Source organism: Electrona antarctica, assembly GCF_951216825.1.
Source record: "Electrona antarctica genome assembly, chromosome: 13".
Taxonomy (NCBI): domain Eukaryota; kingdom Metazoa; phylum Chordata; class Actinopteri; order Myctophiformes; family Myctophidae; genus Electrona; species Electrona antarctica.
Genome location: NC_136794.1, coordinates 41506328 through 41568827, shown reverse-complemented (window position 1 = coordinate 41568827; position 62500 = coordinate 41506328). Strand labels below are relative to the sequence as shown.

General features: G+C 45.2%; 4 protein-coding genes across 4 annotated transcripts; all 4 read right to left on the bottom strand.

Moving 5' to 3' along the window:
• Positions 1-18506: 18506 nt before the first annotated feature.
• Positions 18507-19667, bottom strand: LOC306934987 (zona pellucida-like domain-containing protein 1; the record flags this gene model as incomplete). The annotated part of the gene is made up of 1 exon (XM_079517809.1): positions 18507-19667. The coding sequence occupies one exon, from the start codon at positions 19665-19667 to the stop codon at positions 18507-18509; it is 1161 nt and encodes a 386-aa protein (XP_079373935.1).
• A 12210-nt stretch (positions 19668-31877) lies between these two features.
• Positions 31878-33035, bottom strand: LOC306934986 (zona pellucida-like domain-containing protein 1; the record flags this gene model as incomplete). The annotated part of the gene is made up of 1 exon (XM_079517808.1): positions 31878-33035. One exon carries the CDS (start codon positions 33033-33035, stop codon positions 31878-31880), a length of 1158 nt encoding a protein of 385 aa, XP_079373934.1.
• Positions 33036-37797: 4762 nt separating this feature from the next.
• On the bottom strand, positions 37798-39721 carry LOC306934985 (zona pellucida-like domain-containing protein 1; the record flags this gene model as incomplete). Its single annotated transcript, XM_079517807.1, has 2 exons — positions 37798-37905; positions 39227-39721. The coding sequence occupies 2 exons, from the start codon at positions 39719-39721 to the stop codon at positions 37798-37800; spliced, it is 603 nt and encodes a 200-aa protein (XP_079373933.1).
• Positions 39722-45413: 5692 nt separating this feature from the next.
• LOC306934984 (zona pellucida-like domain-containing protein 1) lies at positions 45414-46577 on the bottom strand (the record flags this gene model as incomplete). The annotated part of the gene is made up of 1 exon (XM_079517806.1): positions 45414-46577. The coding sequence occupies one exon, from the start codon at positions 46575-46577 to the stop codon at positions 45414-45416; it is 1164 nt and encodes a 387-aa protein (XP_079373932.1).
• Positions 46578-62500: the final 15923 nt, after the last annotated feature.

The following is a 62500-nucleotide window of genomic DNA, read 5'->3' as shown; positions in this document are numbered from 1 at the left end:
ACGTTATGCACGAGCACGTTATGCACGAGCACGTTATGCACGAGCACGTTATGCACGAGCACGTTATGCACGAGCACGTTATGCACGAGCACGTTATGCACGAGCACGTTATGCACGCAGTGGCGTGCACAGATAGACACTAGGGGGTGCTAGAGCACCCCCTGCCCTTTTGGCAATGTGCCCTTTTAAAAAAAAAAGAAAAAAAAAACTTTTTTTCTTTTTTTTTTCTTTTTTTTTCAAAAATAGCAGACCTACAAGTTCATAGCGCGCCACTCGGTGGCGCGCTATGAGCTTGTAGATCTGCTATTTTTCAATAGCTAAAGCATAACATAATGCTAACACCAAAAGGGGTTCCCGCCCAAAATAGATTAAGGCAACCGGCCGGTTCCACGCGCTGCACAAGGTGCCCTTTTTTAACTTGAGCACCTGCCCCTCTAAATGTCTGTGCACGCCACTGATGCACGAGCACGTTATGCACGAGCACGTTATGCACGAGCAACGGCAAGATGTCTTGATTGTGACCAAGAACCACCACAGAGTCCAAGATGTGATGTTCAACTTTTCAGTTCCGTTAACTACTTAAGGTGTATAATTCGTAGTAGTACGACGAAAAGCGAAGATTGCCGATCTACAAGTCACAACACATTGCAATTCATGCAATGCATTTCAATTATAGTTTTAAATAATCCCGGACACATTCATGGATCAACCCCCACTCCCCATGCCATCTCCTTCTCATCCATCTATCAGCATCTCAATAAAGTACAAAATGTTAATAAACATCCCTCTGAAAACAACCCACGCAATAAAACTATAGTATATGCGGCAAAATGGGGTGCATCAACCTTTAGAAACACACACAGGGCACGCAACACTGGGCGCCACAACGCACCAAAGAAGAACATACAATGGTCTGCTTGAGGACAAGCCTGCGAAAATGTCCCCGTAATACGCATTCAACCCCGACCTAACCTGCCGGGTTCCTGTCAACGCACACCTCTCACTAGCCACGCCGCGCTTTCTGAACAGCGTCGGAGGCGTCCGGGCTTCTGGGTGAGGAGGTGTGAGGTGAGGGGAACGTGGTGAGTGAGGACCCCATGTTTATGCCTCCGCAGGGAGGAGGGGGGTGTGGGGGGCTGTCGTGATGGAATTCCTGTAAATGAAGGATGGCCGACCGACTCGCGATGAGCAATGGGGTAACGCACCTGATCTGCGTGATGGAGACGTAGCGGAGAGACCGAGGCCTCCTCCGGCAAGGCGTTGGCGGTGACAATTCACACCGAGGGCCGGGGCGACGCGATATCCTGCAATGAGTTTTAGGAAGAGTGGTCGAGAAGAGAGGAGAGAGGAGGAGAGGAGGAGAGAGGAGGTACAATCACACTGTCACTGGAATTACTAAATAGAACGGTGAAAATATGAAATGGCCATTGCAGTCAGAACGGACATATCAAAGCAACTGGGGCACTTGATGAAATAAATGTGTTAAGTAAAAAAAAAAGCACAGGTAGCACAGATTTTAAAGAAAAGGTCTGCGTACATTAAGTTTGAATGCTTGACGATTGAGCGTTTTACCGACCGATTCGCAGATTGATTTATGGATTCACGAATGGTTAGCCATGTAGGTTGTGTGATAGTTTATATGTATAGTGTCATTATATAGATATGTTCTAGTTACGTTCTTAGCTTACGCATGTTTCTTGATAAATGCATTTTACATATGTGATGTATTCCCATGTTTTTGTTCTTGCTTAATGTAAGTCGCTCTGGATTAAGAGCGTCTGCTAAGTGCCTAAATTGTAAATTGTGATCGATCGTTTAAAAGCAAACTGTCCACATAATCGCTCAGTCATGAGTCAGTCAGACAGGCCCACTAAAAAGTAAACTAATACCATCAGCCACTGCAGTAAATACTGTGACATAATACACCATGACTGCAGTATCATCCCCATCAACCACACGCACACTGTACAGCATGCAGTGTGGGCTGAGGAAGTGAAAGGCTGACATGATGACAGCCTGGTGGAAACGGCGTCTCTCTTATTTACGGCCTGCCGACAGCCAAGGTCGTCACAAAGTCACTCAGGCAAACTCCGGAGCGCTCGCGCCAAACACCTTCTCCGTTTCGGGGCCCCGTTGTTGTTACACGGGGTCAGACACCTCCTCGCTTTTTATATTATCTCAGTCCGCCGAGCGGGGGGGGCGAGGCCAAATCAATGGTTCTTTTGAGCAACGGCTCTGAAACACACGAGAGCCTGAATCACCAGACTCTATACGTCAGCCTCGTGAACGGACAAACACTGGCCTTCTGCAGAAACGGTGCCTTTGGCTTGGCTTGGCGCTCTAATGTTACTGAGATTGAGACAAAAACAACAACAATCCAGCATGGAGTCGTCTCAACTGCGAGCCCTTTTGGACATTGGCATTATTTTTATGCATTGGAAATAATGGAAACGGACAAGAAGAAGACGCTGTCATTCAGAACAGGGTGAACAAAAGTGGGGAGGTCAAGTGGAATTAAAAAAAGAATCACACCCGTGTGAACTGAGTGGTGTAAGGTCTGTCTGACGTAATGAAATCATGTCTGACGTAATGAAATCATGTCTGACGTAATGAAATCACACCCGGATGTGATTTCACAACTGGCTTTTTTTGTGCAGAAAAAATTAGCATGGTTGCTACGGTCATCCAGTTCACCCGGGTGTGATTTAATTACGTCAGAAATTATTTTGAACATAGCAACCATGCTCATTTTTTTCTGCACACAAAAGCCAGTTGTAGGAGTGGTTTACACCACTCAAAAAATCACACCCCTGTGCAACGTCACATACTAGTGACGTCACATACTAACCATAGCAACCATGCTCGATTTTTGGTTGCTAACCATAGCAACCATGCTCGTTTTTTTGGTACGAACAAAGACGGGTACACGGGTACAAAGCCAGTTGTTGGAGTGGTTTGCACCACTCAAAAATCACGCCTGTGTGAAATGAGGGGCGCTAATATATTAAAGTCTAACTCATGTTGATTAGGTGATGTAATGGTGATGTACAACAAACTGTGTCAAAACAAACAAATTCAATTATCTTTATTGTTAATGGCATTTAATGTTTGTGTTAGGATGTCAATTTTCCCTTCATTGCCAATGGTGTTTTTAAAACAAACATTGAACTAAAGACATTAAACCTGTATACACTGTAGGAGGGGCTAGCACCCCTCAAAAAAATTGCAGCTGCTCTGTAGCTTTGCATCTGGAAGTTGAACCCAGCTCAGCTTCAATTTGTAGCGTTATACTGTAGCTTTGTATTTTATTTGCAGCAGCTAAACGTCAGATTTGCTTCGTAGCTTATCATCGCTGGCTTCCATTGACAATGAATGGTATAGACATCTGCCCGTGTGAACGCACCATAACACCCATAACGTGTCGGCGGTGTTTGTAGCTGCGAAGCTGGCAGGGCATTTATTCGCCTCGTCGTGCTCTAGCAACTCCTACGGGTTCACCAGGGCGGTCCCCGCGTTCCGGAGAAATTTCACTTTCATGCAAAAAGATTGAGAAAAAACGTGATCCTCGCGGTCCTCTTGCTCCGAGGGTCCCCGCGGCCGCCTGACGGGCCCAGAAATGTTCAGTGGGGAGGAGGGGAACTGGAGGAGATAATAGCGTGAACCTCTGCACACATGAACCCTGCGCTCATGCTGAAACGCATCACTGTCTGGTGGGGCTGCTGATTCCACGTGCAGACGCGTGCTTGTCTACACTCCTCTCAGGCCAACAGTGGGTTTGGCAGTGACAGGCACTGGCCTTACACACGGTTTGGCAGTGACAGGCACTGGCCTTACACACGGCGAGCTGGCAACAAATACATCGGGGAGAACATACCTGCATAGAATAAAATATATATATATAACCGTATGAAACAAAAAAGAAAAACCTCACAGTTAAGAAATGAACAAAATCCAACACTGAGGTGTTCTCCCCCCTCCGTGATGTCTAAGCCATATGTTTCCCTACACGGCACAGGTCCAGAGCAGTCCGGTGACATTATAAAACAGCATTGTCTATTGGTTATAGAGTTTCATGCATGTGGCCATCACGTCCTGTACACTCCCCGGGCGGGAACCCCCTGGGGCGTGGGTTCGTTCTCCCGTCCCGACACTGGGATGGGATGGGATGAGAGAGGGGAGAGTTTGTTTTACAAGCAGGAAAGAGAACATCCCCCTCCTCGGGTTCAGATATGACATATCAGATATCTCACTCAAGTTATCTCTCGCAGAGTTTCCTGGGGTTTCCTTGGCCGGAGCCGCAGGCTGAATTCCTCCACGCTCCGGCCCCCCTCCAGAGGGCCTTCCCTGGGTCCTGAGTGGCCCGCCCGCCCTGTCTGTGGTTCTCCTCTCTGCACTCCCTGACTGATTATAAACCTGCTCAGGTTTTCACCTGCTGTGACGATGAAACTCAAACTGCCAGAAAAAAAATAGAATGAGCCAAAAAAAAAAGCAGTTTTCCCTTCACCCTGCTATAGCTAGGATTGTATTATTGAGCAGAGAGATGTATATGTACATGTGTACAGGTATATGCACAAAATATACATTCAGAGTCCAAAAACGTGTGTTGCAGTTACATGTGGAGACGCAACGTAAGTTTTTGTATTGTTTTATGAGTTCTAATCGAAATACTGCTGGTTAGAGGATTTTGCCAAAATAGCCGATCTACAAGTTGAATATCCGCTTTCCTATATCTTTGCTGAATGTTTGCCTATTACTCACTAATACAAACTAAACAGCACTGGTATTGGTTCTTTTTGCGCTAGCCCCTCCTATGCCCAGCTTTGTCTGTACCCCATAGCGATGATTTGGTTGGCTGAGCAAAGTAGGTATTGAGGATAAAAAGTGAGGACAGAAAAGTGAAGACGGAAAAGTGAGGACGCAAACCATGTATGAAGAGCACCGCTCACTTCACACTAGTGATGCACCGAATATTCGGCTGCAGAAAATATTCGGCAGAAAATGGCTAAAAATGCATTTTCGGCCTATCCGTTTCTGCCCGAATAGGCAGAAAATATATCACCGAATAGTGTACTGTATGCAATTAATGCATTCAAAAGAGATGAATAAATGTTTTATGGACCCATAATAGTGATTATTATTTAAGTTAAGTTTTGCCATGACAGCAATGGTAGGAAAAAAGATATATAATATTAATCATATTCGGGTATTCGGTTATGTTTCCTATATTCGGTATTCGGTTTTGGGGAAAGAATTTCCCTTTCGGTGCATCCTTACTTCACACGGGTGTGATTTTTAATCATATGGGAACCTCCTTGGTTGCCATTTTAAACTACTGTATATGCTGAAGAATAAAGCAGTGAACCTTTCAAAGACCTAGACAGGTTCGATCTACCACAGCAGAGCAATAGAGCGTCGCAGTCCCGCCCCCTACCTCGAGCCAACTCGAGTCGTGACAACTCATGACAACACAAACAATATTTTCGACCAAACAAATAATTACAAAGAAGAAAAACAACAAAAAAAGTGTTGTAACCTGCCGTTTTTTTCTTCTTTCTAAGTATTTGTTCGGCCCAAAAAATTGTGTTTGTTGTCATGATTTGTCACGACTCGAGTTGGCTTTGTCCGCGGCCTAAACGTCTTTAAATAAATACTTTCTGAAATGTCTATGAGGAAAATGAACGGAGAATCATTTCCTGGTCCATGGTAGGGGGCGGGACTGCGACGCTCTATATACTGTACTGTAGCACGTCAACCACCCCAGAGAACCTTCCAGATCTGCAGAAGAACCCATAATTGTCCAGAATGTGGATACTAGAGGGTGAACTCTCTCCAACGTCTCATAATATGCGCCGACCGCTGCCGCGAAGCTATTGGGCATGTTGTTGTTTTTCTTATTTCTCATGCTTCATTTTATGAGGAGAGAGAAGGATAGAGCTGTATAGGCCACTCTATAAAAGTTATTTTAAAAGGGTCCTCCCCTCCCCTCCCCCCCCCCCCCCCCCCCCCCTGGGCCGTGGCATGTAGGACCTGCACTGGAGCGTGTAATCGTAACACCATGTCCGCGACCGGAGAGAACTCACAGGCCAAATTGTCCGTGTCATCGCCCCGCTCCCGGCCGTGAAATACTGGCCTCTGACATCATCACCCCTCGCCACGCCGAGGCCTGAGTGAGGAGGGAGCGGACGGGGTTTGGGGAGGGGTGGGTGGTGTTGGTTGGTGGGGGGTTGGTGTTGGTGGTGTTGGTTGGTGGGGGGTTGGTGTTATGGGGGGCATGGGGTTGGAGGTTTTGGGGGAGGTGGGGCTGAGGGGTCCTCACCTCAGCAATGTAATGGAGGGGTTGGGGGGGGGGGGGGGGGGGTTGGTGTTATGGGGGGCATGGGGTTGGAGGTTTTGGGGGAGGTGGGGCTGAGGGGTCCTCACCTCAGCAATGTAATGGAGGGGTTGGGGGGGGGGTTGGTGTTATGGGGGGCATGGGGTTGGAGGTTTTGGGGGAGGTGGGGCTGAGGGGTCCTCACCTCAGCGATGTAATGGAGGGGATGGGGAGGGTCGGGGGAGTTGGGGCTGAGGGGTCCTCACCTCAGCGATGTTATGCAGGGGTTGGGGGGGTGGGGTGGGGGATAGGGCGGGGGTGTGTGTTGGGATACTGCCTGGGAATGTGGTATCTGTTCAGATCATTATAGGTTCTATTCCCCAGATAGGCATCTAAAATTATTACCTGGTTCCTTTCCCCCTTTAAATGTTGTTTCCGTTTTCTCTCTCTCTCTCTCTCTCTCTCCCCTCTCTCTCCCCCCTCTCCCCTCTCCCAGCCTCGAGAAGGAAGATGTGTGATCTTTCTTGGTTTATGATGGGTTTCATCTCGTGACCGTTTGGATTGAGTTGCTGCGTATAAAGGACTAAGAACCAGTGATGTAAATAGGTTTTCAATGTAATGATATGCAGGGATGCAGGTATGGTCTTTTAGATGAGTCCCACGGATGGTCTTTTAGAGGAGTCCCAGGGACATATTATTATGAGTCCCACTTCAACGACGTTAGGAGTCATATTTTGCCATTTTTTACAAATTGCAAGTATGATAGGTGCTCACAAAAGTCTGAGTAGACCATATGTAATGGGGGTGGGGGGGGGGGGGGGGGGGTGAAATATCCCTTTAAATGTGTCCTTTCTATGTGAAGGCTGTTCTTATTGTATTTATATTTGTATTCTCTTCAGAATTTATGTGACTTATAAGACTAATGTGACTTATAAGACGTATATGTATTAAAATGTGAATACATTTATTTTGAACAGAAAATAATCTATTACAATCGCACACGCAAAAGCAAATCACTCTTCCAAATGTATTTCCCTCCCAAAAAACTACATTGGAATATGATAGCATGGAGTAGAATCAAATGGAATGGAATGAATTGGGCCTCTCCAAAAACGTAGAGAGAAATAGTTGGGCCTCTCCTGGGACACGACGTGGAGGTCACTGAACATAATATACATAAAGAAATGATAACATTAAAAAAGCAGTATTCAGAAGTATATTATGTCAGGAGTATGGCCTGTTTTAAAAGGCATGCAGGCTTAAACATAGACGTAGAATGAATGACTTCCTATACAAACAGTCTGCAGAGTTGTCCTTGGCGCTGTAATATCTGTCCACGATATAGTTATGGACCCAGTCAGTCTCCCAGATGAATTAAGAACAAGTTTGAGGTATTTGTACTTCTACTCCACATCTCAGATCCAAATATTAATAGTACTTTTACTCCACTATGTGTATTTGAACATTTTAATTGCTATACTTTGTATATTGTTATGATTATTATTACAACGGGGAACAACAGGCCGCTATGGACTCGCATCGGATCTGTCCCCCTCTGAAATGTCATGATCCTTGACAAGGTGTCGCTGAAAACCGGTGGCGGGACTAAAAGTCGTTGACGCGCGGTCTGACAGAGGGATTGAGATCATTTGATGTACGGCGCTGCGCGCTACCGTATACGTCTCCGAACTCACTCAGGACTGTTAGACATACGTACATACACCCCCAGCCCCAGCCCTAACCTCGCCCTATAACCAGAAGTGGTGTAGACTATAGGAGTGTGGCGTCATTGAGGGGGCAGAAAACAGGCGCTCTCGTTTGGAATATAAACGCATATATAGAGAGACTTTAGCGTGACCAGCGTGAAGTAAGAACGGAAGATTATATGCCTCCCGGTTTTGGGGGTAACGGAAGAAGGGGCTTTTCAGAGTAAAATCTGCCATATCTGCTGGCACTCTAGTGCCTTTATTTTGAAGAATTTCAAGATCATTGAAGCTGGACTGTTGCCTGAGTCCAGTGCATTCTGCCAACTTCTGGTCACACTTCGCCAATAGAAGTCTATGTAGAAGAGCCGCCATTGATTGGACTCATGGCTCCATGAAGTGAACGGAGTTGTCGCAACTCTCTCGTCTAAACGGAGCTGCCTATACATACAGTACACCGCTTTTATGGGTATATGGAGAGGGGGGGGGGGCTAGACGTGAGGCTGGCAGCTGCGACCCCTGGAGACCAGCTGGAAGGCAGGCGGGGGCCGTGGTGGTGTGCATGGCGGCCCCTCCCTCCCTAGTTGGTCCTTTCCTTTGTAAAGTGTATGACAGATGAAATACGACAAGCTAATCTCCTCTGCACCTCCCGCGGGACCAGGCCGGTGGAGGAAAAACATAAGCTGTGACCTTGAGAGTTTCAGATGCAAATACATTCTCTAGACGGAGACATTCAGTCAACCCCTGCCTGACCCCCATAGCTTTACTACCATGGACTGGGACGGACGGACGGACGGACGCACACACGCACGCACGAACGTACACACACGCACACACACGTGCTGTACCTATATAGAGCATTGTAATGTTCAGTAGGCCTATCACACGGACAGGCACATATGCATGCACGCACAGGCTATTTTCACAAGCAAAGATTACTCACTCCTGTGAGGAAGAAAAAGCACGCACACAAGCCATTATTAACACACCCGCTCGCTCGCCCGCTCGCTCGCTCGCACACACGCACACGCACATGCACACCCGCACTCACATATAGTACATATGTTCCTCTCGCCACATCAGTAAAGTAAAACATGATGTATAGTTGCAAGCTCATGCAGTTTTAAAAAGGAACATGTTTTAGAGTAACTCAACTTTATTGCCACATCACACGGGTTTACAGGTGTAAGAAGTGGGTGAGATCCTTGTGTCATGCGAGCATCACGCCCACTGCAGCTTCAAGAAAAGATATTACCTACGAATAAACATGGAAATGTGATCCCGATCACCTCATTATACGGTAGCCAGGAACACGCACGCACGCACGCACGCACGCACACTTCTGCTCTATTTATACGTCTTATATTTATTTGAGTGACTAACCAAGGAGCTTCTCATTTTGCAGGTTTGAGAGAGAGAGAGAGAGAGAGAGAGAGAGAGAGAGAGAGAGAGAGAGAGAGAGAGAGAGAGAGAGAGAGAGAGAGAGAGAGAGACTGTAGATCCACAAGATCATCCATGAAAATGTAAATGTAATATCCATCCTACTGAAGTATAAACATGTTGTTTACTTCACCTGCTAGTTGGTTTATTTTAGACAAATAAACCACTGGTGGAAAAGAAAAACTCAAATGTTCAATATAAAGTAAAATATAAAATAAAAGTATCAATAGTGCCATGCAGAAATACCCTGTTACAAGTAAAAGTCTGCTATTCAAAATGTAAATTACAATCTCACATTCTGATCTTGTAGATGATCGGCCAATTTCACATATCCAAAAGGATAAAGTGTATTAATAAAACAAATCTACGAAGTAACTAGTAACCAAAGTTTTCAAGTAATTGTAGTGGAGTGAAATTACAATATTTGCCTCTGAGATGTAGTGGAGTAAAAGTAAAAGTATAGTGAAAATTTAAAATACAATAAAGTAAACATTCCTCAAATGTGTACTTTTGTAGGCTACAGCACTTGAGTACATGTGCTGTACTCAGACAGTTGCTTTCCACCACTGGGACAAACAACATCGTTTGTCATGATTTTCTAACTGTTTAATTACATCCACAAACTGTTGTTTAGCAACAACAGCCGCAAACACTCAGTGTGGACTATCAGTGAAGATATTAGTCACGTTAAGATGCTTGCTGACAAGAGTTTTGAAATATCTAGCCGTGAACATCTGGCCATTGATCGAGACAGACTGTACCTTTAACCCATTTAGACAGTGGCGTGCACAGACATTTAGAGGGGCAGGTGCTCAAGTTAAAAAAGGGCACCTTGTGCAGCGCGTGGAACCGGCCGGTTGCCTTAATCCATTTTGGGCGGGAACCCCTTTTGGTGTTAGCATTATGTTATGCTTTAGCTATTGAAAAATAGCAGATCTACAAGCTCATAGCGTCTTCTGAATCATGACAGTTTTCTGAAAAACCTGTTTCTATTATCAGTTCAAACTATAGTCTCAAAGAAATATTATCAAACTATTTCATGTCAAGGACCCCCAGAATTATATGAATTTGGCCGCCGACCCCCATCTGAAAATATGTTGTTCCAGATTCTCCAGAACTTCCAGGGACCCCCCAGAAGCAAAGATTTGAGTTAAAAACATTCTGTCTGTCCTGTTAGACACAAAGCCATCATAATTATATATATATGCTGTAAAACTATTTGACGGCACCAGAATATGTTCCACCACTAGAATGATTTATAAAGAAAAATGTCAACCGTTTAAAAAACAAAAACAATTTAGTTTCCCCGCTCACAATTAAAGTGCAATATTTGATAAAATCAACGGTTTTTCTTCCAAAGGTAAAGGCAGGATATTTTATGAAAAAGAAAAGAAAATAATTAATAAATACAATTACAGGCTACAACCTCAGCCTTGCAGACATCTTCAGATTCAACTGAAACATCGACCTCACCCCCGTCTCGTTTTGTGATTGGTAGCTTGTTCTGGAATTGATTGATGAGCGGCGCGATCTCTACAAATGTGGAACGACGGCCAGAAACGGAGTCCAACTGGCTGCATTCCGTCAGGAAAGTGCAAAGCGGCAGGACGCCGCAGCCAGACACACAGTAGAGTATGTGCATCTGTTGCATGATTATATATTGGTTAACGATTAGAGAACACGCTGAAAATGTGTGTACGGCGCAGTCGACGCTTAGGGACATGGCGTCCCTATTTTAGGCAAGTCATTACAGGCGCAAATATTTCAAAATTTCTCTCTACCAAACTGAACGGAACTCGCTAAAACCCTGTGCGTGCGCCATGCATTCGCCACCCACAGTACAGCCTTTTGACTGGAACTGCTCGCCCCTAAATTCCCCGACAGAATGTATATGTCTTTTTTGTGATCATGTCTGCAGACATGCCTTGTGGATGCACATAATGTGTATATTATACAGAGGGAAAGACATTTTCACAGGAGTGGGGGGGAAAAAAGAGCGACCATTCTCAGACATGCATCCACCCCTTTTAAAAACCTTCCCACCGACAGAGAGCGGTCCTAGGGGGTCTGTAAAGTCAGGCTGCCTGCTTCACTGACATGGGGACCGTGGGGCAGAGTCTTGTCTGGTCAGGACACAAGGTTTCTGGGGGCTTGTTAATGCAACCCCCACCCCCCACCCCCCTAAACCCACAACACCGAGGCAGGGAGGACAGGCGAGATGCATGGAGCCCAAGTTTACAAACCCAAAAGTCATGACTCCCTAGCTGCGGCTTGTAAGGTGATGTCACCGTAAAGTGAGAAATAACCCTGACCCTACTTCTGAAAGCAACGACTGGAAAAGCAACAGACACGAAAACCAGACACATACAGTACACCGTATACTGTGGAGTACATTCAATCAAACATCAAAGAAGTGGGAGGAATACAATCTATCACAGGATAAACTGCTCTTTCCCACAGTTGAGTGTCTTCAATTTTATTTAGCAGTTCCTCTTTTTCTGAGATGTTTGAATATAAGCTACATTTAAGCTGCTAAATCCATCTTTCTTCTGCTAACTTGTGCGATTTTCTTTTGCCAGAAGAAGGCCGTCTGCCAAAACTTCTGTATGAATTAATTCATATACTCTATTGTGCACTGGCTTTGCTTGCCTATAGTGCATCTTAACAGCGGGAGAACAACGGTGAGCGACACATAAGCGCCCGCTATCGACATCTTCGAAGATGTCGAAGATGTCATCTTTTTGGGCGACGTTCCTCCGCCCACTTTTCGGCCATCGCCTGTTCGCCTGCTATCACCAGTAGTTGCCAGGTCCCATTGACAAATAGTGCACTTCCGGATAATTCATCTGACTGTCGCCCGCTGTCAAAACGCACTGTAAGAACAGATCCACAAGGCTACAATTCAAGCGAATCATAGGTTTGCGTTACTGCATCAGGGTTCTTCTGCATGAGCGAGCAGATGCCACTCACTCAGATATCCATCGCCTCGCCGACATACGCGTACGTATACTGTATAGGTGTTGCGTTTCCACTTTTCCCCCGCGAACCGGTATCAATAACAGGTTAACAACTCTATTCCCCCTCAGGGATCAACACAAAATCTAATCTCAGTTTATCTTTCCATCAGTCACCGGTGAGAGAAACTCTATCCATCCTGGGACACAGGACAAAAACATGGATCCTGTGAATCAAAGTGCAGGGTGTGTTGTGTTTAGTGAAAACATGGATCCTGTGAATCACAGTGCAGGGTGTGTTGTGTTGTTGGTGGAAAAAGTACTCAATTGTTTTACTTAAATAAAAGTACCAATACTGCAATTTAGAACTACTTCGACTACAAAAGTATCGGCATCCAAAATGTACTTAAAGTATACTAAAAGTAAAAGTACTCATATTGCAGAATGTCCCACTTCACAAGTTCAAAAGGTGTACAAAGTCTATTGAAAATAGCAGATTTACAAGCTCACAATGCGTCGCAACGCGACGCATTGTGAGCTCATGTCGCACAGCTGCGTCTAGATTCTTGCCTATAGAAAGCATAGGTGGACCCCAGGCTAACCCTAACCTAACCTGAACCGCAAGCACGGGAGCAGCGCACGTCCGACCGCATGTCCGACCGTTGTTTCCGCATGTGGGTCCGTTGGTGTGTCTAACCTGCGAGTGCATCCTGCCAAACAGTGGGTCGGGACCCACATGTGGGTCGCGGCCCAATGTTATTAATGTTATTAATCATTTTTCTACATGCACACACGCGCACACACACACACGCACACACACACACCTTTTGTATACCGGTGTGCGTCTTTCCAGCAGAGCAGAGCAGAGCAGGGGGCCTGCTGTGATTTCAGGTGCCCCCCCCCCCCCCGTTTCTGAAGAAACAGGTGGCGGACACGTGCTCCGGAGACTTCTCTGATGCTCGCATTCCTCATCACGCGTACATCTCTGTCATCCAAGGACCTTTTTATAAAGCCAGGGTTTTTGTTTAGGGGGGGGGGGGGGGTCTACGAGCCAAAAAGCGTTCCGCTCTAGAGTTTCTCAAATCCCGCCCTTTTCATAAAAGAGACAATCTGTCAAGACCTATTACAGCAAGATGCTGTAGGCTTACATGGAGACAGACAGACAGACAGACAGACAGACAGACAGACAGACAGACAGACAGACAGACAGACAGACAGACAGACAGACAGACAGACAGACAGACACAAGGCGATACAATTGAATACTGTGATGTGTGGTATCGTGATTAGATAATTAAAATGAACATGGTAATTTTTCAGTGTATAAACAGCACATCACATGTACTTTAAAACATGTAACATATAAAGACATAACTTGGAGGGCCTATACTTCTATACTAAAGCCTTACAGAAACACAGCTAAGTTGCTGCACTGTTTGAAGATAGAGGAGAGAGCATGAGAGTGAAACAGATTGAGAGAGAGAGAGAGAGAGAGAGAGAGAGAGAGAGAGAGAGAGAGAGAGAGAGAGAGCTTAGTATAGAAGAGAACACATGAGGTGTGAAGCCGGAGGGAACGGAGGACCCTTCCTCGTGCGGACCCCCAGGGGAGCCCTTCGCCGTGGACTGAGGTAATACAGCCATCTGCACTAGCTGCGCTCAGGGTGGACTGGAGAGGGGCTCGCGATTTTAGGAGGCTCCAATAAAACTATAGGCCCGTTCGGTGGACACACTTCGGACGGTCTCACCCCGGCCGTGTGAAATTTACACACAGGCTTGAGCTGCAGAGCGACTCGCTCGGCGGTGCCCCGCGAGGCCTTTAACTGCTGTCGGCGTGCCTGCCTTGTGATGTAAAAAAAAAAGAATTCATGCATGTACAGTAAAACAACCAGCTCAGTGGCCTTGTGGTTAGAGTGTCCGCCCTGAGACTGGGAGATCGGGGTTCAATCCCCGGCCGGGTCATACCAAAGACTCTAAAAATGGGACCCAGTGCCTCCCTGCTTGACACTCAGCATCAAGGGTTGGATTGGGGGTAAGTCCCTGCGACATACTAGCGTCATGTCCAGGGGGTGTACTTGTACATCAAGCTGCCTCACGCTACAGAAACAGGAGATAGGCTCCTGCCCTATGGGCCTCATGCCTCGACAAGGCTACTTACTTTACAGTAAAACATACTGTATGTCTCAACTGAATCGTTTTACATACTGTACTGTACAACACATTGACATTAGGGCCTGTCCTGTTGTCCGGGACAACTAATACAACTTTCCGGGGGAAGTGCAATAGTGCATTAAAAATTATACTTGTCTGTTGGACAAGTGACTCTTGGTTTCACTTTTTCTGTGAAGCTCCGAGCGGCCAATTACATGCAAATGTAAAATATTTTATATAATGCGTGTGTCTCTCTGTTAAAATGATAGACCTTTCATTTCTTTGTCAGTGGGCAAACTTACAAAATCTGCAAGAGATCAAATAATGATTTATTTCACTGTATGCAGTACATAATATACACTGTACTGTATGAAAACCCACCTGTTCAGAATGGCATTTCCAAGCTGATGTGTTTTTAAACTGTGTTATATGCACTGTTTTCTTGGTTTTACTCTTTTAATAGTTTTTTCTAATAAAGTTGGACTTTTTCTTGTCCGTCCCCCCCCCCCCCCCCCCCCCCCCCGGCCCCAACACATGTAAAGCGTCTTTGAGTGTCATGAAAAACTTCTATATAAGTCCCAGATATTATTATTACTGCATGAGCACATATTCTCTGCATGTCTTCCTCTATTGCTCAAATATACATACATGCTGTACATACAGTATGCAAAACATGTTCTTTAGTGACAAGACAGTATTACTGTAGTAGACATGCAGCGATACACACATATCCCAACATAGAGATGATCATGACCGTGCACACACGCGCACACACACACACACACACTCCATACCACACACGCACGCACGCACGCACGCACGCACGCACACACCTATAAAGTACAACCGCGCAGTAAAGTTCAGCAACACTCCATTCCATGTCAAAGACTATCAGCGTGCCTCATATAGAATATCCCTCACCACAGCCAGAAGTCACATTTAATTTGGAAAAGCTCTGGGCAGCGGGTATTCTTGGAACGAGAACATGGTCGAATGCATACTTAAGTGAAACGCAAGGAGAACCCTTAATCTCATTTTCAGGGGGGTGGATTAGTGGTAAAGTTCGCCATGTCAAATTATCACACGGCCACAAAGAGCACCGCTTATGGGTAATGACTTTATGGCAAGAGGCTTCCGTGGATGCGGTCACTGTGACATAAATATACACATACTACACCGTAAAAAAGGGTGTACAAATGTAACCTTAACGGAGTCTTGAATTCCACCTGCAACTTGACAGTAGGCCTATATACAGACACTGTGCAGCAGTGGTTCTCTTTTTATTTGAACCCCTCCAAAATGATGCGGCGACCCCTTGGGGGTCCCGACCCACAGGTTGAGAACCACTGCTGTACGGCACAGTACAGTAACAAAACTGGAGCGGTGTCTTTTTCATGTCACTGAGGTATACCATATGTGTTGTGACATGGTAATCTAGCAAAAGCCTGTAATGTCCACAGTGGACACCTTAGTGTGATGGCCGGCTGTAGTCATGGCCAAGAGCCAGTCATGACATTGGGCATTTCATATCTTCATATTTCTCAGTCAGGCGTTGCTTTTCGTAGTTCCGGCATAGACGGCATCATTTTGATTCCATACTGGACCACAGGGTGAGTTTATATACTGAAAATAAATGTTCACTCCAAGTCCAACTCACTGCATGCTCCCCTCCTCCCATCTCCCCTCCTCTCTCTCATTAATAGGCATACAGATGTATTGGCATGCATGCATTACACGCACGCACTCACACACACACACACACACCCACATGCTTAAACTCACGTACTGTACGTGCGGTGTATACGTACTCATGTACATACAGTCACGCACGCACGCACCCACATGCATGCATCCATGCACGCAGGCATGCAAGCATGTTGCTTGCAGACAGGCACGCACACGCACACACACGCACACACACACACACACACACACACACACACACACACACACACACACACACACACACACACACACACACACACACACACACACACACACACACACACACACACACACACACACACGCACACGCACAAGCTCGTACACGCATGCACTACAACCAGAAATACCGTATAATGTTATAAACATTTAGAAATCTGTAACAAAAGGCAGCTTATTAATCCCCAGGCAGACCTATGATATAATTTACTGTAGGTTTGCACAGCATATGTCCAAGGCCTACAGTATAGGATGATGGACATGTGTTTCATTATAATGAATGTATGGTTCTGTAGATAATTTAAAACAAATAGATCTGCAAAGATGTTTTACAAACAAGTGCTTGTATGGGTTAAACCCTGACTAAATATAGTATGCTTACACAAGTGGCTGTATAAAAATAAAATAGGTTATATCAAATACAGTAATTGGTACTGTCAAATTTAGATATGTCAAATGAAAGTTAACTTAAGTTGGTGATTTCGTTACCCGTTTTTTGTGGTTATATTTTAACAAATAGAAGTTTTCCCATGACATGTAAGTCTTTATGTGACATTGCCTATTATGTCAATCCAGACATTTCAATTGGGTTGCCATGGTATAAAACAGTTTAATTAGAGATGTGTATTATCCACTCCATGTTACAACACAAAGACGAAGATCGTTTAGACTGAAACGTTGTAGGCTGAGCTAAGATCTGCTATTTTTGAAAATCATGAAAATGTGTGCAAATCTTTGAAAAAAACGTATAATAATAAAATGTGTCTGCAAACAATATCTTGTTCCAGGGACCCCCAGAAGCAAAGATTTTGAAGGATTGTTTATATAATTGTTTATATATATATATATATATATATATATATATATATATATATATATATATATATACACAATCCTTCAAAAACTTTGCTTCTGGGGGTCCCTGGAACAAAATATTGTTTGCAGCCAAATCCATATAATGGATTGACGTTTGAAAAGCACTGACATAGGAAACCACTGACATAGACACATTAAGTTTTTCAGAAAACTGTTAAGAGTTTCGTATACATTTTTAGAATTGGCCTCAGGTCTTTATGGGTTACACATTAAATGCAGACGTTTGGCTGGGCTACAGCGTTTCAACACAAATATCATTCAAATACACAAATACAAGGAGCTTTTCGTTCAAGTTCTTTATTGTTGTCAATGTAAAGTACACACACAACAGCTAGTAGCAACATTGCAGGCAGTGAAAGTATTGTACTCCAAGCATACCTCAATGTGTGAAGAAGAAATGAGATAGAAACGAGTCAAGATGACTCAAGAATAAATGTTATACTTTAAAGTACATTTCTGGGGCAGTAACCTTACTGTACATCAGATGTACAGCAATTGCACACATCTTATTACTGATTAATAGTAATAAATACTGATTATTAGTAATAATAATAGTAATTACACAGGTATCACATACACTTCCAGTAATATAAAGTGCAAACTATAAATGCCTTCATTTGCTAGGGTTTACTTTTTCAAGCAAAGATGATGAATTCAATAAATGTAATAAATTAAACAGTAATACTTTGGAAGGTACATTGACTTCCCTTTCAAAACATTCCATACACTTTCACATTTTAAAACTGTGTTTATGAACTTATTTTTTTAATACATTTTCTTTCCAACTACCATTTCCCCCTTTTTTATGAAGTAAAAGCTTATGAAGCGCTTACATGCATTAACACTTTCAGCTTTTGTGCATTTCCAAATTTTGCTATTAAACACACTGACAACTATATACACATTTCAATCACATTCCTTCTTCATCTAAAATTAAAATAGTCCTACACTTTTTAACCTATGATGAATGGCAAGCAAATATCTCCCCCAACAAACAACAAGTGAGATGAACCAAGCACTGTCCTCCACCAGAAAAGTTAGACAAGCTGGCGGATATTGTACACCTCAAAAGACAGTATTTAGCCTATAGCCTGATGCCCCATTATCCCGCCTGCAGCTCGAGAAGGTTTGTTTTCAGATCCTGAGCTTCTTGTAAAAGACGGCAGCGATGCAGAGGGCAACAATGCACACAAAGGCTAAAACACCTACAGCAGCACCAAGCCCGGCGGAAGAAGAACTCGCATCGTGTGTTTTGGGCTGGCCCGTGATGACATTTTCTTGGGTGACGATCTCCGGGGAGGTGATGGTGTGGAGTTGGGAGACGTCAGCTGGCTCATCGTCCGTTGCTCTCCTTCTCCTGTTGTTGCACGCCATGAAGCCGCTGCAGGTGGCGACCTCGCACAGGCGTGTGATGCAGTGCAGGTAGTAGGTGGAGACGGTCTCGTTCTGCTGCTCCATGAAGCGGAAAGCCGGGAAGGAGAAGCGGGCGCTCTGGCTTACACCGTTCTGGTTCATGGTGGTGAGCTGGTCAACCTGACAGGGTATAAACAGGTTGAAGAAGGTGGAGTTGGTAGGAAGTGCGGAGATTGAGGCGTAGCACCGGTCCAGAAGCACGTTGTACTGGGTTGTCAAGTTGGTGGCTTTCACCTCTACGTAGACCTTGGTCCTCAGCTCGATTCCATTCTGTGGCATCACCAGGGGCGTTGTGTAGGCACTATCGCTGAACAGCTCCAGGCGCAGGGTGCTGATGAAGCTGCCATTGTTGTCGTTCAATGAAATAGAGGAGGCTGACACATCAATCTGGGTGTTGTTGATCAGGTACTCTAAGGGGTAGGCGCAGGAGTAATAGTACTTCATCTCAGCATTGTAGGTGATTGTCCCTGTGGTGGGATCGGAGGATCGCACAATGCCACTGACGTTGACTGTCTGGATGTTGGAGAAGTCTGAGAACACTCCTGTGCCGGCAGCGCTGGTGGTCCTGAAGACACTTCCACAGGCATGGGTTCTGTTCAAGGCGAAGTTGAAACGCACCACGGGTGGAGATGCAGACAAATCCAGGGTTCCCTTGCAGGCTGGGTCCGACACATGGTTCATGATCATCAGCGTTTGGTTGTAGCCGGTGTAGACGATAGGGCAGGCTTGGATTGCCAGACTGATGGAGTCGGTGCCACATGTCACTGCGATGTCAGTGTATTCTGGACGCCTCGCTTGTCCTTCTGAAGTGCAGTCCTGCAGTGTCAGCTGACTACTTCTGCCTATGATGGTGGCGACGATTAGAAGAACGTGAAAATTCATCTTTGCTATATGACAGTGTTCGGCTCCTGCGTCTGGAATGTCTGGATACCTTGTTAAGTCAGCTCTGAAGGCAAACGCAGGTTGATGCTGGTGATGGCTGTTCAGGACTCTTTTATAGTATGTCTCTTTCACTGTGATTGGCTAAAAACAAGGTCAAAGCATCCAGCTATATGCTAACAATTGCCTTGTATTTTAAAGAGAAGGGCGGCAGCTGTGAATCATACCCTGGGGGCAACAACCTGAAATCCGAAGCATTATTGTCTTCAGAAACTGTAACAAAATAAAGATATCTGACCTGGTGCTGGGTCACAGTCAAGTAACTTAACATAAAGTACAGTAAACCATATCTGCTGAAAAGATCCCATACAAATCCTCCGGATGGAGAACATTCATAAATGACCCAGTAAGTATCATCTGTAGCGGACACTGACCCACTGACATTGACTATCTAATGACTATGCTATAGTTTCACTTTAGTGTTTTTCCATTTTCCCCAGGGGAAAGGGAAACTAACTAAAACTAACTCCATGTGGAAATTAAAACGTGTTTGGCATTAGGAAATGAAATGGTTACGAAACTCCTTAAAAGACATTATAGTACAGAGAGTTGAGCGCATAGGAATCCAAATTCAGAATGAGGTATTCTGAATTACTTGGATGCAATTCTTGAAACTCTAACCTCAGTCTCTTAACAGAGCCTCAAAACGCACACTTAGTTGACCAGGGTCCTCCAGGGCTCTTCAACAGGGGGTCCGGGACCCCTAGGGGGTTGTCAGTTACTTCTCAGAGTTACTACGGGGGGGGGGGGGGGTGGACCAAATATTTGTGTGATATGATTTAACCACTTGAACTCTAGCATCCCTATTTCAATTTTTATTTATTTTCAAAAATAGCAAATCTACAAGCTCACAATGCCTTGCGCAAGGCGTTAAGGCCCAGGGGTGCCAAAAAGGTAGATCGCGATCTACCAGTAGATCACAAAGGCTGTGCAGGTAGATCACATGACAAAGAATATTTAATTTAAATATATATTTTTTTGGCATCCGTTGACTTGATTGATTGACTGACATAAAAAAGGGCCTGTCAGCTCAAACCCATAATGCAATACTTTTTCAAGTTTTCAAGAGTGTTGCTGTGCACAAATCTCGGTAGATTATAAATGAAATACAAAAAAACTCTAGGCCTACAGTACCTATTCCATTTATCCCCTTTCCCATTCCAAGTGCATTTGTCTTAAATGTAATGCCAGCGCCGCTATTCCAAAGCCATTTTCAGCAATGGTATTATAATGTTTTCATTGGGTAGATCTTGTTGAGCTGGTCATTTTGAAAGTAGCTCTCAAGTCAAAAAGTGTGGGCACCCCTGCGTTAAGCTAAGGGTCAAGTGTGTTAAATGAGAATGGTGGTTAAACTGAGAATACAAACTCAACATTGATGATAGTGCTGTCAAACATCTATGAAATCTACAGTATGAAGGTAAATCTGCAACAGAAGTATAATTATATAGTGGGAGTGCTTCATCTCCGTCTCTCAGATAGGGGGTCCTTGGGCTGAAAAACGTTGAAGACCACTGCTCTAATACTTATACTGTACTATAGGTTCACTAGTATCTCCATTTACACAAACTCTTTGCCGATCTACAAGGCTCACAACCCGTTGTGATGTGTCGTGAGCTCGTACTGTAGATCAGCCATCTTCGCAGAATATAATGTTCGCCCTGGGGACACTAGGGTTCATGCGGTTAAGGCAATTGGCCAATTATACTATTCCACTGTTCATACAGAATGCAGAACACTTAACGCTGTTGTCATGGTGTGTAGAGGCAATTTTCATTCCTCTTTGACATTCCAATCAAAACAGATTTGTGTCTTTCTTTCTATTGGCCAGTGCATGACTACATTTCCCATTCGCACTGACACAGTTGATCATCGGGTAAATTGTTGGATGTAAATTAAATTATCATGTACAATAAGTGCAAACCATAAGGCCAGCATGATGGGTGATTGGAATGAGTAAACGCATATTAAAGGACTACTTTGTTTTTGTTTTTCAAACAAGGTTCATATTTTAGGTTGTTGTTAGAGGAAGTAAGAGATGATTGCTGCTTTCATTCGTTTTAGCGATGTTAGCTGTTGTTGACAGGGGGGCGGGGGCATTCGAACATTCTTTAACCAAATTTGACGGTGTTTTCTTTATTATTATTTACTATAGTCCTACTAGACCCCAGGAAATTACATCTGGCCACAAAAGCTCACGGGATCTACTGGCGTGAAGGGGGATACTATAGGGGGCTGCCATACATATTTAGCCACATGTTCAAATGCCCCCGCCTCCCTGTCAATAACAGCTAAAATCGCTAAAACGAAAGAAAGCAGCAAATGAAAGAAAACTCATATTTTCCTTTCTCTAATAACAACGTAAAACATGAACCTTGGTTGGAAAAAAGTTGTCCTTTAATTAATACTCACACAAAACTCACATGCTGAGGGTTCCAGTGCACTGATTGTATGTCAAACTGGAGCAAGAAAGCAGGTGTCAATAGTCGGGTTGGTGCAAGAATAGTGAAAATAGCAGATCTACAAGCTCTCAACACGTCGCAGCGTGACGCGTTGAGAGCTTGTAGATCAGCTATTTTCCGTGGCGCAACCCAGCACTCTTTATCTACTGGAGATGCGGTGTACGACATAACAAACTAGAAAGAAGCAATTCTGGGAAATTGCAAAGTGTGGTTGCCTCACTGGCTGATATAGGCCCCTCCCTGTAATTTGGCTAGCCAATGACAATGTCAAGTCACCCTTGTGATCATGCGTAAGTAATTCGGAGGGTTTTTCCCCCCCGAAAATATGTTTTTGCAACAAACTGGTAAGTGTTTTTGCAATTGTGGCGCCCCCTATGGATGAAAATTGAATTGCTTTTGGCTCTGTGTTGATTAAGCCACCCTCGACATGTGATTCAGATTTGGGATGGATCGGACATTCCGTGCGTGAATTGTGGCATTTTTTGTAAAATAGGCCCCTCCCACTAACTTTGGAAGACGATTACGGACGAACGATACGGAAGATCAAAATTCTGACTGTGCTGTTTTAATCGAATAGGTCCGGAGATCATGTGTACCGATTTTTGTGAGATTTGGACAAAATCTGTAGGTGGCGGATCCAAAAGTGTGTTTTGAACAAAATTCAAAATGGCGGAAAATCTATCTAGACGCAAATGGGCGTGGACTATATGGGGAGATGCGTCATGACTCAAGGAATCCAGGGAAAAAATAATTTTGATTTTACGACCTACCGTGCAAGAGTTATATAGCAAAACATAAAGTGGGCTGTTATAGCGCCACCATGAGGCCGACCGATATAATTATATGTTAATTAATTTTGATAATTATTATGAACCTCCCCTCCAAGTGTTGTAACTACAGCCCTTACGGTCTCAGAGAAACAAATAGTTGAATGTGAGTTTTCCCATTTTCCCATTCAAGTGAATGGGGAAAATTAATTCACTAATTAATTAATATCAATTAAACTATACAACATTTCTCTTATCAATCAACAAGCACACGATTCCCGATGAAGCCGGTCGATTTGACATATGGCTCGAGTATGTTTGGCAAAAACTGTGGGAGGAGTAGCACTGCAAAATAAAGTTTATACAGAATAATAATAAACAAAGAAAGAAATAAAAGGTAAGGGGAACAATAGTATGGTTGCCCATAGGCAACCACACTAATTAGTTAAACTCAAAATGCTGCGTTCCAAGTTCAGGAGACTTCGGAAAACTCCTGAATGTTGCCTTCCGGTATGGCTTGGAAAGTAGTGGAGAGATTGGTTTGGCAACAGTGACAAAATAAATGAATAATACATAATAAAAAAAAGGTAAAATAACCATACTGAGATACTTTAATTTGTGTCCAGGTGGGTTAAGGCCAGTTTTGATGTGAACACTGGTGTACATTTGGAGACATTGAGACTGACTTACGGTAGTGTCTTGACACATCATTTTGATTGTCATGGTTTTACGGTTTTACTAGGAAATGCATCCAAGTGAAGAACTGTCAAATAAACATTTATCCCCTGGGCGGTGAAATGCAAAGTCATTGAAAGTTAATACAACCATGTTAATGGAACAATTTACAAAGCTGGGTGGCCTTTTGCACAGAACAATCACAAACTGTTTTTTGATCAATTATTGCACAATAAACATTTTGTGCTTTAATATTGTCTATATGAATATTGGCAGTGCACAGATATTAGTTTAACTCGGAGTGTTAATATGTGGCTCACTACAAACTATGAACCCAAAAGGACATGATGTGCATAAAACCTTACTCATACTTTCAGTCCCTTTCAGACCAACAGTATCAGTATTTTTTACATCTACACCAAATCCGAATCCTATTTTATTTTCTTCTATTTTTTTGTATTCTCACTACAAACTATGAACCCAAAAGGACATAAAACCTTACTCATACTTTCAGTCCCTTTCAGACCAACAGTATCAGTATTTTTTATATCTACACCAAATCCGAATCCTATTTTATTTTCTTGTCTTTTTTTGTATTCTCAGTTTTTCTATCAGTACATCCCTAATTGAAACACTGTCTGGTGCTGTAGCTACTGAAGTGAAATCTGCACTCGCCCAGCCTGAGAAGTACAGTATTAGCCTTTGCCATCGGAATTCCTCATATACCTGCTTGGTATTACAGTATACGTCTTTACACCGTGCGTCACCCTCAACACTTCTCCTATAAAACGAGAAACAAACTCTTCAGCCGCACTACCACCGCGAAAGACAGAAAAGGTGGATTGAGTTGACTCGGGTCCAAGTGTTTTAGCACCTGAACCCTTGCGAGTACAATAAACGTCAGTGGGATATTTATAGCGCAGTATATGGAGAATGTTCAATTCCCTGCTCCGCAATAATGCGCGTGCATCTGCTAACCGCATCAGAGGGGAGGCAAAGGGCCCTTTTCGCTCCAGAGGGGAAAGGGACATGAGGAGTGAAAATAGAAAATGTTCAGCACGTCAGCCTCCCCGTGTGCCACTGTACACTTTCTATTAACTTACACTTTAAGCCCCCCGTAACCCAAACCCCCGAGCCAACTGCCGCCCTCTCTCACCGATGCCCCGTTGGGTGGCGGCCTGGGGACCGAGGAGGGCTATGTTTAACTCCGACGCTCACCTTTACAGCCGTCATGAGAACATGCCACACAGAGAGCATGGTGATCCAGTCGGTCACGTCCGACATGACCCGTCTGGCAGCCTGCCACTCTCTTATACCTTCAGGAAGAGCAACTGTCATAAAGGTTCTCCTCTCCCGTGTAACACAAACCCTTCGCCTAATTGATGTTGGCTTCACATTACCCATGCAAGCCACATTCTAATTCATGTTTTACAATTTAGTTTTTTATTTGTGTTCTTTTTTTCCATGTTAACCACTTGAAAGTTGTATAGATCTACTAAACTACAGGCTCACAATGCATTACTTGCAAAGCCTGTAGCCTGTATTTTCGGCAAAGAGAGGGGAAAAAAGGAGTGGATCTAGTATTGAGAAGCAGGTGACTCTGCAGGTCAACTGGTTGTATAGGATTTAGGTTAAATGTCCGTGAGCTCCATCCATTTGCATGGAGCTCACGAAGTCTTGCGAAGTCTCACGTTAGACGAGACTTTAAGCTTTACGCCTGGAACACAGCAACGGCGTTACTATGGAGTAAAGTGTGATGATTTTCGAGCGATGGAAATGAGCGAATTAGCACTAAAACCCAGCGCCCCATTGAGGGCTTATGGTGGGGTAGGGGAAATAGCCAATAAGAAAGCCTTCTAGCATGAAACTCTCCTTTAAGTAGTATTTTGATGCCAATACTTTTGTACTCAAAGATTATTATTACTATTTTTTATTTTATTTTTACTTGTAAGAGTAGTATTGATACTTTTACTTAAGTAAAACAAATGTGAGTACTTGTCTTTAACCAGTGCTGGTTGTAGCCGTGAAGAGATCGAGGGTCACAGGGTGCATGGCCTGCATGGTGACATGTCTGCATGGTGACATGTGGAAAAACACAGGTGTAACATGAAGGACATATTATATTATACTATGGGAACAATGAGATGAGTGTGAGACTGACAGAGGAAAAAGGGGTCAATGAGAGCTCGCTAAAGCAGTAAGCACACACACACTGAAGCAGTGAACAAGTGGCCTTATTAACCAATATTATACAATTAGTTGGACGGAGTCCCCCAGGGTTCTATTCTAGACCCCTCGTTATTCCCCTCTCTTTTTGTCAAATCAGTTATTGTTGATTTGTTTTCAGTTATTGCTGCACGATTAATCGAACAAAAAGATTGTGATCTACCTGTACATTCAGATGGAACCACTAGTTGGCTGTACAATTCATGTTAGTTACTCTTGTGTTTTTGCTACAAGAGACAGACTTTGAGAGGTTTAATTCAATTACAATTAGGCATTTAGCAGACGCTCTTAAATCCAGAGCGATTTACAGTAAGCAATAACAAAAAACAAATATATAAAAATAGTCATCATGAATCATACATATAAGCTAAGAACCTAACAGTGGAATATCTATAAATGAACTATTATATACTATAATAGTGCTACATGTCTACATAAAATGCTATCTAAGTTTCAAGCCACAGTAGTTGGCTCCAGGTGGCACATTGTTAATGTAGTAATAATGTTCCGCAAATACAGACTAAAGAAAATAAATATTTTCATGGGGGAAAAAAATGGGAATTCACATTTGAGCGAGAACAGTGCAGAACTGCTTTTAGTTGTCTTATAGGAGTATTTATCATTGTACATTTACGCATACATGACACGTGTCCTCTGCAGTGTGGGACGTGTCATTATGAGACACAGAAAGACACAGGTATACTGTATACTGTATAGTGGAGGGAGGAGTTATTAGTAACCCAATAAGACCTGAGGCCCAGTCTAAAAATCTGAATCCCCCCCCCCCTTTTTTTCCCCCTCACTGTATATGTCTCTTTTCCCTTTTTACCTCTATGATGAATTCCTGTTCTGTTCTTTGACTATATAGAAGTGTCTATTTGTACGTCTCTAAATGTGTTGATGAATTGAACATGGTGGACCCTCTTGTAAACAAGTGTAATGCTTAATTGGGTCGTCCACTCACAGTTAACAGTCTTTGTATTGAGTTTGTGCTTGAAATGTACTGTAATTCTGCAAACTGTTAATAAATATTTCAATCAATCAATCAATCTAAAAAAATGTCTTCTAAATCAGTTTTCTGAAAAACCTACAGTATGTTGAAACCTACAGTATGTTGCTTGCTATATAGGCTATATCTTTGTTGTCGAGCAGAAACCTCTAATCACCTTCATTTAACTTTGTGTGTGTGTTTTTTTATTTTGTATTAATGCACTAGTCCAGGGGTTCTCAACGTTTTTGGCCGGGGACCCCCGGAAATGCTTTGGCAATGTCTCGGGACCCCCGCCCCGCCCCCTCCCGACCCCCAATATAAATTGACTGCTACAATAACCTTAATAATAGAGACAATACACCATAAATAAATACTGAAACCAGATATAATCATTAGGAAGGTGTATGCATGTACTATATGTGTACCATGTAAACTCTTAATTTTCAATTTTCCATCCATTCAGTTGGGAAAAAAAATAAATAAAAAACTTTTTCTTTTTTTTTTATAATTTGGGGACCCCCAAAAATAATTTGGCGACCCCCTGAGGGGTCGCGAGACACGGGTTGAGAACCCCTGTACTAGTCGATCATACTACAGCAGTGTTTTTCACCACTTTTCATATTAAGGTTAATTATTTATTCATTTATTCATTACTCATTCATTTATCTCATCCAACGGACCACCATTGGATGAGATTCAGCCTCTCAGACCCCAAAACTAAAGAATATTTTGTTGTCGTTGGATAAGATTGTGTCCACAATTCCATGCTGTATTGATGTTGGTACGTACCATTAGGAGAGATAACAGGCAAATGTTAATCAATAAAACAATGATTTTACATTCTACTATTCTAATTGTGTAGACTTAATTAGGTAATTTATTTTTTACACGCTCAAGAGTTAAAGATCTATAAGAGTCCAGTTGATTACCAACTTTCCAACATTTACCTGGAACCCCCTCAGGGACCACTGGTGGTCCCCGGGCCACTGGTTGAAAACCACTGTACTACAGCATCACACAAAAACATCAATCAAAAGTAACAGATCCACAAGCTCTGCTACTATTTCTACTTTTGAATCCTGAAAAGTAAAATTTTTAGACATGATGAGGTTTCCAGTCCACCCGACAGACGACGACGTACTATAGCCAAAATCTAAATGAACACAGAATATATTCTCTCCCGGTTTTAATGGGTTGAACTTAAAACAAAGAAATCATGAATGACTCCGCGTGGGACTGGCATGGTGCGCCTCTCTACGTACACCGAGCAGCTGAAAGGCCCCTTACAGAATCACACCGTGGCATCCGAGAGAGAGAGAGAAAGAGAGAGAGAGAGAGAAAGAGAGAGAGAGAGAGAGAGAGAGAGAGAGAGAGAGCCTAGGACTTGGTGTGAAGGTGTTGCGTGGCCGCAGTGACAGATCCTTGTGCGTTGACAGTCTTTCCGCAGAGGTGTAGCTATCCGCGAACCGCAGGCAGCCCTCTCAGCCAGACAGACACCTTTGCTTCTCGCCACAGAGCAAATAGCTCCGCATAGGACGTTTTGCCAAATGGACATGCAGTTAATTGGCCACAGACACAGGGGCATAGCCATGACCTTTCTACTGGGTGGGGGTGGACGGGTGGGGTCATTTTATTGGGCTATAGCACATGCCAGATTTCAGTACGATAAAAGCTGTTGTTGACCTGTGGTCCTCTATACCTTTAATCTTTCTAAGATTACGGTAGCCTATTTAATAACGGCAATTAAGTTGTGTTGATGATTAATCATTTGTATTCACTTAAACCCCAGCAGCTATCGCTGAGAATAGCAGATTGACACGCTCACAACGCGATAACCTACCAACCACCCTACTGGGTGCCACCCCTACCAATTAAGACACTGGACGCAGACAAGAATACAACTATTATTGTATTAAAGAGAGCTATCTTAAGATGTTTATGAACAAAAAAGGCAAGAATTGCGCTGTGGTATTCTCAGCTGTTTTTTTTATTGAGAGAGAGAGAGAGAGAGAGAGAGAGAGAGAGAGAGAGAGAGAGAGAGAGAGAGAGAGAGAGAGAGATACTGTACAGCAAATGTCTCTCATGCAGCACTGTGACTAACACAAAAGCAATAATGTACTCACACCACTCAGATTCCGTCACAGACAAATGTGTAAATCGATTTTACAGCATTCGTATTTGTGTCCCATGTAATTCTAAAGTGTGTGTGTGTGTGTGTGTGTGTGTGTGTGTGTGTGTGTGTGTGTGTGTGTGTGTGTGTGTGTGTGTGTGTGTGTGTACAGTACGTGTCTTGTGTGGTGCGAGCACCGTACATGTCACTGCACTTGCGTGTCTGTGTATGCGGGCATGAAAAAAGTGTGAGTGAGAGAGCATGTGTGTGGGGCTCCTGGCCATATAAATCATTTCAGCACAGCTGTGGCCCGCTCCTCTATCTATCCTTAGATAAGCCTTCTCAAATCTCCCCCCGACATCATGTGGCCTGGCGCTGTTCACAGGCTACCCGCCTATCAGACTTCTCAAGTTTGTGTGTGTGTGAGCGAGCGTGTGTGTGTTCCTGAGAACGTGCAAAATTGACTGTGCACACTGCGTGTGCGTGTGTGTATGTCCGTTCACATGCGTGCATGTACGTGCACATGGCATGTGCTTCGGAACATGTGCCTGCATGTGTGTGCTGTGCTGCTTGGGAGAATATGTATAGTTTACATCAACGACGGTTCTCATACCGTTTCGTGCCAAGCTTAAGGAGCCCAACATGGATGTGTAGCCTATTTGGCCACGGACCACCAACCTGCTATAGGGACCCAACCCAAGAGGAGAAGATTTGTGTTGTTGACACTATCAAGATGTGTGTGGCTCACAGCCTCACACCTCACAGTGTGGCACAAAGCGAGCTTGTATATCTGCTATTTTTGCATAGCCAACATATAAATGGATAAAGTGCTTAAAGCGACTGCGATGCTGTACAAACTAATGTTGCTGACCCCACTTTGAGAACCAATTGGTTTACAATACAAGTCAACATGTGATCTCTTGTCCACTACAGCATCAATCTATCTATCTATCTATCTATCTATCTATAATTCTAAATCTATCTATAAATGTACCATGTCTCTGTACGTACGTCTGTAATCCACGTAACTCGAGAACCGTTCGCCCCACTGACTTCAAATTCGACACACACCACAGGGAGTACCCGACCTTGAGTTGGTCGGACCTACAGTTGTCCAGAACCGTGATAAAAGGCCCCTGCCCAGGCTCTGGACAGGGCCATAATTATAGCCAATTGATCTCACCCGATCACCCCTATATCTCCATATATGGAGCTGGCCTGTTCCGACATCACAATGCTGTTCTGACATCTGCATAGAGTCCATATTTGGGCATGCCTGACAAAGAACTCCAACTTGCATCAGTTCCAAGTAGGCCAGTGTCCAATGGGCATCGCTCTAGTACTGTATTATTAACCCATTCATTCCACCAGTCTATAGAGGGTATGCGCATGCATAAAGTCAATGGCAAATTGAGTGGAAAAGTGAGTTTAATGTTGTTTAATATTGTTTAATACAATCAGAGAAGACTTTTCTGTTTGGATGTATGTGCTGTCAAGGCCAGAAAGTAGTTTTTTGCCACTCAGTAGGCATTCCCGCATATCTTCCGGATATGATGATGATGTCACGCGCATAACCTCTATACCTTTCAACAACCTGGAAAGGCTGCTCTCTGCTCGACCAGCTCCACAATATCCGCCTGTTGAAAAAGCACTGGTGACGACATTTACTTCTAGAACCAGTGTTGAATTTGACAGCAAATTTAGATTTTAGTTTTAGTCATAGTCTCTTGAAAAGTTTTAATTTAGTTTTAGTCACATTTTAGTAATCTGGAATGTTTTAGTGTTAGTCTAGTTTTAGTCGACTAAATATCATAAGATTAAGATTTTACAAAATATTGTTTGCAGCCAAATCCATATAATGTTGGGGGTGAAAAGCACTGACATAGAAAACCAATGACATAGACACATTACTGACATAGACACATTACGTTTTTCAGAAAACTGTTAAGAGTTTCGTAGACATTTTTAGAATTGGCCTCAGGTCTTTATGGGTTACACATTAAAGGGGCATTCCACTCATTTTCAACATTTTACTATGTCATTAATGTATCTTAGAGCTTGTGTGTGGAAATAATAAAAACGTTCCCCCATTCTGTGTTTCCTAGAACTAGAGGTCTGAAAAAAATCATTAACATGGTGAAACACATCTTGATGATGTCATCAAGATGTGTTTCACCATGTTAATGATTTTTTTCATAATTACAGTTCTAGGAAATACAAAATGGGGGGACTTTTTATTATTTCCACACAACAGCTCTAAGGTATATTAATGACATAGTAAAATGTTGAAAATGGGTGGTTTTCCCCTTTAAATGCAGACGTTTGGCTGGGCTACAGCGTTTCAACAAAAATATCATTCAAATACACAGTTCTTTATTGTTGTCAATGTCAAGTACACACACAACAGCTAGTAGCAACATTGCAGGCAGTGAAATTATTGTACTCCAAGCATACCTCAATGTGTGAAAAAGAAATGATAGAAACGAGTCAAGATGACTCAAGAATAAATGTTACACTGTACATAAAGTACACAAAGTACAAGCAAAGAAGATGAATTCAATGATTTCAATACATTAAACAGTAATAATTTGGAAGATACATTGACTTCCCTTTCAAAACATTCCATACACTTTCATATATTAAAACTGTGTTTATGAACCTTTTTTATGAAGTAAAAGCTTATGAAGCGCTTACATACATTAACACTTTCAGCTTTCATGCATTTCTAAATTTTGCTATTAAACACACTGACAACTATATAGACATTTCAATCACATTCCTTCTTCATATAAAATGAAAATAGTCCTACACTTTTTAACCTATGATGAATGGCAAGCAAATATCTCCCCCAACACACAACAAGTGAGATGAACCAAGCACTGTCCTCCACCAGAAATCACACATTCAGCTCGAGAAGGTTTGTTTTCAGATAATGAGCTTCTTGTAAAAGACGGCAGCGATGCAGAGGGCAACAATGCACACAAAGGCTAAAACACCTACAGCAGCACCAAGCCCGGCGGAAGAATTCGCATCGTGTGTTTTGGTCTGGCCCTTGATGGCATTTTCTTGGGTGACGATCTCTGGGGAGGTGATGGTGTGGAGCCGGGAGAAGTCGGCTGGCTCATCGTCCATGCTTCTCCTTCTCCTATTGTTGCACTGCATGAAGCCGCTGCAGGTGGCGACCTCGCACAGGCGTGTGATGCAGTGCAGGTAGTAGGTGGAGACGGTCTCGTTCTGCTGCTCCATGAAGCGGAAAGCCGGGAAGGAGAAGCGGGCGCTCTGGCTGATGCCGTTCTGGTTCATGCTGGTGAGCTGGTCAACCCCGCAGGGTACAAACAGGTTGAAGAAGGTGGAGTTGGTAGGAAGTGGGGAGATTGAGGCGTAGCACCGGTCCAGAAGCACGTTGTACTGGGTTGTCAAGTTGGTGGCTTTCACCTCTACGTAGACCTTGGTCCTCAGCTCGATTCCATTCTGTGGCATCACCAGGGGCGTTGTGTAGGCACTATCGCTGAACAGCTCCAGGCGCAGGGTGCTGATGAAGCTGCCATTGTTGTCGTTCAATGAAATAGAGGAGGCTGACACATCAATCTGAGTGTTGTTTATCAGGTACTCTAAGGGGTAGGCACAGGAGTAATAGTACTTCAGCTCTGCATTGTAGGTGATTGTCCCTGTGGTGAGATCGGAGGATCGCACCGTGCCACTGACGTTGACTGTCTGGATGTTGGAGAAGTCTGAGAACACTCCTGTGCCGGCAGCGCTGGTGGTCCTGAAGACACTTCCACAGGCATGGGTATTGTTCAAGGGGAAGTTGAAACGCACCACGGGTGGAGATACAGACGTATCCAGGGTTCCCCTGCAGGCTGGGTCCGACTTATGGTTCACGATCATCAGTGTTTCGTTGTAGCCGGTGTAGACGATAGGGCAGGCTTCGATTGCCAGACTGATGGAGTCGGTGCCACATGTCACTGCGATGTCAGGGCATTCTGGACGTCTCGCTTGTCCTATTGATCTGCAGTCATCCAGTGTCAGCTGACTACTTCTGCCTATGATGGTGGCGACGATTAGAAGAACGTGAAAATTCATCTATATGACAGTGTTCAGCTCCTGCGTCTGGAATCTCTGGATACCTTGTTAAGTCAGCTCTGAAGGCAAACGCAGGTTGATGCTGGTGATGGCTGTTCAGGACTCTTTTGTAGTATGTCTCTTTCACTGTGATTGGCTAAAAACAAGGTCAAAGCACCCAGCTATATGCTAACAATTGCATTGTATTTTAAGGGCGGCAGCGTGGAATCGTACCCTGGGGACAACAACCTGAAATCCAAAGCATTATTTTAAATTAGACATTTGCCCAGGACGCAAGCAAATAAAAATAGCAGATTTACAAGCTTTGATTTTTATTTATTTTTATCATTGAATTTAGGCTTTAATTCATGGAAATGTTAGCTTTTTGGGGATGTTTTGTTGCGATTCAACAGTTTTTAAATAATAACAGTTTTGTTGTATGACCAATAGCAAAAATTGCCTGTTTACAATGCGACGTGAGCTCCTGCTATTTCTGATATGCGTCAAAACTGGAACGATATTTTGAAAAGAAAAGGTGGAAGGTGGATAAGTTTGACGACAGGGTGGTTAAAGTGGTTGCAGTGTGAACTGGTCATCAACACACACACACACACACACACACACACACATGTATGCACATGTAATCAAGCCTTCCTGGCCTAGTTACAGATGATGACACTGAACGGCCTATACTATACACTGACTACATACTGTACACTACAGTACGCAGAGGAAGTGAGAGTGCTTGATATCGTGGTGTCAGCATGACAACCTGCATCCCACCATCAAAACAAAAGCCAAACAACGGGGAGATGATTGAGTTACATGGAGGGGGGAATTCATGCCCCCGTTCACAGCACCAGTGGGACCGCAGAGTGGACAGCAGCTTCAAGTTCCTCGGAGGTTCACTTCCACCCGTCTCCTCAAGGCTCTAAAGCAGGGCTGGGCAACTTTGACGATGGAGAGGGCCATTATATCTCCATACTCACTCCAGAGTGCATGCAATCAGGCCACATTGCATGCATGTCGTAGCAAAAATAGCCGATCTACAAGTTCAAAATGTGTTGCATCGCGACACGTTTTGAACTTGTAGATCAGCTATTTTGTCTACGACATGCATGCAATGTGGCCCCACATGTTGATTAATATGCATTCTCCCAGTTAAATAAATAAATATATAAACAAACTACAAAAATAAATCAGGTCGATTCCCATAACAAGTCTGAGAATGTACAAATGGAAATATGGGTCCAGTTTCCATTTAAGAGTCCATTTGGTTCTATCAACTTTTTTCGTATTCATTCATTCATTCATTCATTCATTATGTAGAGAGCTTTCAGATCAGCTGTTTTCAGCTGAGATATTTAACTAATTATAATTAATATTGATTCAATTTCAGGTACGCACACACACACACACACACACACACACACACACACACACACACACACACACACACACACACACACACACACACACACACACACACACACACACACACACACACACACACACACACACACACACACACACACACACACACACACACACACACACACTTTTGTTCAACAATGACCTGAATACTGTATATGTGGACAATACATAACATGCTATCTAAATTACATTTTAGCATTTACATAAGCCTGAAAGGTCATAAATGCTATTAGGGTTGGTGCTACTGTATGGCAAGTGCTAGGGGCTATAAGGCGGGGGTCTGAAGCGGTGAGTCTTCAGATGTGTACAGAATGTAAAGGTAAAGAGTGAGTTTTATGGTGGGTTATATGGTCCTGGTACTGTATTTAGTGACACTTTGGGAGGTACGTGCTAGTGTCATGTTGTCATGCAATGTATGGTGGTCCATATACCTTTCAACATCAACACTGTCTATACTCTAGAACAGGGGTGCCCAAAAGGTAGATCGTGATCTACCAGTAGATCACAAAGGCTGTGCAGGTAGATCACATGACATGCCCCTTGAATTAAGGTGACTTGATTGATTGACATAAATAGCCAGGGCCTGTCAGCTCAAACCCACAATGCAATACTATGTTTTCAAGAGTGTTGCACACAATGCAACATCATGCAGTAGCATTACTAAGTTATATAAGAAAACCTACCAATTCCATTTCTCCTCTATTTCCTGTTCCAAGTGTGTCTTATGTATAACTATAAAGGGATACTAATTAGTTTGGTCAGTAGAGCTTGTTGAGCTAGTCATTTTGAAAGTAGCTCTCAAGTCAAAAAAGTGTGGCCACCCCTGCTCTAGAACCACACATAGCCTACTGAACGCATTTAGACTTGGAAAGCATGTGTCATTTTAGATCTTAGCTATATAAGCAACATAGGTTTTTTCTTGCCACCATTACCACCATTTACTCCAGGTGCTCTTTCCCCAGTGCCAGGCAAAATGCACGAAAAAGGCAGCAAAGAAGACCCTGTGACTCGTCCATTTTCGAGCTGACGATCCTTCTCAGCATTAATTTGCATTGCATGTATTCCGGGCCCCAGCTCTTTTTCCCCCTCTACACTAGCCTACATACTGTATGGTTGAAAACAGCCGAAGTACAAGCGTGTAGATCGGCTGTTTGTTCCAAAATGGAGACGCTAGGGTTCATGTGGTTAGAATAAGCCTATGAAGCGATGCCAGACAAGACGGTAAAGATGAACAGTATTAGCATGAAGATAAGCCAATGCAACAAAAAATAAAACAAATGCTGTGCTGATCTACAAGCTCACAACGCATTGCGACAAAATAACTATAATGCCCAAAATCTGGACGTAAAGTTTGAAAGAATTGTGTGCATCTATAACATGTATAACATGTACTGTAGATTGATGGGCATGGATTGAGATCTCAAAATTAGATGGAACTGCAATTAAAAAAAACACCCAGGAGGATAGGCACTAATAAGCTATAAGCTTCCGCCTATGCCTTTTCGATCACATTAAAATAACTGCAGTTTAATGTGTAATGTCTCTCTGAAAGATCGAAATAAACTATTCATTCATTCAGGACGCAACACGGACGCAAGGACAACACAAGAGACGGTCGCGGCCACACAGCCAACTCAAGGTACGGCCACTGAGCCGACTTGGGGACCCACCGCAAGGACAACACAAGAGACGGTCACGGCCACACAGCCAACTCAAGGTACGGCCACTGAGCCGACTTGGGGACCCACCGCAAGGACAACACAAGAGACGGTCACGGCCACACAGCCAACTCAAGGTACGGCCACTGAGCCGACTTGGGGACCCACCGCAAGGACAACACAAGAGACGGTCACGGCCACACAGCCAACTCAAGGTACGGCCACTGAGCCGACTTGGGGACCCACCGCAAGGACAACACAAGAGACGGTCGCGGCCACACAGCCAACTCAAGGTACGGCCACTGAGCCGACTTGGGGACCCACCGCAAGGACAACACAAGAGACGGTCACGGCCACACAGCCAACTCAAGGTACGGCCACTGAGCCGACTTGGGGACCCAACACAAGGACAACACAAGAGATGGTCACGGCCACACAGCCAACTCAAGGTACGGCCACGGAGCCGACTTGGGGACCCAACGCAGCTCCTCCAAGGAAAACAAACAAATGAACGGAGCTGAACGTGAATCCCCCCCACCGCCCACCCCTTTTTTTCCCTCACTGTATATGTTTCTTTTCCTTTTTTACCTCCTTTATGATGAATGATGAATGCCCCTGATTGAGATCTAAAGCGAGATGGACCTGCAATAATAAAAAATACAAAATATGCATATTTTCATATGCATACTGTAAGTGAATTTGACCCCAAATGAATGCCCCTGATTTATGTCACAGAGAGTGACATGGGACAAAAGCAAGAGGAAAGATTCTTAATCACGAACAAAGCCACTACAAGCTCACAACACCTTGTGTTGAAGCACTTAAGCAAAAATTGCCGGTCTACAATGCGACGTGAGCTCCTGCTATTTCCGATATGCGTCAAAACTGGAACGATATTTTGAAAAGAAAAGGTGGAAAAGGGTGACAACAGGGTGGTTAAAGTGGCTGCAATGTGAACTGGTCATCGGGTTGCCATGGTATAATAAAACATGTCATGTTACAACACAAAGATGAAGATCGTTTAGACTGAAACGTTGTAGGCTGAGCTAAGATCTGCTATTTTTGACAATCATGAAAATGTGTGCAAATCTTAATCTTAAAATAATAATAATAAAATATATATATATATATATATCTTATCATATATATATATGTTTGCAGCCAAATCCATATAATGTTGGGGGTGATTGACGTTTGAAAAGTAGAAAACCACTGACTTAGACACATTATGTTTTTCAAAAAACTGTTCTTTGGTAGACATTTTTAGAATTGGCCTCAGGTCTTTATGGGTTACACATTAAATGCAGACGTTTGGCTGGGCTACAGCGTTTCAACAAAAATATCATTCAAATACACAAATACAAAGTGCTTTTCGTTCAAGTTCTTTATTGTTGTCAATGTCAAGTACACACACAACAGCTAGTAGCAACATTGCAGGCAGTGAAATTATTGTACTCCAAGCATACCTCAATGTGTGAAAAAGAAATGATAGAAACGAGTCAAGATGACTCAAGAATAAATGTTACACTTTAAAGTACATAAAGTACACAAAGTACAAGCAAAGATGATGAATTAAATGAATTCAATACATTAAACAGTAATACTTTGGAAGGTACATTGACTTCCCTTTCAAAACATTCCATACACTTCACATATTAAAACTGTGTTTATGAACCTTTTTTATATATATTTTATTTCCAACTTGTGTAGGCACTATCGCTGAACAGCTCCAGGCACAGGGTGCTGATGAAGCTGCCATTGTTGTCCTTCAATGCAATAGAGGAGGCTGACACATCAACCTGGGTGTTTTTTTGATTGATTGAATATTTTATTAGACAATAAGAAAGAAATGCAAACAGCACAATGTACAGCTAGGCATTTTTGTTTTGGTCCAAAGGGATTTCCGAAGAAAGACCTTGCGGTCTTGTTTCCATTCGGGTCCCATGCACTCACACACATATAGTCAATGAACAATAATCTAAAACAGTAATTTGTCACCTCCTCTCCCTCTGACCTGCTGACAGGTGAAATTTTAGGTCTGTTTTAAAGGAGGCTTAGTTTTAAGGGAAGGGGGCAGGGCATTCCACAACTGAATAGCAGTGCTGCGGAAGGTGAATTTACCCATATTTGTTTTGTAAGTGGGCGGCACCAGATCATTGTTTACGCTACCTCTAGTTTTGTGTATAATATAAAGTAGAAACAGTAATGGTCCTAGTATGCTTCCTTGAGGGACCCCACAGCTCACTGGGAGGGAGGAGGACATGGTTCCGTTTATGTCAACCATTTGTTCTCTTCCCTCAAGGTAGGACCTCATCCACTCTAAAGATTTACTATCAAAACCAGTCGCCCTCAGTTTTTCCAGCAGGATCGAATGATTTATGGTATCAAATGCCTTTTGAAGGTCCAGCATGACCATGCCGCAGTATTTGCCTGAGTCTACCTCGTGTTTGATGTAGTCATTCAAATATAGTAGGCATGTGTCAGTGGAGTGCGATGTTCTGAAACCAGATTGAAATTCGAACAGCAGCTTGCGTTCACTTAAGTAATTACTAATTTGCTCGTAAATTAGTCTCTCTATTATTTTTGAGGTGGAACTAGTTTGCTTCCTTTTTTGAAGAGTGGAATTACTCTCGTCATCTTTAGTTCCTGTGGAACGCGGCATGGCTGATGGATACATTTGTAATGTGCAGGGCTATTATTGGGGCTATGGAGACAGCGGTGTCTCTGAGGAATCTGGTTGGGATATTGTCATGTCCGGTGGCCTTGTTTGGCTGCAGGGTGCTTAGTTTTTTTAGCACATCTTCAGTTTTTACCGGTTTTATTGAGAAGGAGTCTTTTTGAGCCCCTAGTTTTGCATAAGTTTTGTTGATGTGATCAGAGCCATACAGACCAGAGTGCGGGGGGAGTTTATTCACTAATTGTGTGGCGATGTTGGTGAAAAAATTGTTGAAACAGTTTGCTACTGCTGATTTGTCAGTGATGGGAGAACCATTTGAAATAATACAGTAGTTTGATGATTTGGTTTGTAATTTATTGCTACAGCCTAATTTGTTTAATGCCTCCCATAGTTTTTCTGGGTGTTGTTTGTTGAATTCAATATTGTCATTTATGAAGTTTTTTTTTGCTTTTGTTGATCAGGTACTCTAAGGGGTAGGCGCAGGAGTAATAGTACTTCATCTCAGCATTGTAGGTGATTGTCCCTGTGGTGGGATCGGAGGATCGCACAATGCCACTGACGTTGACTGTCTGGATGTTGGAGAAGTCTGAGAACACTCCTGTGCCGGCAGCGCTGGTGGTCCTGAAGACACTTCCACAGGCATGGGTATTGTTCAAGGGGAAGTTGAAACGCACCACGGGTGGAGATACAGACATATCCAGGGTTCCCTTGCAGGCTGCGTCCGACTTATTGTTCACGATCATCAGCGATTCGTTGTAGCCGGTGTAGACGATAGGGCAGGCTTGGATTGCCAGACTGATGGAGTCGGTGCCACATGTCACCTCGATGTCAGTGTATTCTGGACGCCTCGCTTGTCCTATTGTACCGCAGTCACTCAGTGTCAGCTGACTACTTCTGCCTATGATGGTGGCAACGATTAGAAGAACGTGAAAATTCATCTTGGCAGTGTTCAGCTCCTGCGTCTGGAATCTCTGGATACCTTGTTAAGTCAGCTCTGAAGGCAAACGCAGGTTGATGCTGATGAGGGCTGTTCAGGACTCTTTTATAGTATAGCTCTTTCACTGTGATTGGCTAAAAACAAGGTCAAAGCACCCAGCTATATGCTAACAATTGCATTGTATTTTAAGGAGAAGGGCGGCAGCGTGGAATCGTACCCTGGGGGCAACAACCTGAAATCCAAAGCATTATTTTAAATTAGACGTTTTGCCCGGGACGCAAACAAATAAAAATAGCAGATCTACAAGCTTCCCGCCTTTGATTTCATTTTTTTTTAAATCATTTAATTTTGGCTTTAATTCATGAAAATGTTAACTTTTTGGGGATGTTTTGGGTTGATTCAACAGTTTTGAAATAATAACACAGTTTTGCTGTATGACCAATAGCAAAAATTGCCGGTTTACAATGAGACGTGAGCTCCTGCTATTTCTGATATGCGTAAAAACTGGAACAATATTTTGAAAAGAAAAGGTGGAAGGTGGAAAAGTTGAATGACAGGGTGGTTAAAGTGGTTGCAGTGTGAACTGGTCATCAAGTTCAACACACACACACACACACATGTATGCACATGTAATCAAGCCTTCTTGGCCTAGTTACAGATGATGACACTGAACGGCCTATACTATACACTGACTACATACTGTACACTACAGTACGCAGAGGAAGTGAGAGTGCTTGATATCGTGGTGTCAGCATGACAACCTGCATCCCACCGTCAAAACAAAAGCCAAACAACGGGGAGATGACTGTGAGTTACATGGAGGCTGTGGGGAATTCATGCCCCCGTTCACAGCACCAGTGGAACCGCAGAGTGGACAGAGTCCAGCAGCTTCAAGTTCCTCGGAGGTTCACCTCCACCTGCATGGCCTCCTCCAAGGCTCTAAAGCATGCAGTGGTTCTCAAACCACTGGTATACGGGGACCACCAGGCCAGGGGTCCTTAATTGAAGGGGTTCCAGGTGGTTCCAAGCTAGCTAAATGATGGAGAGTTGGTAACCAAATGGACCCTTATTAGATCTGTAACTCTTGAGGCCGTGAAATGAAGGACCCCCCCCCCCTCCTCAGTGTCACTGGTGTCACTTATGACTTTTCGCTGTAATTGTTCTGTCCCCTGTATTATGTTAACTTGTCTTGTATTGTATGTTTTTGTATGTATGGATAGTTTTATTACCACTTTTAAGAGTCTGCTCATGGGACTACAGATACAAAAAAATGCTTCTGGCTAACTGTGGCCCATTTACATGGATTTGAAAAATGACATGTTGATTAATATATGCATTGTCCCATGCAGTTAAATAAATTAAATATATAAACAAACTACAAAAATAAATCAGGCCGATTCCCATAACAAGTCTGAGAATGTACAAATGGAAATATGGGCCCAGTTGGTTCCATTTAAGAGTCCATTTGGTTCTATCAACATTTTTCGTATTCATTCATTCATTCATTCAGTATGTAGAGAGCTTTCAGATCAGCTGTTTTCAGCTGAGATATTTAACTAATTATAATTAATATTGATTCAATTTCACGCACGCACACACGCATGCACACACTTTTGTTCAACTAATGCCAAGCATGTTCATTGGTTAAATAATAATGTATGCCTGTCCTGTTCAATGGTTACTGTTATGTAGTATTTTGTACAATTACAAAACTCTCTTAATCCAGATAAATTTACAGTAGCATAGGACAACACAAGGTACGGCCACGGAGCCGACTTGGGGACCCAAAGCAGCTCCTCCAAGGAAAACAAACAAATGAACGGAGCTGAACGTGAATCCCCCCCACCGCCCACCCCTTTTTTTCCCTCACAGGATATGTTTCTTTTCCCTTTTTACCTCCATTATGATGAATTCCTGTTCTGTTCTTTGTCTATATAGAAGTGTCTATTTGTACGTCTCTAAATGTATTTGATTAATTGAACATGGTGGACCCTATTGGAAACAAGTGTAATGCTTAATTGGGTCGTCCACTCACAGTTAACAGCCTTTGTATTGAGTTTGTGCTTGAAATGTACTGTAATTCTGCAAACTGTTAATAAATATCAATCAATTAATCAATCAATCAACCAATACATCAAATGCATAGAAATAGCAATATAGGGACATACTGTAGCCAAACCAAGAACTATTATCTAACAGTAAAATATCCAAACAAAATCTATAGAAACTAAACACACACTATACGTTGCCAGGTCAACAATGACCTGACATACTGTATTATGTGGACAATACATAACATGCTATCTAAATTACATTTTAGCATTATTTTACATAAGCCCGAAAGGTCGTCAATGCTATTAGGGTAGGTGCTACTGTATGGCAAGTGCTAGGGGCTATAAGGTGGAGTCTGAAGCGGTGAGTCTTCAGATGTGTACAGAATGTAAAGGTAAATTCACCGGACATGGGAGGCAGTCGGAGTGGGTTATATGGTCCTGGTACTGTATTTAGTGACACTTTGGGAGGTACGTGCTAGTGTCATGTTGTCATGCAACGTATGGTGGTCCATATACCTTTCAACAACCTGGAAAGGCTGCTCTCTGCTCGACCAGCTCCACAATATCCGCCTGTTGAAAAAGCACTGGTGACGACATTTACTTCTAGAACCAGTGTTGAATTTGACAGCAAATTTCGATTTTGGTTTTAGTCATAGTCTCTTGAAAAGTTTTCATTTAGTTTTAGTCACATTTTAGTAATCTGGAATGTTTTAGTGTTAGTCTAGTTTTAGTCGACAAAATATCATAAGATTTTAGTCGACTGAATCTACAGTTGATTTAGTCGACTAAAATGTATTTTGCCGGGCCTAGATGCCGTCGTAATGGCTGATTTTACACTTTCTGAATATATTTTCAGCATAAAATCAAATGAGTTTTAGTTCTACTGCATCTCTTCTCCTAACCTTTTTGTCTAGATTTAATTTGTTGTCAATATATTTAGTCTTAGTTTTAGTCATCATAGCTTATAGTTTATTTAGTTTTTGTCAGTGAAAAGGTAGTCGACAAAAGAAAAAAAATCATAGTTTGACGAAATCAACAATGTCTACTCTAGAACCACACATAGCCTTACTGAACGCATTTAGACTTGGAAAGCATGTGTCATTTTAGATCTTAGCTATATAAGCAACATAGGTTTTTTCAGAAAACTTAGAATTTACACATTTCTTGCCACCATTTACTCCAGGTGCTCTTTCCCCAGTGCCAGGCAAAATGCACGAAAAATGCAGCAAAGAAGACCCCGTGACTCGTCCATTTTCGAGCTGACGATCCTTCTCAGCATTAAAAACGCTAATATGCTAACCGGAGCCCCGCACAATTTTAGAGCTATAAACATCGTCCCTCACCTCATATCACCTCATCTGAGCCTCAATTTAGAGAAAAACGCTCGCCGCCATTTTTTTTCTCTGTTTGCCTCGGTCATGTATCTATAACATGTATCACATGCAACATGTAGGCTACTGTAGATTGATGGGCATGGATTGAGATCTCAAAATTAGATGGAACTGCAATTAAAAAACACATTCAGAAGAGGAGAAAATATATGCATTACAAATAAACTTGACCCTAAATCATGCCCCTGATTGAGATCTAAAGCGAGATGGATCTTCAATAATAAAAAATACAAAATATGCATATTTTCATATGCATACTGTAAGTGAATTTGACCCCAAATGAATGCCTCTGATTTATGTCACAGAGAGAGACATGGGACAAAAGCATGAGGAAAGATTCTTAATCACGAACAAAGCCACTACAAGCTCACAACACCTTGTGTTGAAGCACTTAAGCAAAAATTGCCGGTCTACAATGCGATGTGAGCTCCTGCTATTTCCGATATGCGTCAAAACTGGAACGATATTTTGAAAAGAAAACCCACCATCGGTGTATGAATGCATGTGAATTAAGGCTGTCACGATTCTCGGTTCGTATCGAAATCGACGTTCGATACAGTGTATCGAAATCACCAGCCGACTCGCGATATTCCATTGCATTCGCACGGCCGTCCGTTTATTCAACCTGGAACGTGGACGCTGACGCCAGACCAGCCCATGGAACCTCTCCCTGAAGCTGCTACATTAGAGCGCCTGAGTGAGCTCCTTTAGTGGGGCTAATGTTAGGCCCGAGTCCCGACTCCAAGTAGTAGCCCTGAAACATGACTGTGAACAAGCCATGTGAACCATGGCTAGTATAGGAGTTACCAGCTAGCGCCCCTCAAAAACAACTAGAGGCCAAAACAAAAACTAGTAGCTAGCACCCCGCCACCCCACGCCTCAAAAACAATGTTTTATTGCTTAATCTTTTGTAGTCACTATTCATTGATTCACTGGCATACCTTTGATTAATTGAGATTAATTATTTATAAGGCCTCTAATTAGATTAATATTTGTAATCGAGTCCCAGCTTTATTATATTTACTTTTGATTTCATTTAGTTACTTAGAGTAGAGCTTAACAATAATGTTGTCATCTATCTCATCATCTTAAAGAAACATCTCAAAATGATGTGAGGACATAAAACCCAAAGTTAAATATTGTTGATGCTATTCTCATTTGTTATTAGTCAAATAAAAAGTGACTTATTGCAGAGAAGTGTTTTTCTTTACAAATCAAAACATTAGCCTAAATTAATGATCATACAGCGCTCTGTGCTGAAAATAGAAGGTTTTAAAAAAATATCCATTGAATCGTATCGAAAATTGTATCGAATCGAATCGTGACCTTAACATCGAAAGTTGAATTGAATCGTGGATTAGGCGAATCGTGACAGCCCTAATGTGAATGGGTGAATGTAATTCACAATCTACCGTATGTAAAGCGCCTTGGATAAAGGTGCTATATAAATGCACAATTACATTACATATAGTTATGTCAATCCAGACATTTCAATTGGGTTGCCATGGTATAAAACACAGTTTAATTAGAGATGTGTATTATCCACTCCATGTTACAACACAAAGATGAAGATCGTTTAGACCGAAACGTTGTAGGCTGAGCTAAGATATGCTATTTTTGAAAATCATGAAAATGTGCGCATATATACACACACATATATACGATAGATAAGATATATTATTTTTTACAATCCTTCAAAATCTTTGCTTCTGGGGGTCCCTGGAACAAAATATTGTTTGCAGCCAAATCCATATAATGTTGGGGGTGCTTGACGTTTGAAAAGCACTGACATAGGAAACCACTGACATAGAAAACCACTGACATAGACACATTACTGACATAGACACATTACGTTTTTCAGAAAACTGTTAAGAGTTTCGTAGACATTTTTAGAATTGGCCTCAGGTCTTCATGGGTTACACATTAAATGCAGACGTTTGTTCTTTATTGTTGTCAAGTACACACACAACAGCTGGTAGCAACATTGCAGGCAGTGAAATGATTGTACTCCAAGCATACCTCAATGTGTGAAAAAGAAATTATAGAAACAAGTCAAGATGACTTAAGAATAAATGTTACACTTTAAAGTACACAAAGTATAAGCAAAGAAGATGAATTCAATAAATTCAATAAATTAAACAGTAATACTTTGGAAGGTACATTGACTTCCCTTTCAAAATATTCCATACACTTTCACATATTAAAACTGTGTTTATGAACCTTTTTTTTTAATATATTTTCTTTCCAACTACCATTTCCTGATGAGCTTCTTGTAAAAGACGGCAGCGATGCAGAGGGCAACAATGCACACAAAGGCTAAAACACCTACAGCAGCACCAAGCCCGGCGGAAGAATTTGCATTGTGTGTTTTGGTCTGGCCCGTGATGGCATTTTCTTGGGTGATGATCTCTGGGGAGGTGATGGTGTGGAGGTGGGAGAAGTCGGCTGGCTCATCGTCCGTGCTTCTCCTTCTCCTGTTGTTGCACGCCATGAAGCCGCTGCAGGTGGCGACCTCGCACAGGCGTGTGATGCAGTGCAGGTAGTAGGTGGAGACGGTCTCGTTCTGCTGCTCCATGAAGCGGAAAGCCGGGAAGGAGAAGCGGGCGGTCTGGCTGATGCCGTTCTGGTTCATGGTGGTGAGCTTTTCAACCTCGCAGGGTACAAACAGGTTGAAGAAGGTGGAGTTGGTAGGAAGTGCGGAGATTGAGGCGTAGCACCGGTCCAGAAGCACGTTGTACTGGGTTGTCAAGTTGGTGGCTTTCACCTCTACGTAGACCTTGGTCCTCAGCTCGATTCCATTCTGTGGCATCACCAGGGGCGTTGTGTAGGCACTATCGCTGAACAGCTCCAGGCGCAGGGTGCTGATGAAGCTGCCATTGTTGTCGTTCAATGAAATAGAGGAGGCTGACACATCAATCTGGGTGTTGTTGATCAGGTACTCTAAGGGGTAGGCGCAGGAGTAATAGTACTTCATCTCAGCATTGTAGGTGATTGTCCCTGTGGTGGGATCGAAGGCTCGCACAATGCCACTGACGTTGACTGTCTGGATGTTGGAGAAGTCTGAGAACACTCCTGTGCCGGCAGCGCTGGTGGTCCTGAAGACACTTCCACAGGCATGGGTATTGTTCAAGGGGAAGTTGAAACGCAGCACGGGTGGAGATGCAGACAAATCCAGGGTTCCCCTGCAGGCTGCGTCCGACTTATGGTTCACGATCATCAGCGACATGTTGTAGCCGGTGTAGACGATAGGGCAGGCTTGGATTGCCAGACTGATGGAGTCGGTGCCACATGTCACTGCGATGTCAGTGTATTCTGGACGCCTCGCTTGTCCTTCTGAAGTGCAGTCCTGCAGTGTCAGCTGACTACTTCTGCCTATGATGGTGGCGACGATTAGAAGAACGTGAAAATTCATCTTGGCTATATGATAGTGTTCACCTCCTGCGTCTGGAATCTCTGGATACCTTGTTAAGTCAGCTCTGAAGGCAAACGCAGGTTGATGCTGATGAGGGCTGTTCAGGATCTTTTATAGTATAGCTCTTTCACTGTGATTGGCTAAAAACAAGGTCAAAGCACCCAGCTATATGCTAACAATTGCATTGTATTTTAAGGAGAAGGGCGGCAGCGTGGAATCGTACCCTGGGGGCAACAACCTGAAATCCAAAGCATTATTTTAAATTAGACGTTTTGCCCGGGACGCAAACAAATAAAAATAGCAGATCTACAAGATCAGCTGTTTTCAGCCGAGATATTTAACTAATTATAATTAATATTGATTCAATTTCAGGTCGGTCACAATCATTACATAATCGCCTGATTGTATTTATTTGAGTATAATCACAATTATTTTTGCATAATCCTTTCATTTCCATTCATCTGCATGAAGCTGAATGAACAGGACTGTCATATTTCCGTCATTATTTCCATTGTCCACCCTATGTTTGGCATTTTAGGGCAAACGGCACACGCAGGCATGCACACACGCATGCACACACACTTTTGTTCAACTAATGTCAAGCATGTACTTTGGTTAAATAATAATGTATGCCTGTCCTGTTCAATGGTTTAATGTTATGTAGTATTTTGTACAATTACAATTTAGGCATTTAGCCAAAACTCTTAATCCAGAGATGTACAGTAAGATAGGAAAACACAAGGTAATAATACATCAAATGCATAGAAATAGCAATCTAGGGTCATATACTGTAGCTAAACCAAGAACTATTATCTAACAGTAAAATATCCAAACAACACTATACGTTGCCAGGTCAACAATGGCCTGACATACTAACACACGGTGTATATGTGGACAATACATAACATGCTATCTAAATTACATGTTAGCATTTACATAAGCCCGAAAGGTAATCAATGCTATTAGGGTAGGTGCTACTGTATGGCAAGTGCTAGGGGCTATAAGGCGGAGTCTGAAGCGGTGAGTCTTCAGATGTGTACAGAATGTAAAGGTAAATTCACCGGACATGGGAGGCAGTCATAGTGGGTTAAATGGTCCTGGTACTGTATTTAGTGACACTTTGGGAGGTACATGGTAGTGTCATGTTGTCATGCAACATATGGTGGTCCATTCCTCCATTGTTGATCATTGTTTTGAGTCTAATGTTCAGAAACATGCAATATGCTGCTACGTTGCATCGTGAGAGGAAACTCAATCTGGAACCCTGACAGCCGAGACCAGGTGTTATACTTACTTAATGACAGGTCATACATGTGTGACCTACTGTAGCATGTGACGTGCAAGACAGTTTAATGAATCCAAAACACCATAGTTTCACAATAAGAACAAATAAGACAATTTCATGTGGTATCCAGTATATCCACCATGTGGGCATGGCTGAGGGAAGTAGGGGTGCTGGGGGGGCTGTAGCACCCCCTCCCCCCAGGCACAGCCCCCCCTCGAACAGGAGGGGAAGGAAAAAAAAGAGATAGGCCAGGCCTAATAAATATGCTGTATCACAGTATTGGCACCTTATCCTGGTTAATTGCCTGTGTCAGTTCGTTCATATAACTTGCGTGTGGAGAGGGAAAGTAAAGGCCACGTTTGCGCGTGAAAATGCGCAAAAATGCGCGTGCATGATGCGCGTGCACGCGCATTTTTGCGGCGCGCGCTATGCGCGCGCACCCCCTACTAGACGCTCAGCCCCTGCGAGTGTAAAGTACTTCCCGCATGCCTGCATGTGGGGAAAAAGATGAAATGCTAATATAAATGCACCACGTCTCTCTGTGTGTACGTAGAGTGTACTGTATAAAATGCTATCTAAGTTACATACATTGAGCCTTTGTATAATGCCTGTAATTTGGCAAGGCTGGGGAAGGTGCTACAGGAGATGGAGTCTGAAGACGTGGGTTTTCAGACTGCGGCACATGCATATCCACATCCATGTAAAGTTTTATTATGCTGTGCTAAGTTAACGATGCTCGGTTGTACACTGTGCTCAGCATTCTGCTGAATGCAGTCAATGCACAGTTACACTCTCCTGTCAACTGATGCAGTCAATGCACAGTTACACTCTCCTGTCAACTGATGCGCAGCAGCAAAAAAAAAAGAAGAACAAAAAGAGAAACATCAATCGACACGTCCTGTATGTAACACGAATGGAACCAAATGGACCTGTATACATGTATACACACGAAGCTAGACAGGAACGCCCACAAACGTCACATCCGGTTTTAGCCTAGGGGAAAGAAAATGGTCTTCCCCATAGAGTTATAATTGTGTACGATCCTTTGGATCACTTTCAGAGCGATTTGTTGGACGATATAAATATTGCCAGCCAAGAGAAATCCATCCGAAGGATATCTGGAACGCAATCCTTCACTCGCCCTCGGAAAGTTGACTGAAAGTTGAAATATTAAGTATACGAGATGATTTAGCCATGGTTAACATGGCGCTGGTCTGTCATGGCGGCACACGGTTTTACGCACTTTTCCAACGTTAACGTCTACATAAATGTTCAGATTTAAAGTGCTCACCCCAGAGCCACAGATGATACAATCCTCCAAGTACCCGTATCTTCCGCATTGTTCAATAAAAAGCGTTTTAATCCGATCGGTGGCCATTTTATCACAGAGTTATAATGTATCCGCATGCACCAACCGATAGGGGCGTATAGTTGAAAGCATATGGCGAATAAACTGATTAAACATTGCTTTTTATTGAACAATACAGAAGATACGGGTACTATACCCGCCCTAGCAGAATTGTAACATCCATGGCCCTGGGATGAGCACTTTATATTTGTAATCTGAACATTTGTGTAGGCGTAAGCCGGTGGAATGTGCGTAAGGCCAGGGCCAGAGCTACCATGAGCTCACAGCACATTGCGATGCGTCTACAGATATGATCAATTCAAATGACCGTAATATCAAAAACCAACAGCCATTAAAGGAGCCCCGGTAACACGATGTGCACATACACGCACTACAGTGGGGGGGACCAAGGGGGCAGGCAGACTTTCCAACGTTGAAGCTCTAGGTCCTAGTGGTAGGAGGAGGGACTACAGGCGGACCCGTGGATTCATGACCGGGAAACCCCGTGCAGCTGGGCTTTAACGTTGAGCGCTCGGTTGCCCTACGTCACTCAGGACCTCAAAGTTGAGGTCCTGGGAGGGACTTCCGGCAGTCTTCCGGGTGCTTCAAAACGCCACTGAGCAACTTCCACTGACATGAATAGCTGGGGGGGCGGAGCTTAGCGCCAGTTCAGTCTCTATTATATATATACTCTATGGGGGACACGCGACAGGCCAACAGCACGCATGCCCCGCTCGATCATGATTGGCGGAAGGCCCCTCTCTATCCTGATTGGATGAAGGCTGGGCCACCTAGCCAAAAACGAAACCTAAGGGTTTTTTTTTTTTTACCTCAGGGGTTAACTGGGGACAGGGAGGAACTCCTTATATGGTCAGCACACTCTATAGTAGGGAGGATTATCATAACAAAACAAAAAAAGTGATAAGTGATATTTGAATTAAGTGAAATCACTGAATATACCTTTAAGCCATCAATAATGTATAGAACACATGGTAGTGAATTCTAAGTAGTTTAGAGACAGTTTCAGCAGGGAGCCATTATAGTTTGGCAATTCAAGTTCCATCGCTATTTAATGCTATCATGCAAGACGGAGCACACTGCTTTTAGCTCCGTATTCATTTCCATGTCTTAAACTGTATTTTCTGTACGTTTGAAACCGCTGTGGTTTCGTTTGGCTTGTGTTGTGTGTATAAACTCTGCATAATAATACCCCACTTCCAAGCGAATGGTGTTGGTATCCTACTTGGAATTCACTAAAAAATGTGTTCTATAAACATCATTGATAAATGAATGGCTTTTAAAAATATATATTATGATAAGTTTCATTGAAAAGTGTCTCTTACCATGTGAATATTTCATGCCAATGTGTTGTGTTGGATCATGTCCAGCAGTCAAGGAAAACAGTCCAATTCCAACATTCCTCTAGCTTGTTTCATTTTCTAAAGTAGCGTTCCTTGTCGAGTGGCAACAAGGATCTGTGCCTGTGATCTGGCAAACCATGACGCATACTTTGAAATTAGTATTATTTTAAAGCATCTGCGTTTGAAAACCCAACACCCCACTGTTTATTCCGGTTGGGAGAACTCTGAACTTTCCCCTATAGCTCCACCCCCCAGCTATATCGACGCCCCTGATGACCGTGTGAATGTACAGTTGGAGGCCATCGATATTGTCCTTTTCTTTTTGCTGAGGTTTGCGTGATCTGCGCAAAAGGACAGTTAACCCATTTTGGGCGGGAACCCCTTTTGGTGTTTTAAACATTATGTTATAATTTAGCTATTGAAAAATAGCAGATCTACAAGCTCATAGCGCGCCACCGAGTGGAACACTACGAGCTTGTAGGTCTGCTATTTTTGAAAAATCGTGAAAATATTTATTTCAGAAAACTGGAGGATTTAGAAGGATTTTTTTTTAATTTTGAGGTCAGGCCTAAATGGGTCAAATGATAAGGGACAATATCGGTGGCTGTATGGAACATACAGAACATCAACATCATACGGAACATCAACCAGTGTGCTGGTGCTTTGTGCTCCTGCGTCATCCTTGAGTACATCCATGTATGTTAACGTGGGACATCCTCGTGATCGGTGCCCGTGTAGACTTGCTGGCTGGAAAGCTCTATAGCAGTGGTCCTCAACAGGCGGACCGCGGACCGCCTCTCTGCGGACCCTGGACAAATACAACAATAATGGCACAAAGCTGGGATTTGCTTTATTTTAGCTGTCATTTCCTCCTTTTCTAAATATGTTGTTCATCACTTCATTATGAACAACATGATTTTATTAGTTCTGCATCAGAGAATGGCTTCTTGTGTTTACCCAAAACCCACACCACTTTCAGTGAGCACTGTCGCTTTTTGTTGTTGTGTCGTATTTGTCAGTCCCTTCTTCATTGAACCGCCGAGTGACCTTTGCGTGAACCGACCTTTGCGTGATGCATGTCAGGCTGATGCCTCGGTAGTTGTCTGGCTTCGAGAGGTCCCCAGCCTTAGGCACCGGGAGGATGTTGGAGAAGGACCAAATGTCAGGCTGCTTGTTGCTTGGATGATGTCGTCAAGCCCACAGTTCTTTACGACCTCTGGGGGTATTCCGTCCGGCCCAGCACATTTTCCTTCTCTCAGCGTGGTTCACCCTGGTTAACTCTATGGCCATGCCATTGTTGATCCTCCTTTTATGGAGGAACACCTTTCCTGGTAACTCCAGGGACGTACTCCCAGCCCTAATTCCCACCTGATGTCGTGTGGGAGTCCCGACCACTCCAGACGGTAGTGAATAACTGATAGTTTGCATAATGTCTTCAGACTAGGACTCAAGTCCAAGATGTACAGGAGTTCGTGAGTTGAACTTGAAGTCATCTGAAAAACACAACTGACGAGATGGTATCGGACAAAGATGATCCGCTCTCCGACCTTGCAACAGCACATCAGTTCAGGCATTGAACACAGGTCTTTCCCCTTGGGCTGAACGTTCTTCCAGGAGAAGGTCTCTGGATTGAATTTCCACAGATCAAATCGCGGGCATCGCGATTTGAAAACAAACCCACCATATATGTACAGTTCTCCATTGTAAGCAAAGGCTGAATGACAACAGCGTCCTTCTGGAAAAGGCTGTGCAGAAGGCGTGCTCAGCCAGAAGTCGTTCTCTGTGTCAAACACTCTGATGTTGCTGGAGCAGATTGTCTCGACTCTATAGCCGCCAAATACAAACATCCTTGTCCCGATGATGGTGGCAGTGTGACCTGATGAAGGAAGTCCTGGAGTGCCTCTGGTGTTCAGTAAAGACCAGACCATCGTGGTGCTGTCCAACTTGTACACGTCATTAAGGAATCCAGTCCGGTTGTGTCCTCCATAGACATACATGATCTTCTCCAAGACGCATGCTGAGTGCATCTCCCTCCCCTCTGGCACGGTCCCAGAAACCCTGGGGTTGAACCATCCGTGGGTGTCGACATCAAATGCATACAGCACATTGCAGTGCCCCTTGTTATTACATCCTCCCCAGAGGTAGGCTACATTGTCCATTAGCACAACCGTGTGGCCGTAACGACTAGAGGGAGCCTCTAGGTTAACTTCTCTTCCACGTGTTACTGCGGACAATGTCCTCCAGCGCATAGACACTGTGTCGAAGACCTTCACCTCAATCTGATCCTTTTCGCGCCATCGTTGATCACGCCATCCGAACGAGTACACCTTTTGCCCGACTGCAACAACAACGCTTACAGCAACGTTCTCACCATCCGTGTACTCGATAAATCGCAACATTTCACACAAAGGTGTAGAGTAAAACAACTATTGCTCTAAGAGAGAACGCAGATTTACCACTTATATGGTGGTACTGAACAAACGTCACCGTGAAGCTTGGTCAATCCGTGAAGTCGATGGTTTAGGTCAGCCAATCAGGAAGACGGATGCCTGCTGATCGTCCTAAAATGGCCTTTCTTTCTTCAGCGATCCTAGACATGTTTGCGCATGCGCACTGCCGTTCACTTCCCTGCTTACGGCGCGACTAAAGTGTCTCTTTGCTCTAAATCTACGGTGCTCTCCATGGTTTTGACCAAAATGGCAATGTTCTGTACTCATTTCTGACTTAACCAATCATCTCTTTTGGAATATAAACACTTCTAGGGAGAGTTTAGATGGTAAGAACGGAAGATTCACACTACTGGTTCCCAAACAGTGGGTCAGTAAACATTCCCTAAAAAAAGCTAATAAATAAAATAAAATCCAAGAAATTCCATAAATGCATACAGCACATTGCAGTACCCCTGTGGCGTGTTATTACATCCCCCCTCAGAGGTAGGCTACAGTACGTACGTCTGTAATCCACATAACTCGAGAACCGTTCGCCCCACCGACTTCAAATTAGACAAACACCCCCACAGGGAGTGAAGTGCCCGGTGTCAAGGCCGTCGGACACACGGTTGTCCAGAACCAGCACAAAAACCCCTGCCCAGGCTCTGGACATCTCCATATATGGCCTGTTCTGACATCACAATGCTGTTCTGACATCCGCATTATACTCCATATATGGGCATACAAGGGACACAGACATGCATTTCCAACTTGCATCGTTCCAATTAGGCCAGTGCCGAACGGGCACCACTCTAGTACTCACAAAATGAAATGATAGCACAAAGTTACGCACGCACGCACACACACGCACGCACACGCACACACACACTATAATATCTATACTACTACAATCTATGATTCTGTATAGATGATATTTAAGAGAGTAATAAGGCAGCATGTAGCGATACAGAATAATAGGATAAGACGAGGCACATTCAAGTTAAACCATAACTTTTGGACTTTGCATGGGGAGCTGAATTATGTAAGTGTATATATCCCACTAGGGCAAATCATTCAAATCATTTCTTAATTTGCTAATTTGATGAATTGAAAAATATACATTTAACAAAGGTATAATATATTTCACCAGTCCAGTGGCCTTCATGTGATTAGGGTTCGATCCCTGGCCGGGTCATACTAAAGACTATATAACAAGTGTGACCCAATGCCTCCCTGCATGTTTGGCACTCAGCATCAAGGGTTGGATTCAGTAGGTGTACGTACACACAGGGGTAAGTCCCTGCTACATACCAGCATCATGTTCAGGGGTTCAGTAGGTGTACGTACACACAGGGGTAAGTCCCTGCTACATACCAGCATCATGTTCAGGGGTTCAGTAGGTGTACGTACACACGGGGGTAAGTCCCTGCTACATACCAGCATCATGTTCAGGGGTTCAGTAGGTGTACGTACACACGGGGGTAAGTCCCTGCTACATACCAGCATCATGTTCAGGGGTTCAGTAGGTGTACGTACACACGGGGGTAAGTCCCTGCTACATACCAGCATCATGTTCAGGGGTTCAGTAGGTGTACGTACACACGGGGGTAAGTCCCTGCTACATCATGTTCAGGGGTGTATACTTAGCCGGGGAGCCACAGGCCCAACATTTGAGAGGACCTTTGAGATGTCATGCCGTACTTTTTATGTGTGTTTTTTCTATTCATTTGGTCCACAGAATAAGAGGCCTGCTCTGCCGGAAACATCACGAAAAACACAATATGGCAACATTTTACAGGCTCCTGCCCCATGGACCACATGGCCCTGGAACCATGGCTTCATAGGCTCCTGCCCCGTGGACCACATGGCCCTGGAACCATGGCTTCACAGGCTCCTGCCCCATGGACCACATGGCCCTGGAACCATGGCTTCACAGGCTCCTGCCCCATGGACCACATGGCCCTGGAACCATGGCTTCACAGGCTCCTGCCCCATGGACCACATGGCCCTGGAACCATGGCTCCTGCCCCATGGACCACATGGTCCTGGAACCATGGCTCCTGCCCCATGGACCACATGGTCCTGGAACCATGGCTCCTGCCCCATGGACCACATGGTCCTGGAACCATGGCCCTGGAACCATGGCCCTGGACCACATGGCCCTGGAACCATGGCCCTGGAACCATGGCCCTGGACCACATGGCCCTGGAACCATGGCCCTGGAACCATGGCCCTGGAACCATGGCCCTGGACCACATGGCCCTGGAACAATGGCCCTGGAACCATGGCCCTGGAACCATGGCCCTGGAACCATGGCCCTGGAACCATGGCTTCATGGACCACATGGCCCTGGAACCATGGCCCTGGACCACATGGCCCTGGAACCATGGCCCTGGAACCATGGCCCTGGAACCATGGCCCTGGACCACATGGCCCTGGAACCATGGCCCTGGAACCATGGCTTCATGGACCACATGGCCCTGGAACCATGGCCCTGGACCACATGGCCCTGGAACCATGGCCCTGGAACCATGGCCCTGGACCACATGGCCCTGGAACCATGGCCCTGGAACCATGGCCCTGGAACCATGGCCCTGGACCACATGGCCCTGGAACCATGGCCCTGGAACCATGGCTTCATGGACCACATGGCCCTGGAACCATGGCCCTGGACCACATGGCCCTGGAACCATGGCCCTGGAACCATGGCCCTGGACCACATGGCCCTGGAACCATGGCCCTGGACCACATGGCCCTGGAACCATGGCCCTGGAACCATGGCCCTGGAACCATGGCCCTGGAACCATGGCTTCATGGACCACATGGCCCTGGAACCATGGCCCTGGAACCATGGCCCTGGACCACATGGCCCTGGAACCATGGCCCTGGACCACATGGCCCTGGAACCATGGCCCTGGAAACATGGCCCTGGAACCATGGCTTCATGGACCACATGGCCCTGGAACCATGGCCCTGGACCACATGGCCCTGGAACCATGGCCCTGGAACCATGGCCCTGGAACCATGGCCCTGGACCACATGGCCCTGGAACCATGGCCCTGGAACCATGGCTTCATGGACCACATGGCCCTGGAACCATGGCCCTGGACCACATGGCCCTGGAACCATGGCCCTGGAACCATGGCCCTGGACCACATGGCCCTGGAACCATGGCCCTGGAACCATGGCCCTGGACCACATGGCCCTGGAACCATGGCCCTGGAACCATGGCTTCATGGACCACATGGCCCTGGAACCATGGCCCTGGACCACATGGCCCTGGAACCATGGCCCTGGAACCATGGCCCTGGAACCATGGCCCTGGACCACATGGCCCTGGAACCATGGCCCTGGACCACATGGCCCTGGAACCATGGCCCTGGAACCATGGCCCTGGAACCATGGCCCTGGAACCATGGCCCTGGAACCATGGCTTCATGGACCACATGGCCCTGGAACCATGGCCCTGGAACCATGGCCCTGGACCACATGGCCCTGGAACCATGGCCCTGGACCACATGGCCCTGGAACCATGGCCCTGGAACCATGGCCCTGGAACCATGGCCCTGGAACCATGGCCCTGGAACCATGGCTTCATGGACCACATGGCCCTGGAACCATGGCCCTGGAACCATGGCCCTGGACCACATGGCCCTGGAACCATGGCCCTGGAACCATGGCCCTGGACCACATGGCCCTGGAACCATGGCCCTGGAACCATGGCTTCATGGACCACATGGCCCTGGAACCATGGCCCTGGACCACATGGCCCTGGAACCATGGCCCTGGAACCATGGCCCTGGACCACATGGCCCTGGAACCATGGCCCTGGAACCATGGCCCTGGAACCATGGCCCTGGAACCATGGCCCTGGACCACATGGCCCTGGAACCATGGCCCTGGAACCATGGCCCTGGAACCATGGCCCTGGACCACATGGCCCTGGAACCATGGCCCTGGAACCATGGCCCTGGAACCATGGCTTCATGGACCACATGGCCCTGGAACCATGGCTTCATGGACCACATGGCCCTGGAACCATGGCCCTGGACCACATGGCCCTGGAACCATGGCCCTGGAACCATGGCCCTGGACCACATGGCCCTGGAACCATGGCCCTGGAACCATGGCTTCATGGACCACATGGCCCTGGAACCATGGCTTCATGGACCACATGGCCCTGGAACCATGGCCCTGGAACCATGGCCCTGGAACCATGGCCCTGGAACCATGGCCCTGGACCACATGGCCCTGGAACCATGGCCCTGGAACCATGGCTTCATGGACCACATGGCCCTGGAACCATGCCCCTGGACCACATGGCCCTGGAACCATGGCCCTGGAACCATGGCCCTGGAACCATGGCCCTGGACCACATGGCCCTGGAACCATGGCCCTGGAACCATGGCCCTGGAACCATGGCCCTGGACCACATGGCCCTGGAACCATGGCCCTGGAACCATGGCCCTGGAACCATGGCCCTGGACCACATGGCCCTGGAACCATGGCCCTGGAACCATGGCCCTGGAACCATGGCTTCATGGACCACATGGCCCTGGAACCATGGCTTCATGGACCACATGGCCCTGGAACCATGGCCCTGGAACCATGGCCCTGGAACCATGGCCCTGGACCACATGGCCCTGGAACCATGGCCCTGGAACCATGGCTTCATGGACCACATGGCCCTGGAACCATGGCTTCATGGACCACATGGCCCTGGAACCATGGCCCTGGAACCATGGCCCTGGAACCATGGCTTCATGGACCACATGGCCCTGGAACCATGGCCCTGGACCACATGGCCCTGGAACCATGGCCCTGGAACCATGGCCCTGGAACCATGGCCCTGGACCACATGGCCCTGGAACCATGGCCCTGGAACCATGGCCCTGGACCACATGGCCCTGGAACCATGGCCCTGGAACCATGGCCCTGGAACCATGGCCCTGGAACCATGGCCCTGGACCACATGGCCCTGGAACCATGGCCCTGGAACCATGGCCCTGGAACCATGGCCCTGGACCACATGGCCCTGGAACCATGGCCCTGGAACCATGGCCCTGGAACCATGGCTTCATGGACCACATGGCCCTGGAACCATGGCTTCATGGACCACATGGCCCTGGAACCATGGCCCTGGACCACATGGCCCTGGAACCATGGCCCTGGAACCATGGCCCTGGACCACATGGCCCTGGAACCATGGCCCTGGAACCATGGCTTCATGGACCACATGGCCCTGGAACCATGGCTTCATGGACCACATGGCCCTGGAACCATGGCCCTGGAACCATGGCCCTGGAACCATGGCTTCATGGACCACATGGCCCTGGAACCATGGCTTCATGGACCACATGGCCCTGGAGGAACCATGGCTTCATGGACCACATGGCCCTGGAACCATGGCTTCATGGACCACATGGTCCTGGAACCATGGCCCTGGACCACATGGCCCTGGAACCATGGCTTCATGGACCACATGGCCCTGGAACCATGGCTTCATGGACCACATGGTCCTGGAACCATGGCCCTGGACCACATGGCCCTGGAACCATGGCTTCATGGACCACATGGTCCTGGAACCATGGCCCTGGACCACATGGTCCTGGAACCATGGCTTCATGGACCACATGGTCCTGGAACCATGGCCCTGGACCACATGGCCCTGGAACCATGGCTTCATGGACCACATGGTCCTGGAACCATGGCTTCATGGACCACATGGTCCTGGAACCATGGCCCTGGACCACATGGTCCTGGAACCATGGCTTCATGGACCACATGGCCCTGGAACCATGGCTTCATGGACCACATGGCCCTGGAACCATGGCCCTGGACCACATGGTCCTGGTACCATGGCTTCATGGACCACATGGTCCTGGAACCATGGCCCTGGAACCATGGCCCTGGAACCATGGCTTCATGGACCACATGGTCCTGGAACCATGGCTTCATGGACCACATGGTCCTGGAACCATGGCTTCATGGACCACATGGTCCTGGAACCATGGCCCTGGACCACATGGCCCTGGAACCATGGCTTCATGGACCACATGGCCCTGGAACCATGGCCCTGGACCACATGGTCCTGGAACCATGGCTTCATGGACCACATGGTCCTGGAACCATGGCCCTGGACCACATGGCCCTGGAACCATGGCTTCATGGACGACATGGTCCTGGAACCATGGCCCTGGACCACATGGCCCTGGAACCATGGCTTCATGGACCACATGGTCCTGGAACCATGGCCCTGGACCACATGGTCCTGGAACCATGGCTTCATGGACCACATGGTCCTGGAACCATGGCCCTGGACCACATGGTCCTGGAACCATGGCTTCATGGACCACATGGTCCTGGAAACATGGCTTCATGGACCACATGGTCCTGGAACCATGGCCCTGGACCACATGGTCCTGGAACCATGGCTTCATGGACCACATGGTCCTGGAACCATGGCCCTGGACCACATGGTCCTGGAACCATGGCTTCATGGACCACATGGTCCTGGAACCATGGCCCTGGACCACATGGTCCTGGAACCATGGCTTCATGGACCACATGGTCCTGGAACCATGGCCCTGGACCACATGGTCCTGGAACCATGGCCCTGGACCACATGGTCCTGGAACCATGGCCCTGGACCACATGGTCCTGGAACCATGGCCCTGGACCACATGGTCCTGGAACCATGGCCCTGGACCACATGGTCCTGGAACCATGGCCCTGGACCACATGGTCCTGGAACCATGGCTTCATGGACCACATGGTCCTGGAACCATGGCCCTGGACCACATGGTCCTGGAACCATGGCTTCATGGACCACATGGTCCTGGAACCATGGCCCTGGACCACATGGTCCTGGAACCATGGCCCTGGACCACATGGTCCTGGAACCATGGCCCTGGACCACATGGTCCTGGAACCATGGCTTCATGGACCACATGGTCCTGGAACCATGGCCCTGGACCACATGGTCCTGGAACCATGGCTTCATGGACCACATGGTCCTGGAACCATGGCTTCATGGACCACATGGTCCTGGAACCATGGCTTCATGGACCACATGGTCCTGGAACCATGGCTTCATGGACCACATGGTCCTGGAACCATGGCCCTGGACCACATGGCCCTGGAACCATGGCTTCATGGACCACATGGCCCTGGAACCATGGCTTCATGGACCACATGGTCCTGGAACCATGGCCCTGGACCACATGGCCCTGGAACCATGGCTTCATGGACCACATGGCCCTGGAACCATGGCTTCATGGACCACATGGCCCTGGAACCATGGCCCTGGACCACATGGCCCTGGAACCATGGCTTCATGGACCACATGGCCCTGGAACCATGGCTTCATGGACCACATGGCCCTGGAACCATGGCTTCATGGACCACATGGCCCTGGAACCATGGCTTCATGGACCACATGGCCCTGGAACCATGGCCCTGGACCACATGGCCCTGGAACCATGGCTTCATGGACCACATGGCCCTGGAACCATGGCTTCATGGACCACATGGCCCTGGAACCATGGCCCTGGACCACATGGCCCTGGAGGAACCATGGCTTCACAAGGCTATACATACTTTACTTTACAATACATTCCTTTAACCCATTTAGACCCGAGAACGATTCTACAAAATGTCTTCTAAATCCTGACAGGTTTCTATGCCAGTGGTGCTCAACCCTTTTCACGTCAAGGACCCCCAGAATTATCTGTATTTGGCTGCGGACCCCCATCTGAAAAAATGTTGTTCCAGGGACACCCCCACCGCCCCCCCCAAGAAGCAAAGATATGAGTCAAAAACGTTTGCTGTGTGAAAGCATTATATTCAAAGATTTGTGCCACATTTTTCAAAAAAAGCAGACCTACAAGCTCGTAGCGCCGCGCTATGAGCTTGTAGATCTGCTTTTTTTGAATATAGCTAAAGTATAACATAATGCTTAAAACACCAAAAAAGGGGTTCCCGCCACTGAAACATTATAAAACATGTTTTTTTCATGGACCACCTGCAGACTGTAATTATGCCAAGGACCATTAGCGTCCCCTGGACCGCTGGTTCAGAAACAGTGCTGTGGACAAGGCCCATAAAAAGCTACACCATAACTCGTGGACTCTGGGGATCTGAAATGATCTCATTTTACATCATGTATAGGACAAGGTTATATGCAGGCAGCCCCCCCTTCGTTTGATGAATGGAATTCTAGCTCTGACATTAGGGAGACGTGCATAAATAAACACATGTATGCATCCAGCGCTAGTATAAGGAGTGCTAACGCCTATAACATATACAATGTGGTGATATGGGTGATATGCTTTCATGTTTGTCTGGGTCTATGATGTAAAGACAATGATCCAATCCCACCCCCACACCAACACCCCCCCCCCAACCCCCCGGAGACATTTTCGGATACCGTCTCAGCACAAAATGGATATTGGAAACGTACGTCCGTCCCCCCGCCCCCCCCCCCACGTCTCATAACCACTTGTGGGAAACGCGTGATATACCCTGCCTCTGCACTCTCACCAATAATCGCTTCTGTTTCGAGGTAGGGTTGAGTGACCTGCATGTGCTCCGTGGCAATGTGCCGCCTGCCTGCCTGCGTGCACCATTTGCACAGAGCCTCGTATATTTAAGACTTGGCCTACTGTTGCGTTCCCGGGACGGGTGCGGCCATTAACACGCCGGGGGCGGCTACTGCCTTACCGCCCGTTGGGTTCTCATCGCTCTCCCTGATGGGTTGTACTGTAGAGCAGAGGTCTGCAACCTTTTTCACATGAAGTGCCAAGGTTGTATTTTCTTGACAGACAAATCAAAATTAGGTTTAATTATGACAGGCAGCACATCATGATAAAATTCCAACCGATTTTGACTATCCATATACATATGCTTTATTTATTTTTTCTTCTGAGCATTGTAATGATCATTAGATTCAAAGCGATATCCCATGCAGACTCGCTCCGCTCAGCCAGTCAGAAAACAGTGTTTGAATGAATGTAGAATTATGTCCAGGGGACATAATTTAATTAAACTAAATGTTTTTCGATAGTTTATTTAAAAATAAAAACCCTCTCTCTCATGCTTATGCTAGTGTGCCAGTGATTACCCTCCCCTGTGACAATGTTGCCTAAGGTTGCCTACCCCTGCTGTAGAGTACCACACTGCCCCACGCCCACTCAGAACACACACACACACACACAACACACACAACGCACGCACGCACGCACGCACGCACGCACGCACGCACGCACGCACGCACGCACGCACGCACGCACGCACGCACGCAAAAACAGTACGTATTGTATGCACACACATGCATATTAAATTACTTACTCAGCTTATTCCTGTAGGCTCCTAGATGGAGCATAAGGCCAATCACCACCCAGCCTTTGGACTCTGTTTTGGGCAGTGTTCTTCAGCTGGGCCCACCATAGTCTTCTTGTCTTTGTCTCACTCTCGACTGATCTTCTCCAGGTCTGTTTTGG